The 72089-nt window shown below is 40.0% G+C and overlaps 2 protein-coding genes across 2 annotated transcripts; one reads left to right on the forward strand and one right to left on the reverse strand.

The window, feature by feature from the left end:
• Positions 1 to 36473: 36473 nt before the first annotated feature.
• On the forward strand, positions 36474 to 39264 carry MAD2L1 (mitotic arrest deficient 2 like 1). Its single transcript, XM_035551407.2, has 5 exons — positions 36474 to 36598; positions 36801 to 36947; positions 37026 to 37146; positions 37586 to 37689; positions 38468 to 39264. The coding sequence occupies exons 1-5, from the start codon at positions 36523 to 36525 to the stop codon at positions 38638 to 38640; spliced, it is 621 nt and encodes a 206-aa protein (XP_035407300.1). The 5' UTR covers positions 36474 to 36522; the 3' UTR covers positions 38641 to 39264.
• A 728-nt stretch (positions 39265 to 39992) lies between these two features.
• On the reverse strand, positions 39993 to 43990 carry RPL7L1 (ribosomal protein L7 like 1). Its single transcript, XM_035551396.2, has 7 exons — positions 43900 to 43990; positions 43656 to 43764; positions 42107 to 42270; positions 41790 to 41927; positions 41425 to 41534; positions 40986 to 41198; positions 39993 to 40742 (listed from the first exon to the last, which is right to left on the reverse strand). Exons 1-6 carry the CDS (start codon positions 43935 to 43937, stop codon positions 40990 to 40992), a joined length of 768 nt encoding a protein of 255 aa, XP_035407289.1. The 5' UTR covers positions 43938 to 43990; the 3' UTR covers positions 39993 to 40742; positions 40986 to 40989.
• Positions 43991 to 72089: the final 28099 nt, after the last annotated feature.

The raw sequence follows: 72089 nt of genomic DNA on the forward strand, positions 1-72089 counted from the left end.
ATTTTCTGATACATTTGATCAAACTGTATAAAGAAATGACTATATGTGCTTTGTACCATCTGATCTGGCAACAGAAATAGGCAGCCAGCAATGGAGAGTATGACTTAATATTTTATCTAAGCAATCCTCCCATTGGGTTAGGAAATACAACAGAGTCTTTATGAAAACACAAATCAATGTTTATCATGTTTCAGACTAACATGGGTAAGAACTCTAAATTTGTAAATTAATGAATTTACAAAAGAAATCAGTGTCAAAAAAAATGTAGGCAGCAAACTAGGTCTGACTGAATGATCCATATTTGTGATGCTAAATTTGCATTCTTCAATAAGCAACCAAACACATTCTTTCATGAAGAATTTAGGAGTTTGGGGTAACACAGTGTCGTACGTAGTAAGTTCCATCCCAGACAGCATATCTGATACAGAGAAAAAATGGAGAAGGAAAGTCCTACAACCAAATTACAGTGGGGCCCACACAACAAAAAAAGGGTGAAAGTTTGGAATGGCTTGAATATTTGGAGTGGGTTGAAAACTGGGAGTAATGCAAGATAGCAAATCTTGCCAAAATATTTATGTCTCTCTGACCTATGCAGGTTAGATCTTCAGAGGAGAATCTGTTTGTAACAGTGGCAGCTAATAAAAAGTAAAATTTATGGTTTTCTCATCATAAACACTGCCCCAGATGTTCGACCACAAAGTACACAGGTTAACCACCCAACCAAATGCAAGGATGAAGATCAATAAAACAACATCAGGGTATCCTCTTACCAGTAAAGGCAGAATATTTGACTAAAGAGCAGACAGTATACGGTATCTCAGGTGACTCCTTAAAACTCTTGCCATAAAATTATTAAGGATGTTAACATGAGAATTGCAATCTGAAGACCAAAGACCATATTTTATACTCTCCTTCTTTACAAGGGGAGATACAGAGTGTATTTCAGAACCCGGGCAGGACTGATACTATCCCAGATGGGTTACAAGAAGTTCACATAATAAGATAAAACCCCTAAAGCATGAAAGATAGAATCATACTGTCCTTTTATTTGATCAGATGTAATTCCACATGCACTTTATTCTATATCCTAGCTGTATCCTATTTTCTGAATTTCTGCACAAAGAATAGCATTGGAATTAGTAGTATTTATGACCCCATTGCTGCACACTATGAAGTACTGTCGCAATCCCTTGCTTTGCCCATCAGCTGGTTTCAAGGCAAGCATTACTGTATTATGTATAAATCTGACTGATCACCTTGTACCCTTCATATTCTACAGCCAAGAGCATCCAGAGCTATAATGGTTGAAATGCAAGATTTCCCTTGTTGTTTGCTAAGTAAGTTCAATAAAGCCTCAGTCCTAGCTCAAAATGCCTGTTGTCAGTTGTAAATAGGCTTTCTGCTATTATTCATAAATTTTAGGGCTAGCTGCATGATTACGCTAACCCTCATGATAAAACAGCAATAAACTTGCAACTTGTAATGGTGAATAGTCCCTGCAAATGATGGAAGACTGAGTAGATTTGTGAATGTTTATGCAGACCAAACATTCAATCTTTTTGTGATGTGTCCCAGTAGATTGTTTTCTAAGATTTTTTTTTTCCAGTTTTGAGACTGAGGAACTCTTCATTACATTTTACACAAATACAGCTTTCTCTGCTATTTCTTATTATATGTGTTGGAGAATTTTTTCTTATTGAATTTTCAGAGATCATTGATGATATACAGATAGAGCACATCTTGCCTCTAGCAAATTTGTGAAGACACCAAATGCCTGGTTTTCTTAAGTTGTCATGGTGTCTTTAGCTGACAATGCAATAAGAATGAAAGATGATTTTTTTGTCCATGTGAGGGGCCTTAAACCTGTGGGGAAACAGCCTTGCAAGCACATAAATGTTGCACCTTTTGGTTCTGCTTTGCATAGGAGACAAATAAAAGCAGTTGCCCTTGCTGAAAAGATAGAAAAGAATTAACATACAGAAAAGAATTAACGTAGTTCTCAAAAATTTCTGGAAGTTGGAAGATCAAATCATTTAGAAGGTTGAGGAATGTGTGCAGAGAGGAATGGAAGAACAATCATGTAACTTTGGTTTCTTTGTTTGACTTTCTTGTGAACATAGCACAATTAGTGATTCCTAATCAGTAATTTGCATCTTGGCTACTTTTTCCCATCTGTACCTGATGACATGGTATGACAGGGCTCAGATTTTGACTGCTAAGCCTCTCTTTCTGGATAGCACAGACTTGATTTCAGGAAGTCAGCTTTCAAGGTCTACAGATATATGGATGCAAGATGTGTTACTGTAACTTTGTAGGCACACACTGTTGGTGAATATTATTTCTATAAGAAGAGGAACAAGAGAAACTTGGAAAGTGGAAAATATTCCCTATTCTTTTAGAGCATCTTTCCATGTAATGCCAGGTATAGCTTTAAGTGACTTTCTAGCAACTTTTGTCCTTTTAATCAGCTATGCCTCACCATAGAAAGGGTTCCTATAGTTTACCATTTCGTGGTCAATAATTTTAATTTTATTCATTGTCATTGCATAGTTTTTAATGGAAAGAAAAAGTCACGTCATTGTTTGAAATAATTTTATTCTGCAGCATCCTGTGGCAGTGACATGAGACCCCACCTTTTTCTCTGTTTCTGACATTACATTCCAGGATTATTTTATCAACATTTCGGTCGCTGACATTCAGCCCTGTGAGTGTTCACATGCGTGATGTATCCTTCGACATTTAATATCCCACAGTGCTTTTGTTACTCATAAAAGGAATGCTAAAAATTTAGGATGGGAAGCCTGATTGTTTCATCCATGCTGTGTTCCTTCTATCTACTGCTGCTCAACACATGAGAACAACATCTCTGGTTAGACCAAATGTCCATTTAGCAGAGCAGCAGATGCTTAAGAAAACAAGGCACATATCCTTCCCTTGAGGTGCTCTCTCAGTTCCTGAAGCTGAGTCGCTCAAGAACCACCTGATGGCATCTACACAGGTACCTCTTTTCTCTTACTGGAAGAATTTATTTTTTCCGTGACCCTATACTGAGATTTCTGAAGTTTGTGTTTTCGATCTTATGGCTGCTTCCTCTTCATCAAGTGTAGTAGCCCAAGATGTGTCACATGCTCCAGATGGTCAGAGTACCAGTTCTGTTTCCACACAAGACTGATCTGTTGTGGGATTTGGGATTGGAGACTTTCTGTTTCCTCTCATACCCATCACTGGTATGGTAGTTAACATAAACAGTTGTCAGCTGAAACCTCAGCATACTGAAGCAATGCAAATAGTAGCAACACTGCACATCCCATTTTTTAGGCAAATAACCACTAATGTGGAATTTGGCCCCTTAGTCTTCCACAGTCAGCATCTGCATCTTCTTCCATTGCCCTTTTCCACCTTGCAACGTCTTCCCCCATGCACCTATTTCTGCTGGTGTGTGAGGTAGAAACACTGCCAAAAGTTAACATTTCCTAGGTAAAAGAGTTTTCCTGGAATTTTGGTAGCAAACCTTTGCTTCTGGAATAAAGTCCTTTTATTACTATTGTCCCTTTACAAAAGGGAGGGTGGGACAAAGTGGATTTAAATACAGAGCTGAAGCATGCAAAGAAACTGAGAAAAGCCTGAGTGTTAATAGTTACATAGCAGAAACCCAGTAGTCCACCACACTGGATTTACTCATTAATTTTTTTATTCCCCCCCACCCTCCATTTAGCTAGAGTTTTTTACTCATTAATTTTTTTATCCCCCCCCCCCCCATTTAGCTAGAGTTTCAGCCTCTCCCTTAAATACCACTGCTGTGCCTGTCCTCAATGGCTTGTGTTTCTGGATCAAAACTTAACTTTCTTCCTGGAAGAACACTATTCTTTAATATGTCATTTGTAACAACAGAGCCGTTAGGCTAATGGTAAATCTAGTCCAAATTTCACTTCCTTACACATTCCTTTTTTGCTGAACTGGAGTAGATGAGAAAAATACAGAAACTTCAATGGGAATAATCTTGTGCAGATGGAGGAAACCCAGATGTATTTAAGCAGAGCAGCTCTTTGTCAGTCAAAGGAGTCCAAAGGACAGATGTGTTGTTTGTTAATCATTCAGAAAACCCTTGTGATTTGAAACTCCTAGATCTTGAAAAGGCCAGCCAACTAAAAAAGATACACTGTGCTCCAGCATTCATAGTATTCCATTTGGGAGAATAAGAGGATTCCTTGGCCAGAAGTAAGAACAATGTAAATAAGGTTATTATATTTAAAAAAATCAGAGCACATGCCCTGGAGGATGGGGATATTTCAGTTCTATAAATCATCAAGGAAGATCTGGCAAAGTTCAGTGTCCAACTGGCATACAAATTTAACAAGAAGACTAGTGTAGACATTTCTTTAAAAATCTGAAGGAAAAACAGAGGTAGAGACAAGCCAATGAATTAAAATACTATGAAAAGCAAGTGAAAGCCATTAGTAAAGAACCTGAAAGCAATACACTGTGACCTCCAGAGAGTATCCCCAAGTGTACAGAGTGTAAGGGTGGAGGAAAAACAGAGAGTATCCAATGAGAACTAACATAAATAAAAGCCTAAAGTCATGGAATATAGAAAGAGTTCACCATGCACTGAATTTTGTATGGGTAAGATGTATTAATTTTATACAGCTCATTTGATACCCTAGGTTAGGACTGATAATTCCTGTTGCATTTAATCAACATCCTATTATTAAGTAATTATTTGTATTACTTAGGACACAGTCAAAATCAGGGATCCCAGGTGTCAAACAAAGATGAACTATATAGCTGCTACCCCCAAATATAGACAAATAAATAATACAACAACAACAAAAAAGAAAATAAGACTAGTCAACAGTATGATCAGTCGTTTCACTGCATCGTCCACATATTTATTTTCAGTATTTCTGTAGACCTCATGGCAAAGTAGAGGGTAAAGAAGAGTTTTGAAGTGTCTTTGCTAACTCATGGGGAGATTCCTCCAAACATGGAGGACAACTTAGCAGAAAGCAGAACATATTTGCTTGGAAATCTAGCAGGGAAAGATGCCCTCACAAGGAAATGAACGAGACCCATTTGGTAGCAGTATCAGAGCAGTGATAGAGCAGTGCAGCTTGTACAGTAACTGCAGCAGAGGAAAAGAGGAACTGAGAGGTTGAGCCAAGTTGGTGGTAAAGCATTTAAGAAAGGTAGCTAATGGAGAATGACAAAGATTTCAGTCTGGGCTAACAGGGACAACTGTATATCCTGTTGAGATATTATACAAAGTTAAGACATAGAATGAAAAGGAGGAAATCTGAGGCACAAAACCCCCACAGACAAGGAGGAGGGAATTGGAGAGGATCTGTTTGTAAGATGTGCTGAGGGAATAAACAGGGAGGTAGAAGAGAAATCAGGAGAAGACAGGGACACAGCAGCCAGACCAGACATGATCTCAAGCAGAAAAGCGCAGTTGGATGGGTCAAAGGGGACGAGCAGGGACACTGATCAGAGATGCCGCAAACTCCGGATGGAGCTTCAGTCATGCTGAGTTATGAGGCAGCTGCAACAGCCACTAACAAAGACTTGGCTGAGATAAGCACCATAGTTAAGTACTGAGACACACTGGAACAGAATGGTACTGCACAGCAGAATCATCTCTTTTTCTTGTTATTCTTAGGTATAAAGATTGAGTACTGCAGAGCTTCATAGTCCATCTGTTGGAGACCATAGCAATTGAAATCATATGTGAACAGTAGGACCCTGGTTTGCAAAAAAAATAAAAAAAAAAGTAAAAAAGAATCTTTGGACACAGTTCAGTAATTTTTTTCAGTCCAGCCAGGCAGTGAGGTCTGGAAATAAACAGGTGAATGCACCCCTGATTGTATGATAGGCAAATCCATGAGCAAGAAAGGAATCGTTTTCTTCTATCCTTTTCTACTTTCAGTTTTCTTTCTATAAATCAGAGTTAACTATTCTACTACAGGTTTTATTTGTCATGTTTATTCTTTGGTGTCATGGCCTTAAATATTTCCTTAGTCTCTTAATCAGTCTGCCTCCTCACTGGTCACTGCCCTTCCTCTGTGCATATTTCTGTACCTATTTCATTTGAAAAAATAAAAATAAAAAACAGTAAAAGGAAGAGATCAGTTAACAGTAACTTAAAAGTAAGAGAAAATAGGCAACTGGGAAGTTTGCACCTCTCTAAATACATGGCATGCTCATTGTAGCATATTATTGTAGCTTATGAGAATGTTTATTGTAGCATTGGATCTGAGGAATAAAAGCAGTTCTATGGGTCTGATTAGCAAGGATTTGCAAGCTTAGCCATTTATTCCATCAAACCTACCTACACACGAAGAATTTAGTAAGGTGTCATAATATTTTCTAACTAGTAATACTAATGTTCTCTCAGCATGAATATTAGCTATCCTATATTCAGTACATTATTTTCTTGTTTTGATTCTTTAGGAAAAGCGTGATTAACATCTCACTGCCTATAAAGTTCCACTGCTCTATACTTAACAATTTTCCTATCTCAGTTTTGTTAAGACTTACTGAATGAAGAGGGAGATCAAGATATTCCAATTCTATTGTCTTCTACTCACAGAAGAAATACTCAACAACAAAAAAATCTGCCTCCACATCAAATACCTTCATCTACATTAGGTCCAATGGCAGTTTTGCCATTTACATCAGTAGGTTTAGCATACCCATGCATGCTCATGAAAAACTTACTCTTTTTTAGTATAATTTTTTCCCATATGCAGCTGAGGGCTTGGGGCAGAATAATGTTAACAGCAGCAATGTAACTTAAAAACAACAACAAAAACCAGTGTGTTGATAACTACAAAATTACATCAGCCAACTCAACACCTGGTTACCCATTATCATTTTTGAAAATTCAAAAAGGATCCTAATAGCCACAAACTACATAACAGATTCAAGTTTGCATCTCATGTCTAACAATTCTGAGACTGGGTTCTGATCCAAGGGAAATTAGGATTTCACACACAAATAACTCTTCGCCCAGAACAAAAAAGCGATTTGCCCACAGTCATGTCTGATGCAGGAAGCCCTCTCAGATAACATTATGAATAAAACCAAAATGAGCAAAACTATTTTCCATTTGAGTGATAGAGTTTTTGCCTAAAAAATATCTTAAGTGCAGATCAAGTTTTAAAGAAGGAAGTAAAAAATTACTAGAAGCCTTTCAAGAATTACATATGAAAACAAACGTTCAATCTGGATAACTGGATGAATTTCTTGCTATTTCATTTCAACATTTAGGTTCTCACAATTTCAGGCATTGCCTAAAATTAAGAATACATGCTTAAAAAAGAAACTCTTGACAAAGTATGATCTGCCAAAAACATGAATGAATGTTGTATATTATGCAAACAAGTATTAGATTTCTGTGAATTCACTGTTGCTTTCATAGTAATGACTGTTGTGGACAGCAAGTAATAACAGAGGCAGGCCAGCACAACAAATCTACAGCAAAATATGTGGACACATCATTTTATGTAAACCAGCATTTAGTTATTACTGTTGGTTTTGAGGAGCAGTGTTGCCAGCTGTCACAAAATGCATAAGCAGTTCATAACCATAATAATAGTTCCTCAGACAGCTGCAAGACCATAAGCATCCAATTTTTATTCCTCAAAGGCCTTCACAAAACATACCATTTAGTTTAAAAAAGGGCAGCTATTTCAGAAAACATACACCAAAAATAAAAAGGAAAAAGGAAATTTCTCTGTTAAATTAAATGGATTTGTAGAGTAGCCCAGCCAGTACATTCTAAGCATCTTGTCCTAAAAGGAAGCCACAGTTACAAGACATATAGGACTAAATCACAGTAGATCAGTTTACTTTATGAGTTTATTAAATTAATTTATTAAATTTTTAATTAATTTAATAATTAATTTATTAAATTAAACTAGATCAGCTGACTTCACCAGATGAGGGTTTCACACCTTGTCATTCTTATTAAACAGAAGATTAACTCAAAGTGAACAAAGTTGAATCAATTAGGCCAGGCCTACTGCTCCTTAAGGGCAGGAAGTTTAGACTTGGATAAAAGCTGAGCAACAGTAAACAAACACAAATCTTCATAACCTTCACGTCACTGTTGCTCATTGCCACCAGCCAGATTTCACCCCCGTCTACTATATTCCATCAGAAGCCATGTTATGACAGTTCCTTAGCACAAAGAACAACTTGTGTCAAATGAGGAAAATGGGTTATTGTCAAGCAGAGACCAGGGAATGAGAAAATGAAGCAAGGCTCTACGTGGCACAGAAACACTTAACAGCAGAAATGGATGAGAACTGAAATTCAACAGAAAGTGCAGAAACAAGGCAGGTTTCAACCTCAGTTTTCCTACAGAAGCTACAGAAGGATGTAAGGATTGCCCTACTGACTCAGACCGAAGGGCCCATACTGTCCAGTAGGCTAACTTGGACAATCACTAAAAGACAGCAAGTAAACCTGGCCAACCTTTGTGGCCCACACAGAATGGCTGAGTTTGGAAGGGACCTCTTTAGATTACCCTGTCCAACCGCCCTTCTCAAGCAGGGCCACCTAGAACAAAGAGGGCTTCTGAATATCTCCAAGGATGGAGACTCCATAACCTCAATGGGCAGCTTATTCCAACGCTTGACCATTCTCACAGTAAAAACATTCCTGTGTTCAGATGGAATCTCATATGTTTTAATTTGTGCCCATTGCCTCTTGCCCTGTCAGTAGACAGTCCTGAGAGTTTCCCCTTTTCTTCATTCCCTTCCATCAGGTCTTTACACACATTGGTAAGCCCTCCCGACCCTTCTCTTCTCCAGGGTAGCAGTTGCAGTTCTCTCTTCCTCTCCTCATTTATGAAATGCTCCAGTTCCTTAAAATCATCTTTGTACTCCTTTGCTGGACTTGCTCTGGTAAGTCCATGCTTCTGTTGTACTGGGGAGCCCAGAAATCTAGATGTGTCTCACCAGCGCTGAGCACAAGGGAAATCACCTGCTGGCAATACCCCGCCTAATGCAGCCCAGGGGGCAGTTGGCAGCCTTTGCTGCAAGGTCACATTGCTGGCTTGTGTTCAGATTATTGTCCACCATGACACCCAGGTCCTTCTCTGCAGATCTGCTTTCCAATCAGTTGGCCTCCAGCTTGTACTGGTGTCTCGAGTTGTTCTTCCCCAGGCACAGCACTTTGCACTTTACTTTATTGAACTTCATGAGGTTTCTTTCTGCTTGGCTCTCCAGACTGTAGATGTCCCTCTGAATGGCAACAAGCCCATCTGACATATCAACTGTATGAATCTGTATGAAGAGGTGGGTTCATCAAAGTTTTGTTCAGTACCATGATGACCCCTTTAGTCTTTTTATTATTATTCTCTCCAGGATGCCTAACATCTTGACAGTTTTGGCTGCCACAGCACATTAAGCCAATGGTTTTATGTAACTGCCAGTGATGATAAAAATCTCTCTTTCCTGAGTTGCAACATTCAGTTTTGAGTACAGTTTACTTCTTTCTAGATGCGTAATCTTCCAGTAATTTACACTTTCCATCAATTCATCCTGTTTTGTGAGGTCCCTATGTGTTTCTGTAATGTAAGCGTGACATTTTTCCAACCAGGCAACCTAGTAGCAGATGCTGACCTGAAAAATCACGCTGCTCCAAGCCCTTTTTCCGGAGCATCCATGAAGACATGGAATAAAACTTTCATTGGTACTTTCAGTGGTCAAAGTAACCACTAAATCCTATCCTATGCTTTCTACCCTTTCACCAGCCTTCAGCCCCAAAGGGACTTTTTCTGCATTCACATGGTGACTTAAGTGGCTTTAATAAACTTTGGTATGAAAATTTGTCAAGAGCTTACTGAAAATCCAGTACGTCCATTAGATCCACTTCAACCATGCATTTTTTGATACCCTTGAGGAATTCCAATGAGCTAATGAGGCAGGACTTCCCTTTAAAGAAGCCATGCTAACCTCATCCAAACTGTTTTTCATGCATTTAGAAACTGCTTTCATTATTATAGGCTCTCATCTTTCCAGGGAAAAAAGTCAGACTCAGTGGTCTGTAATTCTCAGGATCCCATATAGTGCCTTTTCCTAGTGGCAATCCACAGTCCCTTAGCACAGTTATTGTTTTCTATGAAGCAGTAGATTACACTGGCCACAAACTCTGCAATTTTATATTACTTATTAGACATACACCGATTTTCTAAGGTTAAATCTATGACACAAGAATACAATTCTTTTTTTTTTTTTTTTTTTTAAAAACATCCTCTACCCCTTCCCCAAGTTTTCCACTACATCAGATTCCCTGGAAAAAAAAGTATCAGCACAAGTATTCACAAGTTCACAGCTGAAGAAAAAGCTTCTAGAACTTGCTTGGTTTTCTTTCTTTTCATAACTATATTATGCAGCAAATGAAGACCCCTAAAAGTCACGGCATGAAAAACATACCAAATATAGGAAGATCATAGAAATATTCAGACTATGCAACAGAACTGCTCAGAGTTGGTCGTTTTCCTTTGCAAAGGCTTGTACAAGCATGCTGTTCAATTTCATATCTGTGGGAGTTTGCATCCCCCACATCTAGTGTTCAGATACAAAGTCACACGAACCCTTATTCTCATAATAAACATGCCCAGCTATATCTCACCTAATTTTTCCATGGCGCTGAGTTTAATAAAAGCTGGATTTAACTCCATTATTTGGACAAGACTTATTAAAAGGTTTCTGATATAGAATCTTTTTTTTTTTTTTTTTTTTTTTTTTCCAATCTGTGCAGGCTCACCCCTAAGTTTATAATGAATGCTGAGGTTACAAGAGGCATAGGATCTGGTACCTTATGATATTTTGCATGACACTGGTACTACAGAAAAAGATAACCTGGAGATTAATTTACTGGCTCCAGGATATAAACCCACCCTTTTGCAACTGAGGAAAGAAAGAAAAACAAACAACAACAACAAAAAAAAAAACACACCATCATTCCCACTAACACCACTAAGTATTATCAAATGAAATAGTTAAGGTGAAATACAACACAATTTTCAAAAACATTTCATTTTCATTAATGAATTCTAGTGTCTGGACAATACGTATCAGAACAAATTTAGCTGCAATGTCCACCTAGTGGTGGACATTGTGCCACATGAGATACCTTTTCTTATAGCAGTAGATATTCTTCAAACACGTGAATGGAGGCAAAGTTTGTAAGTGCTCACATTCAGGCTTCAAATAATTACAGCTGCATTGCAGCTTAGGTTTCAGCATTTTTACTTTTTAATAGCATGCTATCGCACTTGTGATATAACCAAAGTACTCAATTACCAAAGCAATCAGAACTACGAGTAGCTAGCTCTTTCAAAATTGTCCTTAGTCTGGTGTTGTGTGGTGAAAAAAAAAGATGAAAACTTTCCTAGTAAAATCATGACTTTGAAAGGTGCGTTTCTTTTGTTCTAAGTGCTTATTTATGAAAGTACACACATCACAAAAAACATTGTTTCATGCCATGTATCATTGCTGAAAGATTTGGTTTACTCATGTTTGAACATGCTCTCTCTGAAGCTGTAGATCCTGGCTTTTCAGCCTTCTATGTACAGTAGGAAACACTATATTGTGTTTCTTTCACCAGAGACTTTGATAGTAGAGCTCTGTCATGCTTCCTTGTTGGAGTTTGCATTGCCTTAGGCTGATTTAGAAGGCCATCTGGAAATTGCAACTGATTAATTAGCTGTGAGCCTATGATGTGAAGAGGGCAGATGGAACACAGCACTTCATTGCTCCCTGCTCTGCAAGAGCTACCAATCCAATACCAGACCCACATCAAGGCCCCCGTCTCTTTCAAGGAAGATTTAGGTATGTCTATCACAGTGATTATATTTCCTCAGCTGCTTTTTCTCCCAGTTCTGTTCATTGGAGATACCAATGCTGACAAAGATGATGTCTAAAAAACATGATGGAAGGGAGCTGACAAGAGTGTTTTCAGCATAAGTCCAGCCTTGTAGAACTGAGGCAAAACCAGTCTGGTTTGATATGTATCACTCCTAGATGTATTTCCAAATGAAAAGCCATATTATAAACCTAATTGTTAACTATAAAAGAAAAACAACAACAACAAAAAACAACAACAACAAAAAAAAAACACATACATCTGAGAATCCTCTTGGCCACTGTGCGTATACCAGATTCACTTGCGCACATTAAATACAATCATATTTACAGCCTCTGACTTTCTGGTCAGAGATATGGACGCCCTACCCCAAAGTTCTGGTGCTATAAGTAGCATAAGTATCAAGAAGCAGCTCTAGGCTGAGGCAGAGAGGAAAGTTTTCATCATCCCAAGATTTATCTTCCCCACTAAGCCTTCCACCCTACTCTCCCTATACACTCTGAGTGAGAAGGACAAGATGAAATGAATGTCAATGAATACCTCTTCTTCCTTCTTTATTCTACCATACTTCTGAGAAAAAAAGACTTCCTTCTTATTAGTTTGTCTTGCTAACCTTGTGGTCAGCTTGAATTTACAAAGTCAAGAGACTGAGCTGGCTGATCCCTTTGGCCTAAAAACTGTGAGTAATGTTAGAGAAAACAATATCAAAAAGAACGAAGATTAAAAAAGTGACTCTTTTTCATTCTCCAGTTTAGCTGTTGAGAATGGCTGAAGACTAACAGAGCACATGATAGAAATGGTAAATATATTATTTCTTTTGATAAGGTAATTACATTTCGGAGCTCCAGGCATGAATCAGTACCCCACTGTGTACAATACAAGGTCTTATGCAATCACAGAGGAATATCTGATACAAACATTACAGCAAAGTGAGAGAGGCAGAGCTTATTTACTCTGTTTAGAGTTATTGCTATGTATAAACTACAAGTAATCAAGCAGCTCTGCATTTCTTTCTGGATGCAACTGTCATGGATATACTAATCAAGGAAGATGAAGTTATCTTACACAGCACGTTTATGCAGAAAGCAAATTATTCTGTCATTCTCTCCTTGCTATTTTGTCAGCTACTTTTACTTGAAAATTAAGGAAGACAGAGAAGTAAAAAGGCATCACCTTTGATAAACAGCTTTTTTTGCACAAACAGTATCATAATGTACCAGCTTAAATTTAAGTCTCACCTCTTTCAAATTTATTGCTGATGAAATATATATGCATAAGCATCACTAAAAGCTGCACTTTCAGAGCTTTTCCAAGAAACTTGGCCATAACTGACGTTTAAGAAATCAACAACATCAAACATTTGCCAGAAGGTGGCCAGTAAGAGAGGGATGCAGTACTATAGCACATTTGCAAATAATGCAGAGAAAGAATTTAAGACAGTAGTTGTTCAATAAACATGTTTACAAATATTTCATTGTACTTAGATTAAAATGATATTTCAGTCCAGATTAAAATACCAGGCACAGTATTTACACTTCAAATCCATTTTCTCTCTTTAAATTACTTACAAGCCCACATTTTAACATACTAAACTCCTGATGAGAGGCAGAAAAAAAAAGCCACCAAATGCCCATTCCAAAAACTCCTTCATTCCACACTGAAATCTGAAAACAGAGTCAAGCTCTGCCTATTTGACTCCATCATACTTGGTGGCATTGGCCTTGCTATTTTCAACTTGTCAAACAGGCCACTGACTAGCTATTTTAAACTGAATTGTAAATATTCCAGGAGCAGCCCAAAGGAAAGAAAGACCAATATATCTAGCCTGCAAAACCCTTCCAGTTCTTCAGTATTTTCCAAGTAGATAAGTCTGAAAATCTTTATTTTTTCCCCGGTAGGGTAAATCATGTATCAAATGTTAGCCCATACATTAAAGCACTCGAGCTCCTTGCTTGTCTACAACAATTTGAGGAGTCCAAGGCTCCTGATATTAGCTAACAGCAATACACATATATGCAAAATCTTGTTTACCTTTCCCTCCCATTCTTTCCTCTTCTTCCTTCTTTAAACCATTCCAGTACCCGTGTCTTGACATATTGAACTCTGCAAGTTAGGCTGCTTTTGATTTGTGAGGAGAGTTACAATAGTTAATTACAGAGCACAGTCTTCTGTGACTCAAACATTTTGCATTTATAGGCTCTTGATATAGTCCAGAGCAAGAGGCTAACCCGTATTTAATTTGTCCAACACGTTTCTGGTTAAATTTCCATCAAATGGGTGACTGGAATCCCTCCGATTCAGCTGGAAAAGTCACTTTGAAGGAGGCGTTTATTAGCAACATTTGCCTCAGTCACAACAGGAGGCCCTGAGGGCCTGGGGAAAATCAGTGGTTGCCTATAATAGTCAAACCCGGCTATTCCCCACAGGATAAAGTGTCAATAATAGGTTAGATATTATTATTTGGAATTGATTTTACAGCGGGTATAAAATTAAAGAAAGCGAGGCCGTTCCTCCAGGCGGAGGAGGCCTGTGCTTTGAAAGGCCCTCTGGCCTGACCCCCACGGCCCTAGCCCAGCGAGGCTGCCGCAGGGCCGGCCTCCCAGCCAGCACCCAGCTGCTCGCCATGGAGCATGATTAACATAGCTGAGGGCCCACAGCACTTAGCACAATTAAATCAACAGGCTGTAGCTCATTCCTCCACCGTGACAGGAAAAAGGCACAGAACCCAGATGTCTGCTTTTGCTTTCTTCTATCGTTACGTTTGCTGGAGTGATTTTTGCGAGCGTTTAATCCTCTCTGCGGCCCGATGTTCACACGAAAATTTAGTGCGCGTGTGATTTTTGACTGAAAACGTCTGAAGCCAGAGTATCATTAGCTCACAGTCTTTTCAAGTGATGCATCCAGTAGTTAATTCTGAGGGTATTCTACATTAAAACAAGAAACGTTTTCAGCAGTATTGTGAAGGAATGTGCTAGGCAGCCTTTAACTACAAATATTTTTCTTACACACAGACCCTGAAACTTCTCTATAGAGACAACCACAAACTCCTTGAGCACTGTAAGACTGTTTCAACTGAGGAAAAAGACATTTTGTAGTCTTTTACAGTCTCTTACAATGTGTTATACATCATACTGCCCTGAGAAGACAGCTTAACGAGAGAGTCCTGCCTTATCAGAGTGACTGTATTACTATTGTAAATGCAATAAAATTATACTTTGCAGAACACAGCAAATACCTTCCTTAAAAATCTGTGCAATAAGAATGCCCTTTTTCAATAGCAGCACTAAACAAAAATATGAATATGTTCTTTCTCTTTAGGGTCCCAGACAGGTGAGGTAACTGAAAGTTCCTCTTGTTCAAGCCAACAATTCTTATTCTTTTCTGTTTATCTCACTGTCCCTAGAAAATTTAATGGATACTGCTCTAGAAAGCATTAATTTTCAAATGTTTCATGGAAGTTAAGCTCCTCGTTGTCAAACACCTCTAAAATTTAGCCTAAGCTTAAGACCTGAAATGCTATAGGCACTTAGGAGCCTACGTCTCAGTGAATCCCTGATACAATTCCTTTCTGAAAACAGACTATTTCATAAATCATCAAACTTTTTGTCTAAAAAGCTGGTTTTGCCCTTTTGTAATCCAGTACAAATCCACCAGTCTAGTTAGACTTATATCCAGCAATATCAAGTCTAAATTTCACCAACCCTATGTAAAACTTTGATTATCCAAAGCTCATTTTCAATCCTGTTTTTGTTGTTGTTTGTTCATTAGTTCTTTGTTTTGTTTTGTTTTGGTAGCTGCGTGGGTTCTCTGTTTGTTTGCTTGTTTGTTTTTGCATTTTCTATTTCTGTTCTCTTCTCCCTTTGCCCCTTCACATTTGTCTATTTTGCCAGTGCTTCCTCATCTCCTCATCACCCCTCTCTCATTAAGACCTCCAAAATTATTTTTAAGCATGTCAAGACCAGGAAAGCAGGAATGAATTTCATGATGTTCACAATATTTTGAAAGAAACCAGACTGTATTGAGAAAATGTTCCACGTGGTGTTTTCTTTTTAAAAAAGGTACACTGTTTTACCTGTCTCAGAAAGTCCTGTGAGCCTGAAGGTGGAAACGATTGTGCTCTTGATGCAGGAGGTACAAAGTGCATGGCCTGACTGAAGAATGAGATGATGAAATATTTTTTGTCTGCACCAAAATGCGTTAGCCACAATAATTTCTTCTAAACCAGTCAGTGCATTGCTTTTTTCTCAAGGGAATCAAGGAAACATTTGCATACAAGCAGTGCTTAAATAGATGTTAACAGAGTGTCACTGTTACAGATATGGGCCTGAGAGCACCACACCCTAATGCAATGTTCTTGACATTTGACAGCCTTGCATCAGCACACCACCCAGCTCTGTCCTGAGCTTTCACACAAGGTGGTGGAATCCAACCAAGTGCAGAGCAAGAGCAGAGAGCTCTCTTTCATGCACATCTGGGAGTCCCAGAGATAAGAATGCTAATACAAAACCTTAGTCATCCAGCACTGTTTCGCATATTTTGGCATGGCCCTTCTACTATGCTTGCACAAGGAAAAAGACAATGTCCTGTATTCTCTCTACCTGCAAGTTGCTAACCTATTGTTAAGTAAGTCTTCATGGCAAATGTGTTCTTGGGAACAGCAGGAAATGCTCTCTGTCTGTTGATACCTTACATATATCTTATATTACCCTCATTCTCTTCCCTAAGCTGTCATCAGACTATGAATCTCAGGGCTGGGGCGACCTTGGTAAACTTTCTTCACTGTCAGGGCTAAGCAAAGTTTGAGAAAACAGTGCCGGTATAAATACACATCTGACTTCAGCACTAAAACCTCAGCTGGGATGAGAGCTGGAAGTAAAAAATGGCTAATTTCACAAACATGGTAGGAGAAGGATACCTGTATCTTACACAGAATGCAGCAACAACAAAGTGTCCCAGCTTGCTCCCTGGCTCCCATTATCAGAGCATCTTCTCTACATTAGAGGAAAAGAAACAGCCCTCGTGGGACCATGATTTGATTTACATCATCACATAACCAATACATTAAATAGTTATTGGAGATGATTTTTGCCATGTCCTTGGTGCAGTGCTTTCTGATTAAGTGTGCACAAAACACACATCTGGTCTATTAAGCTATGGAGACATTGTGTGAACCATATGGTAAGGGCTGATGAAAAAAGAGACCAGTGAAATCTGCAAACTTAAATACATATGCCAGAGCTGGGGGTCTGATTCTGGTAATAGCCAGTACCAAGCTGGGACAACGTAATTAAAAACGTGTGATGTTACATGGCTCCAAACATAGCAGGAGATTCTAGTGAGAAAACTAACGTGCCGTGTGAAATGCTAAACTTCATTAGGTGACGCTTCTAACCACCACATGACATTTCTAAAAAAATAACCTATCAATACAACCCATGATAGTGTGAAACTGTGCAATTTTCTCTCTCTCTTTACAAAAAGTACCAGCTTAAACAGATTCTGCCACTCGTGGAAAGAAGCTGCTAGGTTTCTACTTGGGATTAGTATGTCTGACTAAAAAATAAAAAAAAATTAAAAAAATAAAAATTCATAGACATCTTTGAAATAAAGCTTTGTAGCCAATTTTACACTTAAATTTCTCTAAATATGAAATAAATTATTTTTCAAGTAAACTATTGGTCTATTGTATTAAAAGAGTTTGGAGCATTTTGGCTGTTTGAATTTTTGCTGAAGGAGAGAAATAACATAAATTCTGATTATGTAAAACTAATCAAAATGCCTTTGCAAGGCTTAAAAACTGGTATTTTAGATGGTCAATGACAAGACTTGGGCACACCTTTTCAAGTTTTCAGTTTTATTTCATACATATGATTATCCGATTTTTATTTTTTAAATAGGAGCAGGTAGCAGTGCTGGGTTCTGGTATTAATTACACATGGAAACAGAAAACCTGAAGTAAACCTGGTAGCATTTTAAGAATCCAGCTATTGTGAATTCATCTGGAATTCATTGGGCTACCCCTGGCGGTAATGAGTTCATGCTGTATTAGTAGTAACGTCACATGTACACTAATAGATGTTCTACTGAGATCAGTATTATTTAATTGACTCAAAGGATTAGTTTAAGATCAATTTTCTTTTAACTGTATTTTTAACATAGCTTTCTGTTGAAGCTTCCCATGAGACAAAAAGACATCAGAGGAAAAACTTTCATACAAAAAATATACAAAATCTGACATTTTTGTCTCCTTAGGAAAGATACAAAAAGCATTAGAATTGTATAGTCTGTCCCCCACATAAACAAATACGTTTTTTTATAAAATAATTTTCTCTGTAGGAAACAAAATATTTAACTCTACAAAAGTGAACATATACAGATTCAAAAGTGATATTAAGGTGCATCTAAGTAAAAATGACCTATCTTACACGGGGGAAAAATGATGCAAACAATCCACAGAAATACCGAGCAGTATCACCTGCACATTTCTGCTTTGTCAGGCATGCTAAATAGGAGAACAAAAATAACATTGGTACCAGTTGCATGACCAGGATCTGATAAATAATGGACAAACAATAGCTTGGATACTTTGGGCTGTATAGAGAAGATATCTCAATTGTTTGCAGTGTCTTGTGAATTGCACTAGAAACAATAATGTGATTACTCTTAACCCCTTTTTAACTTCAGTCCTGTTCACCAGTAAGTTTCTATGTCTTTCCAGAGTTAGCTGGCTAAGATGAACAAGCTGTCCAGGTATCAAAATCCAGATGCAATTAATATCAGCAGTTCCATAGCCAATGAGAATAAAACAGGTCTTCCTTCTTCATATTTTTTTCTTCAAAGAAAGAAACTACTGCAAGGAAGTGAAAAAGAGTTAAAAAGGGGATACCTGGTTTGGAAAGTTCTACTCTTCTCAGGTGGTCTGTTCCACCTAGAGACAAGAAGCCTTACAACTCAACTTTCCTTACGTCAAGCAGCTGCGCATTCTTATCCTTTTATTTCAGATTATCCACCTCCCTGATTTTACAAATCAGTAGCAGAAATTGCTCCTAGCAAACTTTGGTGCTGTGATCATAAAAGAAAGAGGACCTAAGAAGCAATAAAGAAGACCTAAATCAGAATTTAGAAGAGCTGCTTTCTTAGGAAGCAAGATTTACACGTTCATTTATCAAATGTGCATTCATCTTTCTGAACCATCCCTCTCAATAACTTTAGAGCTGTCAGTCATCTTCAAACAGATTTAATAAAACAGTGGATGTCTTGAAAGATTTTTAAAAAGATTTAAAATTTTTCAGGAACAGGGAAAAACTTACTTATGCCAACGTGGGACGAGAATGATGTCTCTCAGTCCTTAGTAGACATCAGGTAATCCACACCGGAGGGTATTCTGAATGCCCTACATGCAGAAAAAGCTTCCAGGAGGCTTGCAGCTTAGCAGGCCAATTCCAAGCCATGTTGTTTTGTCCTTTGTATTTTCTAGAGTCCTCTCCAATTCTGCATATCGCAACACTCTTTCCTTTTCTCTGTTCAGACTACTTGGCAATGCTTCCGAGGATGCGGTTCTTACTCCTTCAATATCATGTCTTTCACAACCAACTTGCATTTAAAACATCATATGGTATTGCAACTTAAAACATGGAACTAAGGGAATTCAAACACAGCTTCGGTTCCTGTAGGTCACCTCCCTCTGTTTGCTCTAGTTATATTTTTCAGACCTTCTAATCAGCTTCCAAACTCAGAAAAACTTGTTCAGGCAATCTGTGCCTACACTCCATGTACCTACCCGTAGCTCTGAGAAACAATACTGAAAGTGAAATGGACAGAAGACAGGGCAGACAGGAGGAAGCACACCCAGACAGTAAGGAGGAGGAGAGAAAAATTAATTAGTTACATGATGGAGATGATCCCTAGTACTAATTTGCTTTTGCTAGCAGTTACTACAAATACACAGTTATCAACATCTCTTTAAGCACCCTGCATTCCTCAGTGTTTGTCTCTACAAATATTCACAACTCTCCTTCTGTTGTGGTCCTAACTGCGCTCCAGACAACGGTGCACGACCAGGAAGTTCCACTCCCTTGGTGGCATCGTTATGAAAACACTCACATTTAAGGGAAGTCTCACAGCAAATGGTGTGGCTTTACACTAATCTCCCACTACATTTCTGCACACAGGAATCTGAAAAAAAGCTCAACGGGGAGGTCTGCCAAGTCTCCCCTGGGATAGCCTTTGTGTAAAAAGGAGTACTTTGGAAGTTAATTAGAGACAGTCTGGTTTTTATACTCAGTAATAAATAAATAAATAAATAAAAGCCAATTACAGTTAATGGGAATTCAAAGGATTCTCATTTGGATTTGCTTACAGTTAGTATTGCAATTCAGTTTTGTACAGCAGAATAGCAAAATGAACATTAAGAGTGACTAAACAATGAAAGGATCCCACTTGCTGCAATTTAATTTTCTTACAGCAAGCTTATCCCTCGTGTAGGAGTTGCGAAGGCACTAGGGATTAATTAAACAATGTAAGAGAGATATATTGAACATATGGACACAACAGAACTAGAGAGGTTGCTAATATTTACCGAACAAATCGTTCACACTGGGAAAGGAGACCTCCTTTGTGGAGCATGCAGCCTCATAGCATGTGAAAAATACCCTTGCTACAGTGCCTTCCTCAAGCACACCCAACAGTGAGGGAACAGCAACAGTCTCCCTTTGAAGACATACACACACTCGGGAGATTAGCTGAAGGACTGAATAAGTACTGGCAGAAATTAAAAGCAGCCATCAACCAAGTGATAAAACTAAGCTTCCAGATAGTACAGCAAGGTCACAAGACAAGGGATTCTCAGCACAGCAGAGAGCAATGAAGAAACCCTTGAGCCAAGTCTAACACCTTCCTGTGCTTCAACAGCGGGTCACGCAGTGCTATCAGCCCTGAACCCCAGCTGCACCTGGATCCACAACAGATCCCCAAACCTGTGTTAGGACAGGGATCTGCTTCTGCTTGTAAACCACCTATGGGCACACAAGGAGAAGAGGCCACACACACTGCGTACAGCTAGGATTGGGATAGGAATAAGACTTGAGTAACACCTAGATAAATTGGGACTTAGGAATGAAGTTAGTGCTGAGCTGGGATCACCTGGTATATCTACAACCACAGACACCTCATACTTGCAAAACAGCTTTACTTACCCTGCTTTGGCAGAGGCTTAGCACCACACTACAACAGTAATAAGCTCTGCAAGGGCAGCACAGATCCCAAACTGATTTTGATTCTAAACAATAAGCTGAGTCAAAGGTTTTCCCCCTTTTTTTTCCCCTTCAATAAAAAGAGTTATTTGGGCCCAAAATGAACATCAAATAGAGTTTTCATGGCTAATATTTTATCTTTCCTAATTATAAAAGGGAATCAACCAGTAGTTTATTTTTATATTTTTTTTTGTTTTCCTCCACCTTCCTCACATTAAAATGATTATTTAAAAATATGCTTCAACTTAGTGTCCCATTTTTTGTTTAAAAAAAATCCTGCTCAAAGCTAAAATAAAATAACTAAAATAAAAATAATAACGACAAACTAGCAGTTTACACTTATATTTTTTCTAAGCTGTAGCAAGAGACCAAACACTCTGGAAGCTATGTGACATCCTGGACAGGAGGTATGTCATTATAAGATGTTAATATTTCTGTCCTTATGCCAGTACAGTCACTTGTCCAGGATTAGCAGAAAGCAAATTATTCTTTCTTAAATGTCACATTAAAATTCCCAGCTCTGGATCTTGTGTAGCCTTGTGTGCTGCATTCCCTCAATTCCTTCTGAAGCCTCCCACTCCCCTGACAAAATGTCCCTTTCAACAGTCCCAGCAACTGACACACTAGTAGCTCTGAAAAGGCCCTTCCTCAGACAAATGCCCACTGAACAGGAGAACACAAACATCTGGGCAGTGTACATAGCTCTTCAACTTTCCTGCTCTTAAAATATGTTTCCTATCTGGAAATCCTTTTCAATCCTACTCAGCTTGCTTACAGTCTGAATAAAACAAATATTACATTTTGATGAAAAAGGAAAACCAATAAAGTTCCAATGCTATTAATCTCAAATCTGTTGTGGTTTTTTTGTTTGTTTGTTTTTCATTGAAATTTGCACTTAATAGTGTTTTCTGTCAAAACCATACTAGCTATCTAAATCTAGGTCTTAACCCATCTCAGAAGCATTTACATTCTACTCCAAAATTTTCCTGTATTTTCCATCAATGTCATTCATGTGACTATAATACACTTCATAATCCGCATAGGTTCACCTGATCATGGTAAATTTTGGTGTGCTGAGCACAAAAATTATATATCTTAAAATCTACCTAGTAAAAGCTTTTCAGAAAATACCCATTTTAAAATGTGTGCTTTAATTTAACTTCCAGTAGAACAGAAGTTAAGAATAACTTCAGTAAAACTTCCTACAAAAAAATAAAATATTGGTTTTATTCTGTTTAGCAAATCTGGATAAATCCAGAAACTATAGACTTCTGTATTAGAAGTTCATAATATTCTGATTACCCTATTTCCTCCTTGAAGAAATAACTCCCGATAGATAAAGTTTCCTGTAACTTTTCACAGGACGCGCGTACAAACTCAGACTATTGCTTGTGTCTCTGTGGTATAATATGGTACTTTGTGCTCTTGAGACAGAACCATACACTTTGATTACATGACCTCTGTTTTAATAATACTGACATCAAACACTCCTGATGGGGTTCTAGAAATACCAGCTTCATAGCAATGACTACAGTGCTGATCTCGCTCACAGTCATGGAGTGACCATTTTTTAGTGTATTGGTTAAAACTATTTGTATCAAACGCAGACCCAAAACACTGCTAACCATGACGTAACTCTCAACTTACGTCTTCAGTAGCAATGCCAAGATCAGCTGGCGCTTTAATAAGAATGGAACACAATACTATCTATCGTATTCCGATGTGCAAATAAATGTCTAGTGTGTATGATTTTTTGTAACTTTAGGGAAAACCACATTTTCCATGAAACCGTCACTTAAAAAGTGATAAGTACATGCACACATGAATTAAAATTAAATAAATTAATTAAATTTAACAACCTGGAATTCACTGAATATACTTCTATCAAATGAAAACCATAGCCTCTTTAGACAGGGGAAGAATCAAGAATCGTAAACATTCAGTATGGAACATCAACCAAAACAGCTTGTGAAACCATGTTTTTTCACAAAACAATGCTTGCACTGCACCAAAATATTTCTGAAATTCAGCTTAAAACCAGAACATAACTCATGAAAAATTGAACAACTGGACTCTCATCCTTGTGCATGTAGGTAATTTCATTAATATTCCCATCAGGGAAGGATGTTTCCATGTCAGCACTTATTCTATAAGACTGTGCTCTGTATTTCTAAACACTAATCTTGGGGCTCTTCCCATCTGAATGCCTCTATTCCTGTTCCCCCTTTCAGCATTAATAGCCAAATAGCTTTATCAAAGAGTCAATCTCTTCTATGATAAAATACATTGAGACCAGCTGAGCATAAAAGGGGAAGAAAAAAACCTCTTCTCTGCAGGAAATACATAATGCAGCTTTCATATCATTCATTGTAAACAAGCAGGACGATGTGCTAGGCCTGTTTACTGAGAAAAAGCTGCTGTTTTAATCATTTGTAAACAAAAATGATATGAGGACCAGAATATTTACTGAAAAATAAATACATTTACTAAAGCATCCAGTTTGGGGCACTTATTAAAAAGTAAGAGAAGTAATCAGGTTATAAATATCCTCTATACTTGTTGCAAGTTACAGAGACACATCTGGCTTCATAGATATTGTGGCAAAGTTTGCTCTCACTTACATGAGTGTAAACGTGGTGTAACTATACCAGATTCATTGTTTAACTGAGCTTGCCTTGTTATTCATTCCCATAGGGAAACATAGGATGTTATGCATCACTCCTGAAGGTATTCCTATGTGGCTTTTGTCATGTCGTGATGAGGGCTGAAGGTTTTCACCCCCTTAATAATCGCGTGAAGTTAAATTTGCTGCGTTGACTTACCCCATGTTCAGGGAAAAGGGGAGACAGAGACAGAAGACAGTCATGTCCGTTGTCCCACTATCAGCCACCCCGTCACGTACTCCACTACAAAACCAGTTAGGATTCTTGCCACTACTGGGACATGTAAAAGGTTAGGACTTCCATTCGGTGTTCTGTTTTCTTGGACAGAAGCAACCAAAGATGTTTTCACTTTACAAAGGTGCCAAACTTTGCCGCCCACCTCCCCAGCACCAGGTGCTGAAAGCAGCAGAACCACTGTGCTGTCACTGACAGAGAAGAAGAGGTCACAGTGCCTACCTCTGAAGAAACAAGTAAAGCAGATGCATTTGGTGGGCTTAACTCTTCTGCAGATTGCTGGAGTTTCTCCTGTTCTGCCAAATGTTATAAGAAATGTAAGAGACTCTTTCTATGAGGCTTCCTCCCTGCAGACAAAACCATTCAGTAGCATCGGGAGGAGCGGCTGATACACCAGAGGGTCATGCTGCCAGAGGGACCTTGACAGGCTGCAGAAATGGGCTGACAGGAACCTCACGCAGTTCAGCTAGGGTGCACGCAGAGTCCAGCACCTGGGGTCGAATAACTCCTTGCACCTGAATGTGAGGGTTTCCGACCAGTGGGAAAGCAGCTTTGCAGGAAAGTACCTGGACACCAAGTTGAAGATGAGCAAGCAGTGTGCCCTTGTGGTAATGAAGTCTAATCGCATCTTGGGCTGCATTAGGACAAGTGTTGCCAGCAGGTCGAGGGAGGTGATCATCCCCACTACTTGTGAGGCCACACGTGAATTACCATGTCCAGGTCTGGGCTCCTCAGTACAGGAGAAACATGGAGCTACTGAAAAAGAGTCCAATGAAGGGCCGCTAGGATGATTAAGTGACTGGAGCATCTCTCCTATGAGGAAAGGCTGAGAGAGCTGTCCTGTTTAGCCTAGAGATTTTCATCCTTGGAAATACTGAAAAGCTGCCTGCACATGGTCCTGGGCAACTGGCTCCAGGTGGCCCTGCTTGAGCAGGGAGGTTGGATAAGATGGCCTCCAGCAGCCCCTTCCAGTCTTAGTCATTCTGTGATCCTGTATCTCCTTCAAAGTGCTTGAATAAATGTGTTATGAATAAATGCATGTTGAATTACATATGTAACTTTCTCACTTCAATTATCTGCAAAAATCATCACACAAAAAATCCACCATAACATATATACACATATATATACAAAAAATATCTGAGAATAATACCAGAGCATAAAACATTGTAATGACAAATGAGGAATATTTTGAACTTGATTTACTTGTGACTACTTCACTGACACGCCGTGTAAATTTACACCTTTCCTGGTTTGTTACACTATTCAGAACTTTTTTTTTCATTTTCCTCCGATATAGACAGATTCAGACAACTTATAAAATCTGCCAGCAAGCTGTTGCCAATTTTTAGTATATACATGATTTAGACCTGTTTTTAGTTTAATTGACATTTTGCTTATTTAAAACACAAAACTTGGCCACTGAGGAAAAAAACACTCATTTTTAACAGGATCATGGAAATATTAGCAAGAGCAGTCCATAAATCACTAAAAATGATTTTTAAATTCTCAGAGCATGAACAATCAGTGTGTCAAATAGAATGGAGGTTTGATGGGAACATTTTTTTTTCTGGGAACAATTATTTTGCTTCACTAAAGCGAGTCCAGCTACAAAGGGCAATCCTATTCTAACATGAGCATGGTTTCTAGTGTTCCACTTAGTAATATGGTTAACCAAATATAAGAAAAATCATTCTCAAGCCAATTCTTCAGGCATACTAATAAGTAACAGAACCTTTACAAAATCCAAGAAAAGACTGGCTCCACAAAATCTTACCTTAATGCAGTTAAAGATACTGATAATTGCACACTACAAATTGGAAGTGGGAATAAGGGAGACATGCAGTCCTAATGCCTTACTCCCAGACTATGTCCTTCTGCTACACTCAAAGAGAATGAGAATAGAGCTGTAACGAGAAAAAGACGGGGGGGGGTAAATTTCATGACAGGGTTGAATAGGAATGAAATGCTGGCAAAAATTAAAGTTAAAAATAAAGAAGGAAAATGATTTAAACCAATATTGTCTGCTTTAAGGAAGATCAAGAATTATTTAATACAATAGCAATACTCCATATAAACAGAAGTTGTGGTTGCATGACATAGGTCAGTATTTTGTTTTAAACCAATATATGTTTGCGTTTATCCAAACCTGGCCATAGTAACTTGGGGTAATTTTTCATTAATACATGGGTCAGGAACAGTTTGTGAATTAGAAACTAATCAAATTTTCCAATATTTAATTATATTCACATGAAACATTGAATTGTGAAGGTGAAAAGTGCCGCTGCCTTCTCAGAAGCTCTACAAAAGCAACTGCTGTCATCTGTACACAAACGCAAGTTATCCCCTTGTCACAACAGCTCAGACATGAGCTTTCTTTATCTAGCAATTTATTTTTATAAGCTTTTAACAAACTGAAGGTTGGCTAAATTGTAATTAATCACAATTTATCATCTCAAGAAATGGGGCCTTTTTAAAATATCTAAATAGCTTGCCAAAATATTAAAGAAGTCTCAAAACACTGTGCAGCCAGTAGTTTTCCATCTATTATTTCTCCATACAAATTTAAAGCCAATCATTTTCCAGTTTCAGTTGTGTTCAGCAACTGTAAAATTCAGCTTATTCTGAATACCAAAACAACTCTCTCGAACAGAGGTGGCTGACAAACAGTGTCCAGAAAAAACATCACAAAGTTTTTACAAACCTATGTTATCTACAGTACCATGACTATAGCAGCCCCATCCTGAAGTAGGTGAAATTGAAGAATGGGACCAGGCGTAAAAAAGAGGTAACATGACACAGCAAGACATGGGTAAGTAAGAGTGTGAAAGTAAATCCAGTGCTTCCTGAGCTCTAGTTTCTTGTTTACTAGTAAGAATGCTCCCATATTGAGGTCATTTGTCAAACTATTTTAATTTACTGCATGTTCTGAGGTGTTATGTAAAGTTTTTGCTTAGTACACTTACCCATCAGTAGGGCATGTCCTTTGGCTCTACAGCATCCTGTTTAATGTTGAAGAATGTTTATGTAACATGGCTATTGCTGCCTCTTTCCTCCAGGTTTTAGTTTAAGTCTAGTTCCAGTTTTGTTACTGTCTGTGTGGTTTGCTTTTTGCTTGTTTGTTTTTTTGTATTTTTCAGGAAATATCAGCACAGTTGTCACTGGAGATGGAGTAGCCATGTGCATTTCATCTACTGTCTGCAGAGAACTTAGCAAGATTATTTTTCCCTCTTTACAAATAACAGTGCCATTTGCTTGGTAAACATAATGCAAAATCAACAAGGGTAATGTGTAAAAGCCTGCAGGTCAGCACAGATTATTACAGCTTCTAAATTCACGTGCAACCTGGTTGGCCAACATGTGCCCAAGGATACAGCAAGGGTAAGGCAGCTCCGCAGAGGAAATCTAAACATCGATGTAATGCAAAACGCGTGTGTGGCAGTAACTGGAAACAGCCATTCATAGTGAGATAAAGCTTTTGGCAGAGAGAGTTCAGCAATCTGGTCACGCTGTTGAGTGGAAAGAGCTACGTGCAACTTCGGACACATTGAAGAGAACCCAAAAAGATGCAGGACATTTTACCTAGCAAATTAGCACAGACAACAAGCAGACACGGTGAATCAACCTGTAGCATTTTAGGAAATAATTCAAGTAATTAAAACAGGGGACATTTCTTATTACAGCATGTAACCCTGCATTTTACTACCATCACTTAAGTGGCATGTCTTTATTATCTTTTCCCATTAGTATAATTTTGTGGGGTTTAACATTGTTTACAATGAAAATTCATATAAATAAATGCATTGGTCATTAAAAAGAAAGATTAAAAGATATTTTCTGGCATGAGTTTAATTTAGAGAAGGGGGTAGAGTAAGTTTGGATTTTACCATTGCTAAAAAGTTTATGCAAAATGAAATTGTGTGGAAAATAGAGTACGTGAAATACAAAATAACTGGGCAGCTGAACTGCAGTTCAGGACTATCTTTGCCAGGTCTGACCATTAAAACTCAATCTTTCCTTCTCCCTCCTGTCTTCAAATGGATTTTCAATTCCCTTTTGTTCCATGGCACCGTTTCAACAGATGGGACGGAGAATGTTGCCCAGTCAAACTAGCCTAACGCTTGATGCCAAGAACACTTTTCCGGCCATGGGAGAAGAGGGTTTGAATCTCTTCTGGTTGCAGAAGTTACTGAACCTCACTCTTCCCAATGCTAGATGACTCTTCTGATATTGCAGTGTTAAATGGGTGTAGGCATCATCACTATCGCATCTTTTCTACATATAAATAAATAAAAATAGAACCTCTCTGTTCTTTAAAATATAAAGATGGCAGCGACCAACACACCCCCCAACTAGACGTTGCAGTACCTATGCTTGCAGGATTTATAAGTCCTTTGTTGGAAACTTAGACCTAAAGTGATTAGCACAAGCTCATACAAAGTCCCTAACAAGAAAGAATGCAAATGAAACAGTGCTGACTGCCAGCTGCAGAAACCGTAAAGGGCAGCGTCACCTTGCGAAACATCGTACAGTCACACTGCACAGTCCCTGCAGAAAGCTTGTAACAGACCCAGAAACCATGGGCCAACATGTAGCTTAAGCAAACAGCACAACAAAGCAGTGTCACCTCCCCTCGATGCAACTAGGTGGTCAGGTATTACCCAATATCTTCCCCTCATCGAGCAGAGGACCTGCATAATCCCTCTCTTGTTTTAACAGATTACATTGTACTTCTCCAACAACTCTAGTAACCTTGCATTTAATGAAAATATTTATGTTTATGATATTTATGATTTTTTTCAGTCTTTGACAAATGTCAGATTATTCCTTAAGTTGCTGCTTCAATACATCCAAGTCCACGTCCAAGGACTTCCTCGTTAACATCTTTAAAGGCTTAAAGGAACTTAACAGATCAACGATGTGGCAAATCATTCAGCTAACACAGATCAAAGATCATAGAATCATCCAGCTAACACAAACAAAGTAAGCTTTGCTTTAGCCCAATGAATTTTTCCAAGTCGCAATAGTGACCCGACTGTTAGAGCGACTATCTCTCCTCAGTCTGTCACCTACCTCTGTCAGATTACAACGAAGGACTAGCTCACCTTGAGCAATAATGCCTTGTTTTCGCTCAAATCAAATTTCCAGGAAGGGAGACTGTAGGGAACAATTAGCATCAAACTGCTACTCACATTACTAAGACATCTGGTTTCCATTTTCACACTCCTAGCAACGTCAGATCATGAGGTTTGGACGAGGCCATCCATTGTGCAGGAGACGTAGATAACTAGCATGAACTTTCAAATATCGTTCCAATCTTCTCTAGTTTTCTCTCCTAAAAACTTTGCCAGTACTGACTTACGCAACAAACAAGTGAATAAATAGCATGTCCTTTTGGGCTCATTAATGACTTATAAAATAAAATCATTTTATTCGGATTGTTCCAGCAAATCCTTTCTTCACTTGTTTTCCTGGCTACTTTGCAAGTGGTCCCACAGTCTATCATTAAGTGATTTTTTATTATTATTATTATTTTTAAAACAGCAAAGACAACCCCAAATAGTCTTCCCTTCTCATGTGGCAGCCTGGTTGAAAATGGATCAATGTCTCACCTCTAATAAAAAAATAAAGTATTTATTTACTACTTTCTGACTGTCCTTAAAAATAATTAAGAAGAACATTTCACTTTCCATGTGATGTGTGATGAAGTGAGAGAGATAGGAGCCTCTTTACAGTTAAAGCAGAGTTGTATAAATTTGATTTTGTGCCTGATATGACCCATACCTAGTTCAGTGCTGTTCTTGCGCAAATACAACTTTAACTACTTTTAAGCTATCAATATAAATACATAGGTATTGCCCAGATTTTCAGACAAAGGTACTTTTAACAATCCATCTCATTCGTAGGCAGTTCACGGTTCTTCTATTAACCAGCAGAGCAGGTGAATTCTGATGGAAACATCAAAGAAAGTTTATAAATCAGGCATTTGTCTCCATGCTACAGGATTAGACTTCCCAGGGAGCAAACTGAAGTGAGAGGGACAGGTACCGAGGTTCATAAAATATTTCAGATAATCTCACTGTCATGCATACTGATGGTCTTTTTTGTTTGTTTGTTTGTTGTTTTGGTTGGTTGGTTGGGTCTGGTTTTTGAAGAAAGGCATACAAAATTTCCCAAAACTTGAAAAAGGATAGTTTTATTGAAATAAACTACATTTGCTAAAGAATTCCTCCTTCCATACAGTAATAGATAGCTTATTTAGAAAGCCATTCTCTCCCATTTTCATAAGCCGTTCACTACTTAAAAGAAAACCTTTGAAAATTTTGCATGCCTATTTTAACATTCTGACAACAGGGCACCTAACTTGCCTGGTCTAATCTAAATGCAGAAAAAAATGCAGAGAGAGACTAATTTTCAAGAGGAAATTAAGGAATGATTCATACTTTTGCTTCAGATATTTCTAATGCTAACACTATGCCACTCACAATTTATTTGCCTTTTCAGTCATTATAACTCTTAGGCATCATGTAACCTATGTTGTATTCCTTGCAACATAATCAATTGAACAAGTCCATCATGGTTATACATCAGAAATGACACAATAGAAAGCAATCACAAAATAACAATTATCATCAAATGCATTGTAATCATGCACCTATATCTTATCAAAAGTCCTTGTGATACTAACAAGGCACATTTACTATGCTAACCAATCTTCAGCACCCCTTTGCTCCTCAGTACTTGACGACACATTGACAGCCTAATTCTCTGCTGATGAGTCTGCTCTGGTGTTACAAAAGACCTGTTCTGAATTTAAAGCTAAATAGTGGTATACTGGCTTAATAAGTCTAAAATACCTGAGAACTGTGTAGCTGTCCATTAATTTCTACATATGCGAACTTCAGACACGAATGGAGCTTAACGTGAACAGGATTAACATTCATCTTTCAAATTATTAACCTTCTGGTGCTTAATTGGGGATTTAGTAAAAAGCTGGATTCAGTGGATTTCACATTACCTGTTACCACTGTAACACGACATCATTGAGCACTACAAAGTTTTCAAGGCACAGAAAGTTCATTCAAGTTCTGCTGTTACTGATTCTGAAACAGGATTCCTGTCTTCACTTGAAACCTTTAAAAATTATTATTTAGCAGTTAAATCAGCTTTAGTGCAACAGCAACAAAAAGTAAACATTGAAACTGGGCATCTTTCATCTACAGTTTGTTGAGGAGCCCCTTTCAGAGCCACATTGGCATTGTTAATCTATGTTACCATTTCAAATACAAGCTGTACCACCTATACTGTTGTAGAAATTCACTTCCTCTAAAACACAAAGTGTTGAAAGAATTATTATGCAAATAAAAGTGAGGCGTTCTTCATCCAGTTCATATTCCATAAATTACACAAACCAACCTAGAAAGAAATGACATATATAATGCCCTATGTTGACTACTGAATAAATATGTGTGATTCTATAGTAGTTCTGACATAATCAATGTAGGTGCCCCTTCAGAAAATACCTTACCAGGCAGGAGATGAAACCTGCAGGGTGTCACAAGTATGCTTGTTTTTTCAACATGGTCAACAACAGAAATCTTATCAAAAATACAACAAAAAGTGTTTTTATTGATAAACTATACATCTATACATTTAAAACTATACCAACAATATATTAATGTTCTTGCTGGCATCTCAGAAGCTTGTCAGTGAACCATACATGTGCCCTAACACTTGGTGTCCAGAACAAGACTGACACGTTGTGGAAGAAGCTCTCACTCCATGTGTTAAATGTGCCCCAAGCACCAGGTGGTAAACCGTGTTACAAAGGGAAAAGCATTTGCACAGACAGAAAGACCTACATGTATGTACCTCTCACATTTCTCAGACAGGCAACCTACACAATTATGTTTAGTTTGGGTGAAAATGAAGGAAATTTACCTTCAACTTGCAGGATGTGGACAGGAAAAAAAGAACACAGACTTACCGAAAAATCAAATCAAATTTGATTTCTGTCACTATCATTTTTATTTTCGCATTTCAAGCTAAGGATTTCCTTCATTCTGGAACATGTTTTAAAAAACAGCAAAGAAATACATCTAAAACTTTCTAAACTGAAGTACTTAACTACTGTAAAATGAACTTGCTGTAGTTTCAGACTAAACTGAAAGGATGTAGATAACTTATGCTCCTGGTGCCATCTCCTGGTAGTGAACAGGTAAAATCACCAGAAGAATCAGTAATTATTTTCTAAGTACCCTTTAGAAAAACGTCAGGACTCAGAGAGCGAGAGGAAGAACGTTGTTACACAGAAGTAGCTTTTTAAACTCTCAAAACCACAAGAGTTATTTCACTGCACATGAAGGCCGGTATCTGGATGTAGCTTCACTTAAGCTGAGTGTTGCTCTTACATTGGCTTGAATAAGGAAACATAACATTTCTCTAGCTTTCTAGGTATAATAAGTAGTTACTTGAATAAGTTTACTTTCAAAATACATTCAGTATCACTGATAACAGTTAAGATGAAAAGTAATTTTACAGAGTTTTACACCATGTTCAAAACCCAAACAAGGAATTCCCTTTGAGAAGTCCACTCAGAGTAATTCTAGTGCAGCTTATTAGCTCACACTGACTCATTTTAAAGTCAATTTCTTTTTAATATTTAAAATTCAGGACATTCTTTCCCAGTTGCATCACTCTTTCCTTGCTGTTGATGAAAGACTGCAGTATGGCTACTTGTAATAATATCCCATGGATTACATTGCAAAAAATAAAAATAAATAATAGCATTAGCCAACTTGAAAAGAAATGTTATAGAGTTATTTTGACAGCTGACACCAAGTACCTGGACTTATCCTACAAACTTCAATGCTACGAAGACTGTTTGTTGAAACTTGACCACCACCAACAAAAAAATTGAAACAACTTGAGCTTGGTAATAAAATGCCTGTCAAAAAGTACAGTATTTTACATTAATTCTAGAGTTAGCTCCAGGTAATAATAAATCACGAAAGGAATCCTGGGTGAAAGCTGTGAAGACACAATGGAAGGCAGTAAAATTAAGTAAGCTAAAGATTTTAGCAGGTTTAAAAATAACTCTTAGATAAAGGAACAGTGATGGTACGTGGCTGTGCTGGTGGCCTGCTCTGTGCCCAGGGAGCACTTTTCCTGGAAACCAACCAATATCACTCCCTCCCACAGCACAGAGAACTAAACAGCTGAAATAGAAAAGTTGAAATAGAAAAGTAACAATTTCACCAAAACTCATGGAAGTTCAGCCAACTGAGAAGGACCTCAGCCCACTGTGGGATAAGACAGCATCCAGCACATGATGTAAAAATACCACAAGCTGGACTGAGGACGGAAGGGAGCAAAATGTCTAACCTGCAGAACAAGAATGAGCTCAACACTGCCATGAAGCACTGAAAACTAGTGATGGGGAGAATTATAAACCCCTAAGGGGAACCAAAGCAATGCACAGAAAATAGGACGGAATAAGGCAAAAGGGCTAGCTGTATCTGTGGGCTAGCGAGTAGAGAATCTCCTGAAGTGGGAGAGAAAACACCTCAGAAGAGCCTGAGATCTCCCAGAACAGGAGAGTGCTAAGGCTCTGTTAAGGTAAGCTTTCCTTCCCCTGCACAGGAAAAAATGGATTTACTGAGGCTTAATATGACAATTTGTTAATGTGATAAGAGGGCTCTTGTAACAAATGGAACTTTTATTTTAACAAACTGTTTTACTACACTGTCCATATCACCCTGAGGTGGGGAAAAAAGAAAAAAAAAAAGTGGATTATTTCTTCTAGTCTGCCGAATGACTACAGGAGTGTGACTAGGGTTGCCTTAAAAAAAAAAAAAAAGTGAAGGAGCAGCAGTGATCTGGATTGTCACAGGTTCACTGACAATTGCCATGGGGAAGCAATCATTAAATGCTGCAGAAAAACCAAGATAAATAGGGGACATTTCCTTCCACAGAATGAGAAGAGAAAAAAAAAATCTGTCATAACATCAAGCTATAATTTAGAAATAGAGCAATGAATGAAGAAACATAAGAGAACCAAATTAAATGCAACTGGGATTTCACATTCCTTATGAAAATTAAGGCTTTAGCATGAGATAATTAAAGCAAGGATAGCCAACTCATGATGTGCCAGAACATATAACTCAGCCTGTCATCTTCATTCCTGAAAGTCCCTCCGAGCTGGTCAGGAAGCAGTCTGTCAGCCACACAAACCATTCACTAACCCATGGCAGTCTCCCTGCTGTTCTCCTCTGTGAGAGCCCCACAGCCTCCCAGAGGTGCCCTAATCACAAGCAACACAATCATCTTTGCATGGAGCACGCTCATTCATTCAGTCCTATGACAAAAGGACTTCAGTGCATGTGTCCCCAGCACACCATGGTGTGCTCTGATGTGGCCACCAGGCTCAGCTGAAGCAATGACTATAGCCCTAGATACATGATGGTACGCACACATCCACTAGGTGCCTCCGTTGGGGGATTTTGGCTTGACCTGGCAGAAAAGCTGAGTGACACTGATCTAAAAGAAGCAAAGAAAATGAAGACAAGTGTTGTGGAGCTTAGGACTTGTAATAGAAAAACAAAGATGAGGTAATGAGAGAACACAAAAGGAAAAACAGCACACATTCACATAACTAAACCTTTATGCAAGTGAACTACTGGCAGAGGGAAGGACAGGAACATCTTGCTGACATGAGGACAAAATAGAGGTGAAGATGAAGAACCTTCTGGCAGAAGAAATACAAAGGTTAAGAAAAAGAAAGATGCTACCTTACGGACTAAAAAGACTGAACTTTTTAAAACTAATGAATTGGCCATATAAAAAGTAGCATATGTTAAAAGACAAAGGAAAATATTAGGAGCTTTGTACTGCAAAAAATTCAGAAGTATTGAAAATATGCAGTTCCTACCATTAGATTACATTTACAGTACAAATAAGAAACTAAAAGAGAAGTAGTGGCACATTATAAAAGGGAAAAGTATTTCCCTAAGGAGACAGAAAAATTAAAATTGCAAAATGCAAAGGGTTTTTCTTGGCATGGGAGCACGGTGCAATTAAGTCTGTTGTTGATAAGCATATCTGCACATCACAACAACAGATCTTCAAGCCATCTACGCCGAAACACAGTGAAACAAATTTGTGGAAAATCAAATCAGTTAATTACAGTGGGAGACTCTTAAGAATCCAACAGAGCTATATTTAGCTGAATTTTGCTTCTAGGAGCATTGGGGTTTATCGGGTTTTTGGTTTTGGTGGTTTTTTTTTTTGTTTTTTTCTCCATTTGTTTTTTTACAGTAACAAGCCAGTTGGAGAAGAAACATGTAAATATTGATCAAAAACTCTACTATGCTTGCCTGTTCTCATGCAACAGTGCTTTCAAGCTCTTATTTTTATCACAAGTAAGCAGCCCTTCAAAAACCTCTGAGGGGGCAAAACGTACAAAAAGCCAAGGAGGGAAAAAAGGGTTCTAAGGCCATTTTGATACAGGGTAATATAGTGCACAAGGTGTGTAGTAAAACAGCAAACTAACTTCTAAAGGCCGGGCTTAGCATGAACAATGCTGCCATAGGATGAATAATGCTTACCATAGGCTTTGAAGCACGCTATACTTAATCGGAAAATATTCTATTCAGAAGACTAATGTATAACACAGTCACTAGTGATCTAGGCCCAGAATAAAGTTCTCTAGATTAATAAAACCATTTTGAGCCTTTCAGAATTTCCAGCACACGAGTCCAGGACCATATTACTCTTTTTAATCACAGCAGCACAAACCCCCAAACAAACCGTATTTCCTGTCAGCGCAAACACTGGAACCGAAAGATAGCCTCGGCTTTTGAGAAAAATATTTTGCTGTGACAAAATAAGCAACCATGCTACTGACTCACTCTTTTAGCACCTAGCCTACGTAAGGACCATATAGGTAATTCCTCCTCCTCTGTGAGTTACCAATCACCGCTTGGACTCTAGGAGACTGTTTCGTCCCCCTTGCTTGGTCTCTCCCTGCCTGCCTTTTAGCAGTGCCGGCAAGGCAGTCTATTTTCCCCTCAGTGCCTCGTACAGGTGAGGCCACCCTAACCCAGGCACCCGCTGCCCCTCCCGACCCGGGGAGCGCCCTCACGGGGACACCCAGCGGCGCTCCGCCCCACAAACCCGCCCTTCCCTCAGCCCAGCCGCAGGGACGGGACGGATCGGACCCCCACCGACCCCACAGCACCCAAAACTCGTGAGACATTTAAACTGGAAGGAACTATTTTATTCCGTGCCCGACAGCCCTTTCTAGTGATGGCGGTGAAGAGTCCCCCCCTCCGTGAAGGGACCGCGCTGACGGCAACAGCCGCCCGCCAACCGCCGCCCCGCACGCAGGCGCCCTGCAGCCGCGGGGCGGGAGGGGAGGCGCGGCGGTGGCACCGCGCCTGCGCGGGGAGGGGCGGGGCCGGGATTCGAAAGCGGGCGGCGGGGAGCGGGCGGGCGGCCCCATGGCCAAGCAGGCGGTGCGGGAGCAGCAGGGCATCACCCTGCGGGGCAGCGCCGAGATCGTCGCCGAGTTCTTCTGTAAGGGGCTGCGGGGCCAGGCGGGGGGGGGGGAGGAGGAGGAGGAGGGGGGAGGAGGAATGGGGAGGAAGAAGACGGGGAGGAATGCAGCCCGCTCGCCCCCGTGCTGCGACGCGAAATGGCGGCCGGTGGGGGGGGGGGGGGCGTGGGGTCTGTCGCCTCCTGTCTCGCGCCTCATGTCTCTCCCCACACTGGGCTGCAGCCTATGGGATCAACAGCATCCTGTACCAGCGGGGCATCTACCCCCCCGAGACCTTCACCCGCGTCCAGAAGTACGGGCTCACCCTGCTGGTCACCACCGACCCCGAGCTGAAGAACTACCTCAACAACGTGGTGGAGCAGATGAAAGGTGCCCGGGGGGTCTGGAGGCGCAGGGTCGCTGCCTGCGCTTGGCGCCGCCGCTAACTGCCCGGGCTGCTTCTTTCAGAGTGGCTCTGCAAGTGCCTGGTGCAGCGCCTGGTGGTGGTCATCTCCAGCATTGAAAGCAACGAGGTTCTGGAGCGGTGGCAGTTCGACATAGAGTGCGACAAAACTGCCAAGGACGAGAGGTGAGTAACGGTGCGCCTCTGGGCCTGGCTGTGGTGCAGGCACCAGGTGATGGCCGTGTCCGTTCTGCCTCCTCTGAGCAGCTGCCACAGCTTTGTCTCACTAAGAGAACAGAAGGTGTCCTGTCAAACCTAAAATCCTATGTAACGGATGTGGCTTGAAGAACCGCTTCTCTCCTGTTGTTCTGCCAAAACTTTCTCATCCATTCCAGACTGAAAATAAACCTTAGCATTCCTTAAAAATACTGTGAAGTTTCACAAGCAAAAATAAAGTAAAGCTGTCAGTGTTCCAAGCCTCTTTACCTAAGGCTTAAAAGAATGCCCCTCCTCTGCAGGATCACAGCAAACAAACCACCAGCAGCTTAGCAGAACTGTGTTTAAAAAACACTGTTAGTATACTAGGTTGAAATTTGCTTTTTTAATAATTTTCCTATTTTTCCAGTGTACCCCGAGAAAAATCTCAGAAAGCTATTCAGGATGAAATTCGGTCTGTTATCAGACAAATAACTGCCACAGTAACTTTTCTGCCTCTGTTGGAAACTGCCTGTGAGTATTCACAACTTCTTTAAAGCAATCAAACATTTTCAAAAAGCCTGAACAACTTTTTCCATCGTAGAAAATATTTTTGGTTTTCGTTTTTCTTATTATTACTTGAAATGTCATATACCGTTGCATTTGAGAGCATTAGGTTTTGTTAGACTGAGATCATCTGCAGATACGTACAGTATGGAAGCAGTGCGTCAGACGAAATACTCTCAAGGATTGTCCCGTACTGCTTCCTGCACAATAGTGAAAAGAATTGCTAATGTACATACCGTGCTGTAGCTCTCATTGAAGAAATTGGAACAACTTCATTAGAAGGTGCTAGCAGGACTTTCTCCAAAAACTACTTGAAGCTCTTTTTGTCAGAATGTTACAGTTCAAGGTGACCTAACTATCTTGATGAAACTAAATATACTCTGAGGAACATAATTTTTCATAATTAAAATGTTTTATGACTACAGCTGTGGACAGACTCATATAAATACTAAGCATTGAGATTATCTGAAGTAACTGCCATGTAGAGCCCAGTTCACAGTATTTCAACACATTTCAAAACAAAAAATTGCATCATACTCATTTCAGGAGAAAAGTAAAATGGCTGTGCATATGAATGTTAACCAGGACTATTTTTTTCATGCTTTAACTGCTCTTTCCCCATAAATAGTATTAGTGTAACTTCTTATATCGTTGGCATGTCTCAAATTCTAGAAGAGTCACTAACTTCAAACATGGCATCTTCCTGTGTGTGTATAACTGTTAATTTCTTCCCTCTTGTTTACAGGTGCCTTTGACTTGCTGATTTACACTGATAAAGATTTGGCTGTGCCAGAAAAGTGGGAAGAGTCAGGACCACAATTCATTGCCAATTCAGAAGAGGTTCGCCTTCGTTCCTTCACTACCACGATCCACAAAGTAAATAGTATGGTAGCTTACAAAAAGGATTCCTTTCCCTGAGACAGGGTTCTTGTACATATCTTGTCGTCTTGTATAGTTTCTGTTCATAGTGCAGCTATTATGAACACACTATTGCTCTTGCTGAAGTATGGTACAGAAAAAAGGCAAAGCGTGTCTGATAATGTGGTTTAACACTAGACTATGCTGGCATTGTTTAAAGAGGCCTAAATAAGGTGTTCATAATGATAGTTAAATCCTTTCTTAACTGAACACACCAAACTAATGGTGTGCTAAGCTGTACAGAATTCACTGAAAATAATGCTTGAGTCTAGGATTAGTTGGCAGAATTCAGATCCTGTATAAACTGCATTCTAGTAGCAGACTGACATTAAAATTCTTGCTCCTGACATGCCAGTCTTTCACGTAAAGATGTTCCTATTACCAGGAATAATCCAAAGCTAATCAAGACCAATTCTGAAGTGATGTGTACCTCTTTACAATGAAAGCAGCTGTTTATCAGAAAAAGCTGAAATACATGAAGCCTTGTATGTTAGAAAGGGGGCCTCTGTAGTTCTGGGGAGTGCTGTTCTGCTTCAGTGTATCTTCTTTTTTTTAACGTCTGTCAAACATTTTCTATGTTTGTATTCTTGTTTTATGGAATAAAACTTGAAATTTTAAGTCAGACATTGTGGTAATTTGTAACTTAGATGTGTCTATGAACTTTAGCTATTAACTGTCAAGCAGTAACCTAAAGGCATACCTACTTCTGGAAAAAAGAAAAACACAAACCTCAAGTACCTTACCCCTTTCCTGAGTCACAGAACAAGTGCTATGCAGTCAGTATGAAATCCATTATTTATAGTTTCCCTCTACTTGAGTCTTCAAGTAGCTGTATGCCACAGCACCTAATGGTGAAGTAGTGTTGCCTTCCAGATTTGTTCATATATCCTTCATGTTTCAATATCCCTAACTTACTCTAATGTTGATAAAACCTTTTGTACCCTTAATTTGTCTTCACCAAATTTCTAGAGAGTATGTATTCACCAAATTTCCCACACCTGTAAGTGTTCAAGAGCTGTCTGGACAGTGCCCTCAATTATGTGCTTTAACTTTTGGTTAGTCCCAAACAGGTCAGGCAGTTGGACTACATGATCTGGGAAGGTCTCCTCCAGCTGAACTATTGTATTCATTTCAGCCAGAGTATTAACATCCATCTAGAAGATTTGAAGTACGTCCACTGTTTTTCTGAAAGTAAGGTAAGCTTCTTGCAAGTTGGGAAGCATGTTTAACAGGGATGGTTACTGAGTAATCACAGAGCTCTCTCTATGTCCATGGCATATTTTCAGAACACCCAATAGCCACAGCTGAGTTACTTACCCACTTAAGCAGTTATAAATCAATCAGAGCATGAGTGGTATAACAATATCATTTTAAGTTTATTTTAAAAATATTGAATAGTTTTGTACTACAGCTGTGAAGTATGCATAACAGGCTTTCCTACCAGAGAATATTTATCTCCAGCAGTCCCTATCTAGCACAGCTGCAAAGACGTTTTGTAAATCAGCAGGACAAAATCATGGATTTTTAAATAAATACAATCTAGCTGCTTCAAGAAGTGTTACACTGTTCCCTGTGGTAACAGAGGACTAAAGCTAGTGTTTTCCTCTGCCTGTCAGCAACAACCAGCTGACTGCACTACCCATCTACACCTACAAGGAGGTGCACTTCAACAGCGAGAACAATTTCAAGCACTTCTTCCCTTGGGGAGGACTGGACGAAAGCACTTGGTGCAAGTCACTTGTAACAAGTTTATATCAGGAAGTGACAACCCATGCTTTATACTAAAGGTGTTATTCAGGGCATAACTGCTACAGAGCCAGCAGTGGGGAATATAAAAAAAAAAATTAAAAACACCTTCTTTTACAGATAGCACAGTCATATTGCTCCAGGAAGTTCAAGTCACTTTTTTCTTGCACCAAATACAGTTTCTCTTCTTCCTCAAGAAGGACCAGCCCAAAATGTATCTCCATCATCATCTATGTTTATTTTTTAAGAGGCAGCAAGAGTCAAAAGATGTAGTATATCACTGTAGACAGCCAAGGTCTGTGAAAATTACATGTGAAGAGGAACAGGTTCTAAATCCTGATGTTTTCACAAAGACCCTGCAGAACAAGACAGAAAAATAAAATTAACAGTCACTTTAGTCACTAATGAAATCTCCCAGTAGTCAAGTCTTTATGGAGGAATCCATCAGGATTTGCCAATACCTAAGGTGACCCCCAATCTTCACTATTTGACCTTGACAGTCACTTTCGTAGAGTGACCTGGTGACAGTACAGTTATTCTTAGGAAGACAGATAAAGGGTAACATAGGATTTAGAAGTTAGACTACAGGCATTCCTCACCTGTCTAGTTCAGCTGACGTATAAGCTGGTTGATTCCTTCACCTCTGCAGCCAGGCTTACCCATTTCCTTGAGGAAACCCACTTTATTGCGTGCAGCATGGCGGGCCACTGACAGATGGAAAGGCCACAGAAACTCTGTGACATTTCTGAAATACCTCCCAGCTGAATAGATTTCATGAATAAGGTCTTCCAGGCAAATAATACCAAAGTTCCCTGCAAGGAAAAAAAAGAAAATAAAATGAACAAACACACATACCACACCCACAGAGGCACATCTCATGTGTGTGGTATTATCTTTATTCACATTATCCAAGGACTGCAGTCCTCCACATACAAGTCTCGCAGGATTTCTCTCCCTCCCTTCCCTCAGGTCAGAACGCAAACTCTGAGCACCCCCCTCTTCCCTTGATTCACTTCATTTTCTTGTCTTCTTCCTCACCTAAATGTTCCTCTATCAGCATATTGTCTGTCAGAGGTACCTTCTTCTTGTTAACATTTGCTTGGCCCCGTTTCAGGATAAGCTCTCGTACAGACTTCAGGTTAGGATATCTGTACAAAAACAGAAATCAGATTCCATAGTGGAGAGATACGATGCAGCGGAAAGTCCCATTCTAATTCTTTGTACTTAAGTAGGAAAGTAACCAATATATGTTTACAAAGATGAAAAAGAACAAGATTTGAATGTAAAGTTGCCAAAGACCACTACTGGACCAGCTAGCTATAGATTTGTGACAGCACATGAAAAATTAGAAAGATGTGATGCTTACACACAATCTGCTATGAAATCATGCGAATAGTACTTACCCCCACGCCACGTAAGGTTCCACAATCCGCAGCATCTTCAGCGTTAATGGAGACAGTTTAACAAATGTTCCACTGAAAATTTTTCTCAGCCGCAGCAACTCGATCACTCTCCTTACCCTCAAACTCACTCCCCTAATCCTGAATTGAAAAAAAATATATACTAATAGTTACCATATTTCTTTAATACAGCACCAAATGGCCTCAGGTTACTTGCATAGAGACCTGTCTGGCTTGATCACACTTCCTTTGCTTAGGAAGGATGAGACAGTTACAAACAGTAGCAATAATAAAGATAAGGAGTAACAAAGACTTCTTACTCTGTAATCCGCACAACAAAGGCTAGTTTGTGCTCCTTAGGCACAGCCACCTGTCCAGGTTTCTGCTCCATGCGCCTCAGCCGGACCTCGTCTCGGTGTTTGCGCCATGAATCTCGAAGAAAAGTTTCAAGGCGCTTAAACTGGATTTGTTTCCCTTTCTGGTGCTAAAGACAAAAGGATAAGAAATGATTACCCTTCCCAACAATCTTTGAAGCTAGCATCTCAAAGGTCAGATGAAATTCAGAACTTCATGAACTATGCTCTTTCATTTTTGGAGGCAGTAAGAAGAAAATAGATTTGAAAATCCAAGCCCAAATGATACAGAATTGAGGAACAACATGCAAAGTTATAAACTTCAAGCAGATAGCTATAGCTTCCGGTGAACATGGGAGTTTTGCCACAGAAGAAAATAAGTTAGGAGTAAGAAAGAGCAAGACCCAGAATGCTTCCAAGCATAGGAGAAATTAAACTGGACACAGCCACATACACAGCTCAATTAGTCACCTGGAAAGCCAGAAACATGTGTCTGGGTAAAACAGATGATAAAGTAATAGTCCACTGTGAGTCAAAGTAACAATCCAAAAGAAATTAACTTTTAATTCCTTTTCTATAAAGGTATACATGCAAGAAAGGAGAAAGAAGCATTCAGTTGAGTATTACTAATTTAAACACAGAAAGCCCAGCTCACTTGCAAAAAAAATCTTTTCAGAATTATGAGAGGAGGGAAAACAGTATTTAATTCAAAAGATGTTTAAATGCCTATGCTTAGTTCAAGATCGAGTACATCCACCTAAATCACAGCACTTCCTCATATGAGGAAGGCATGTACTTGGCATTTACCTAATGAATTTAGCCAATAATATATCTAAAATATATTATACACTTTTGAATTAAAGAGTATAGTGTTGTGTGTCCTTAGTTTTATTTCATATCAGAAATCACCTGTGAAATTAGTTCAGATTTTCAAAGCAGGCAGAGACTTGATCAGTCCCATCATTAGGGTCCTTTTTCAAATGAGAATCTTGAAAGGGGGCTATTGAACATTATTAGTTTGGTTTCCTACCTTTCACTCTGGGAATACAGCAGGCCTTTCACATATGTAACAAAATATACACAGTAGGTATCAAAGAACAGAAGTTTTACACGTAATCCTATAAACACCATAAAAGTAGATTCCCAAGGAAAGCCTTAAGCCATTCCCAAGGAAGGCCCGGGCTGTTTTAGCTGAGACACAGCAGAGCGGGTCCCAAGCTCTGGAAGCTTTGCCGTGCTTCACACATCGGGAGATTGCTCACAGGGCACAATGATTCCCCGCATCAGTGGCACTTGTCACCCCGTGCGTGGCAAAAGGCCTCACCGTGGGGCTCTGTTTAACTACGTCCAGGAGACGACCTATATACAGCTAACTAACCGCACTCCCAGGGATGCGCACGGTCCCCGGGGAGGCTCATAACGCAGAGCTGACCGCTTCCAGGCAGCACAGCCACCGCTAACACGGCGCCCCGCTCCCCGCTCGGCTGCGCTCTCCCCCTGCGGCCCCGGCCCCCACCTTCCGCTTGTTGAGGAGCGCCTCCTTGGCCTGGGTGGCCTTGATGGCCTGGTACGCCTTCCTCTTCTTCAGCAGGTTCTCCGGCACCAGCGGGATCCGCCGCTTCGGCCTGCGGGGCACAAGCAGCCGGTCACACACACCGCCGGGCACACACCGCCGCCCTCCCGGCCGCCCCCCGGCCCCACGCCGCCCGCTGCCCGCCGATGGCGGCCGATGCGCGGCCCCCCCGCCCCGCGGCACTCACTCGCCGTCCGCCATCTTGCCGCCGCCGCCGCCGCGCATGCACCGGGCGGGGCGTGTGATGGCCGCCGGGGGGCGGGATGGCCGCCGGCTCGGGGCACGGAGGGGAAGGGGAGCGGCTCGGGGCTGTCCGCGCCCTGAAGGGATAACAGCCAGATGGCGGTTGTTTCGGAACCTAAAAGTTAAGCCGTGGAAGGGCAATCCCGAGCACTGACTGTGTTGAAATGGGATGCTGCCGCACTTCGAGGGGCACGAGGACTGAGAGGGGAAGAAGTCATCCCCCAGCACCTACCGGGCGTCAAATGGCTGCCACAGTGGCTGGGCACGGACCTCAGGCTTTGACGTGTCCGTCCCAGTGCAAGAGCAGCATCACCATGTCAGGAGGCTGTGACAGACAAAATGCCTTTCCAAAAGATCTTTCCTTTCTGCCTCTCACCCCAATACCACACATGGCCTCAGCAGGAGGAATGAGACCATTTCTCTCCCTTCCTGGTGGCTTCCAAGTGAAGCCATTCCCACCCCCGAACAGCAAGTCCTGCCTGAAGGAGCACGTAGGCCCAGGCAAGGACTCGGGGGCCACACAGCACACCTGATGCGCAGGCCAGCAGCTGGGCACAGCCACATTTGAGGGAAGGGTCTCAAACATGGCCATGGCCCTGTGCAGTAGGAAGAGACAATCACACCTCTGGGGCAGTAGGGGCGGTGTGAGGAGGAGGTGTAGGGACAGGGAATGGGGAGTTGCATTGCAAACTGTAGTCTGGAGAGGTTGCAGAGGCAGGACAAAGCACAGAATCATAGAATCACAGAATATCCCGAGTTGGAAGGGACCCACAAGGATCATCGAGTCCACCTCCTGGCACCACACAGGTCTACCCAAAAACTCAGACCATATGACTGATCACAGTCCAAACGCTTCTTAAACTCCAACAGGCTTGGTGCCATGACTGTGTCCCTGGGGAGCCTGTTCCAGTGTGCGACAACCCTCTCAGTGAAGAACCTTTTCCTGATATCAAGCCTAAACCTCCCTTGTCACAGCTTGACACCATTCCCTCCGGTCCTATCACTGGTCACTAAAGAGAATAGATCACCACCTGCCCCTCCACTCCCCCTCGTGAGGAAGCTGTAGGCCACAATGAGGTCTCCCCTCAGCCTCCTCTTTTCCAGGCTGAACAGGCCAAGTGACCTCAACCGCTCCTCATACGTCTTCCCCTCTAGGCCCTTCACCATCTTTGTAGTCTTTCTCTGGACACTCTCCAATAGTTTCACAGTCCTTTTTGTACTGTAGTGCCCAGAACTGCACACAATACTTGAGGTGAGGCTGCACCAGCACAGAGTAGAGCAGGACAATCACTTTCCTTGACTGAAATACAAGATTTTTCTTCTCAGAGCTGGCCCTACCTCTTAACGTCTTCGCATCACCTTTGCTGATACTTCCTGTTGTGTAAGAGACAGATTACAAGAAGAATTTATACCTAACAGGTCTATTAACACCTCTACCATTTTCCACTATTTGAATCTGTCTCAGCAACACACATAAGTGTGTTGCTATATCATATCAATGTAACTTGACCCAAAAATAGTATTTCTCAAGAGAACAAACACAGTGTGATCTTGAAGAGGTGTGCAAAGCTGTGTTGTCTTTTGATATCCACTAAAACTCACTTAGGACATTAAAGAACATCTGTCCCTGGCTGCATGTAGTAAGTCTGAATGTTAGATTAGCCTATACCAGTAAATGCTGCTCAACATCATTTCAAATTTAGGAAGGTTTGGGAGTCCACCTGTGGAGTTGGTTGGGTATCTCTGGTGCTGACAGCCAGTGGCAGTGTGCTCCCTTTACAGAGCTCCTCTGCTGGGACTACAAACGCAGCAGAGAGGCAAGACTGGAGGGGGTCCAGCACAGTCCCCTCATTCCTCTGTAAGAGTAGAAGGGACCTCCCCAGCTGGGAAGCCACTGGACATAGCAGGGGGTCCCCTCTGGTCCCTTTTTATCCCCTCCTCCCAATTTCCCTTGGCCCTCCCCCAGTTCTCCTGTCTCCCTCCACTCCCCTGCAGGACCTGCTGGTCTGCCTCACCACATCTCTGCTGTGGCCCCAGGCAGCACCGACACCACTCCTGCCCTGTGTCTCCCACTGCACAGAGAGACCCTTGTCCATGGCCACCCTGCTGCCACCACCAGCTCCCCACAGTGCCGGGGGCTCTGTGTGTTTGCCCCAGCCAAGGCAGCACCAAGGTGACGGGATGCTGCAGGCAGCATCCCCCCACCCAGCACCATCACCCATACTCCATCCATGCCAAGGGCTCCTGCTGGAGACAGGTTGCATGCGGTTGTGGTGGGAGGGACATGCATGGGTAGCCAGAGGGGATTAATCAATTCACCAGGAAATTTAGAAATAAAGATTGTCTCCTTGCTCACGGGGTCCTGCACTGAGCTTTATTGTACTAATTTTGTGGAGTTTGCTTGGGCCAGCTGAGAAAATTTCTGAAAACCTAGGGAAATCATCAGGTCAGTTTTCATGTGTTCCTGAGAAGGAAGCACATTAGGGAATATAGGTATCCCAGAGTATGTTGCCAGGCAGAAAGATCACCAACTTTCACTGCCAGACCCAGACAAACTGGGTTCCCAAATGCATGTCTGAATGGTACTGTCTCTCTAACAGTAAAAATACATATTTCAAATGGCTGCTGATGGAACCTTTACAAATTTCACTAGAATGTAACTATTCTCTGAGTTAAAATGTTCACTTCACTGTCCTTTTACATTCATGTGTTAGTTAACTCCCAGCACCAGCCAGAGTGCCTGTCCCAGTCAGAAAGGGCTGCCCAACCAAGCCAGGGCAGTACAGGTACAACCACCCTCTGTGCCCTCCAAGTGTCAAATGAGAGCAACTGTGTCCTGCCAGCCCCAGGTAAGGTGACGTTTACATCAAACATGGAGCCAAAGCTCCGAAGAGGAAAGAGCCCAAGCACAGGGAAAACTTATCCAGACAAAACAGAGGTTACTGATGTAACATATCCAAATGTTAAAGTAATTGTAGCACAGATGTCTTCCTGGATAACACTTCCAACACATGGTATAAAAAGAAGAAAAGAAAGGAGGGAGGAAGTGGAGTTGTTACCCCCAGACCTGAGAGATTTTGTCACTGTATTTACTGCAAGTTGGCTTGTGATAATCCTGTGGAAAGAAAAATATGAAAAAATAGAAGTAGCAAAACAGCAAATATTAAAGGACTATTGCACTGAACCTGTAGGAACTTTCAAGATTATAGAAACACAGTCAGGATTTATGTGTAGTGTTGCTGGATTTGGGGCTGGACCCAAGGATGCACTCTGGAAGGGGGAACTGTGATGAACCAGAGCACTGGGCTAAGGAGATGGGGGAAGCAAGCCTGGGACAGCATCTGGAGTGTGCATATCATGTGTGAAGGTGGAGAGCAGGACTGAGGAGAGCAGCCTGATCCAGCTCTTCACATCGCACTGAACGTCCTCAGCTGAATGACAGGAAAGCACAGATGAATGCAGGGCTTGAGCAGACAGACCGGCATAGCAGGCAAACGGCTGGAACCAAAAACATACCAATGCTTTTATGTGTGTTTTTTTTTTTTTGTGGTGGTGTTTTTGTTTGTTTGTTTTCAAATCCTTATTCGAGAGAAGGGGGAACTGTGGCAAATGGTTTGGACAGCAATCTCACCCGCAGATGGTGCCATAGCCTCACGGAGGGGAGATGTTGCATCTGATGAGGTGGTATTTGTGTTCTGCAGCCTCCTCTTTGCCATGGAGGGTAGAAGCGTGTTGCATGCCTGCATGCTGGACTTGTTGCTTTAATTGCATCTGTAATCATTTGATTTATACCAGCCACTGTTAACTCTTCAGCTATATAGCTGAGAATCAGAGCCCTTCACTAAAAATCTCAGGGATGTCAAAATTTAACTGCTTCACCTCAATAAAGCTGCAAACCTTTACAACATTGTAAATTAGGCCACTTCTCTTTTGACACCTAATACCCAAATATCTGTATTTAGAAACGGGAGCCCACATTCTGGCACCTGCTCAGGTACATGCTCTGCAAAGAGCACACCACTTGGCGAGTAAAACCAGCTTCCCACCAGCTATTCTTTGACGCAATCTTTTGGATTATGAAACAGAAAGCACATGAAACAGATCATATGAAAGTTTTATTTTTAAAAAAATAGAGGCAAATTAATAAATTTCACTCTGCCATGAGGGTAAGCTGCTCTATATAGAAATAGCTGAAGTCTCTGGCAGCTCACAAAGGGAAATGTGGCCCGTTTAAATCTACGCACGAGTGTGTTTTGTTTAACAAGGGAAATGCAAATAGGATCTTGGGTATTTCATTATTTATGGAAAGGAAACAATAAGTAAATAAATATTTCAAGTGCTGTTGCTATGAAATGTCACACAGCATAGCAGCATACCCGGGCTGACTTGTTAAACATTAACTAATAGTTACAGTATATTAATGAATGACTATTCAAATGTTCTCCTTTGCAGGCTTAGTCAGAAAAAAATATTATCTTTCCTATATAGCAAGCTGTTGTAAATTGACTTTCAGCACTCTAAATCCCTATTGTCTTCATTTTTCTTCACAAGACCTTACATTTTCTGAGATTTCCATTAACTGTTACAGATAAAACCAATGACAACATGTTTATGATTGTCACCATCAGTCAGTGATGGATTACATGATTCCTCCTTGCTTACAGGTCATTCAGAATGAAAGGTAAAACCATTTTCAAAAGGCTGGAGCAAAACAATGGATATTTAGTTATGCCACTTACAGTCATTGCTATTCAGTGACTTCACAAACCAGCTAGTGGCTTCCCCTCAGTATTGTTGATGAAGGTCCTTTGTGAGTGCGTTTTCTCCATATCTCTCCAACACACCTCAGATAAGGCTCAGAACTCACCCAAGGAAATTATTTTTGAAAACTAGGTTCTTATGTAATTCAAAAAGGCCTGCTGGGTTGAGGAGGGTGGGTGGGGACAGAAGACATCGCTTTTAAGGACCAAAATTGAATGTGTCATATCAGAATAAATCATCCATAAAGCAAGTCAGGAAAACATGACTTCCTTTTCATCAGCAGAATAGAAAATAACCTCTTTTCTGTACCCCATGGAGACTTCTTCCACTTTAATTTCAAAATATAAAAATCCTCACAATGTATTTTTTAACAAAGCATGTTACCTTTTGATACGTTACCGCCTGTGGCAGGTCTGCTATGCTGTTTTTGAGGAGACTGTGTTTGAAAGGTTGACTGGGAAGATCAAAATCAAGAGGCTGCCTATATCTTTCCAGAAGGAGCTCCCTGGAAGGGAAGAATTTTTGAAAAGAGCAGCTCTCAGATGGCCTTCCTTTGTCTGAGCTGCTTGCCTTTATAGGTAAAACTTGGAATATTTTACACATGACTAAGTGTCCCTGCTCTAATCACACTGGTCCATTTTGGAATGCTGCTGCAGAACACTCACAAACATCTTTCATGGTTTCTGCCTACCTTGGCTTGAATCTCTTCACAGTGCTTCTACAATTCACATAGGTGCTGCAGAGCTGCCCAAGAGCAGATCCCTTCGTTATACTTGGGACTCCATTAGAGCAAATAAAAGCAAACAAAGGCAGATCTCTCTTTCGCCCCCTGCAGTCCTTACATGATCTGGTTCCCTCTCTTGAGTGAGGTGTCTTGCCAGCTTTCATTTTATTGTGATACTTTAGGCTGATATTTTGTGTCACATATTTTAATGTTCATTTTTATTACCTCATTCATGGACACAAAGCTGCAGCAAGTCTTTTATGCTGTTTTGAGGAGGCTGTGTTTGAAAGCTTGACTTTGAGACCAAAATCAAAAGGCTGCAGATATCTTTCCATAGGGAGCACCCTGGAAAGGAAGAATTTTTTTTAAAATAGCATCTCTCAGAAAGTGAGGTCTTGCTTCGACCTAGGCATTAGAAAATACAAAAATAGCAAACTGAAGTTAATAGGTATAAGTCTCAGAAAAGTAGATGATGTTGTTCTGTTTTGTTGTTGTGTCAATGTAGTCTTCTTCTCCTAAAGGAGAAGAATCCAAAAAGAATCCAAAACTCTTCTTTGGATTAAATATTTAAGACTATTTCCTCCCTGCAGTAGAAATAAATTGTGTGGACTTCAGCCACAACTTAAATCTTCATTTTCATCATGCCAAAAGCTTAGCTTTCTGGAGGTATCCGAGTGTTCCTCTCTTTCCATTAATGGAGATGTTTGCTATTTGGGGTACAGACCATTGTTTTTGGATGCACTGGTGGTGAACTGTACACAGCCATAGAAGGAATAACTTGCACCAAAAGTTCTAGTCATCTGTTTTACTGGATTATTTATTTTCTTCAAGTATGAATGATGGCATTTGTAGACTCTAAATTTCTAAATTTTTAATCCTAGACAACAGTTTATGTCCCCAAAAGAATTTGTTATGACATGGTTACTGCAACAGAAATTTCCAGCCCTTTCTTTATACTTACTATGCTTCTGTTTAGATAGTACTATGCTTCTTGTGTTACAGATTTTCTTAATATTTCTACGAGTGGATAGTTAATAGGAATAGTAACTGCCACAGAATAAAGGATATTACTATTTTTTAGGTAATAGCAATATATTGCACTGCCATGTTTCCATAACTCTATCTAAGCCATTTAACTCTATAAATATAAAGCAAGACAACGTCTGTGAAACAAGTATTCAACTGTTTGAAAATGCAACATATACAGATTGAAAAAAAAAAGTAACAAACATGTTGCTAGTTGAGTGCAAAAAATATGTACAAAAATGTGTAAAATGTGTGAAACTGTGTAAACAAAAGTAAACATGGTAAAATATAAGTACGGAAATGTAGTTAAGAGATGAGTATGTCAAAAACGTACTCACTTTAGCATGCACACAGTTAGGGCTCCTGGGACAAAATCTGTCATGTGGGATAAAAGGAGGGATGATACTGACCTGGCCGCAGAATCAGTGCCTGCATTTCAGAGAGGTCGGTCGGGAAAGGAAACAAGCTGTGGGTAACAACACGGGGCATGGATTCCAGGAGCAGAGGCAGGAGGTGAAGCATCTTGTCCATAAAACTTCTTGCCTTATTTTATCTTCTGACATTAACAAGAGATTATAAAGCTCCATTAAATTCATTTTGAATCCCACAAAACCTCTACAGACAATATGTGCTGTCTCAGAACAAAAAAAACGAACAGCGTTTGAAGTCTATCACTCTTGCCAGTGAACCATGTCCCAATCTGAAACCTGCCTATAATGAATTCTCTGTAAAAAGAGCCAACAAATTAAATTCTGTTTATTTTGCCAGGTCGTGATCTAATCTGGGGAACATTTTAATGGGGGAAATACCTTGTGATCTTAAATTATGCCCATTTTCAGATCTTTTAAGGAAAAAGTTTATATGATTTGGAAAGAGGCCCAGGAACTGCTCTATATGCACACTAAAACCAATGTTTAACAGAGAAAAAAGCCGTGTGGTCTAGGACTTTCTTTCATGAAAATAACAATCACATGGAGATAGACTAATATTTAATAAAAATATTGTTGTGAAAACTGTGCATACATGCTTTTTTTATTTTAATAACAGGGTTCCTTAACAACAGCGTTTCTGACAGAAATCCTGCAAATACTCCTCAAGGAGAGTAGTCTGGGTATAATGAAGAGACATGAATGGGACTAGTATTGGTGACTATTTGGCAGCTAATGGCTGCCTAATATGTCAAATTAAAAGGTCTAAAAACATATGTTTTGTGGTTTGCGTCTCCCTGGAAAAAAAAATGTGGGGAAAAACAATTCCATACAGTGGACCTAAGTCATAAAGTCAAGAATTAAAAACTATTTACCTATTCCAAATATTTTATCTTGTTTCCTTCAAGAAATTTAACTCAGATGCTTATTCCTTTCATTTCCAACATTTTGTAAATAGAGTATGACTTTCTAATGAAAAAATAACAGCATTTTTCAGGAAAAGAGAATCTGGCATTTCTGCATTTTGCACATGTTGAAAGGAAATGCTTCACGCTTCAGATTTCTGCCCTTGTCTTTTCACTGAAGGCATTTGCTTTCTTTGGCTTTCTGAAGACTTTACAATAAACCCCTCAGAAGTCTATTTTGTGACCTTACAATTTGTTGAAAAACTGCACCTGCACCACCATATCAAATTGCAGATAGCTTTACGGAAAAATACTGGTGTTTGAATCCATCCTGGCCATAAGATATACACTGCCTGATAAACCCCACATGTAACAGAGTTCACTGCATCTGCATCCACGGGAAGTCCAAGATGCAGCCACAGGATTTTTGAGAATTTCACTCCAGGTATGGTCTCCTGATACATGAGCACACATTTGACGCAAAAGGAGTCTATATATTTATAATCAGTTTTTAAAAAGCTTTCAAAATATTTTAGCATTGTTTTGAGGTTTTCACTGATTTCAAAGGAAATAGGATCAGCCAGAACTCAGTATTATTTAAAACGCTACTTTCTAAATATTGTGTGGTATGCAAATAGATTCAAGTAAGTACGTAAATAAAATAAGTCTCCATTGACTATGACAGAGTGATAAACAATAACACAGCCGTCACAGCAAAATCCAGTTGCTTGCCCCCCTCGTTGTGGTATAACTAGCAACCCCGTCTTGCAAGCACCTATTTCTGTGAGAAATCCCCCTGCTTCCCATAGCCCCGCAGCTGGCTTTGGAACTCCCATTCCGGGATATTTTCCAGGCTGGACCACAACGGACTGCCTGCGGGAGACAGGAACGCTGCATCTCTCAAGAGGCAACGCTGCGCTTGGTAGGTCTGAGCCACGAGATCGTGTCTCAGTCTGCTCCTTCAGCTGTGGTTTCATTGCCTTCTTCACACTGCCTCCTGTGTGAGAAGCAACAACTTGGCAGTTTTCAAATACTTTTTAAAGTGGGGATTCTCCCACGTTTGCAAGACCAAGCCCTCTAGCACTCCCCCAGCTGAGTAATAACTACTGCAGTGATTTCTTTTCTACCTTTAGTGCGATTCATTTTCAAGTGTTGGAAAATATTCCAACTTAGAAAGCTTGATTTTATAGAAACTACTGTGAATACTTCACTAGAAGAAAAGCAGACTACTAATAAACCACTCACACTGTTCTCAGTTATTGTCCGTGGAAATTATGTCTGGAGTTTTAAGAGCTTCTGTGTTATTAGAGATTTACATCTATCAAAAAGTTCTGACATTTTCTGAGAGTGGTGGTACCTATTTACAAGTTTCTGAAGTGAAACACTTGCAAGAAATGAAATGTAAAGTAATTTAATTTTGCTCTAATGTATTTGTAAAGGCTTGATTAATGAACCTGAAATAGAAAAATTAATGTTTTTCAGTTACAATAAACGGTGATGAAAATAATTTTGTTTTCTGTCTCGACTAACCACACCAGAGAGTAGTGTGTACTATGAATTTAATTGTACCTTTAAAGAAAAAGGGGGGCAAAACCAGACATCATTCTAGATGGTCTCCACAGGTCTCTATGACCTCTCCTACCTCCACAGGGATGAAAAGCTGTATTTTATTTGTGACAAAGAAGACAGATTGAATTATGCTTGAGATGAAAGGCAATGAGAGCAGAATAGCTGTCTTTTCCACACTCAGTAATTGGAAATCCTGCCTCCTACTAGATTACTTTTTAATTGAACCTTCAAGATAAAATGCAACTAATTATGCCATTTAGGTAGTGGAAGCATGTTCATAAGTACACCACAGCATGAGCTATTCATAAAAATACTGCAGACTGGGGAACCACAGAAAGGGATGGAATGGAGTAGCTAATTAGGAGGTTTGTCATTTCAATGCAGACAACTTCATAGGAAATGCTTTGTGTACCCAAATGTAATTTCTGTCCTAAATGTCAATGATTCTGATACAAAGGTGGTAGTGCTAGAGAATTATTTCTATCAACAAAACAAAACAAAATAAAACACACATTTAATTATTCTTCCTTCATGGGCCAAGTTATCCTGGGCCAAGTTATTTCTTATGCAAGAAATCCTTTAACAAGTCCACTTGTGGAGACTAGGGGAGGGAGCTGTTGTTTCAAACAGAAGAATAAATCTGAAGAAAATTAAATCAGTATAAATGGGAAATGATTTTCATTAATTTATGTAAAATCACAGCAGAATAGTTTTACTAGTTTGCAGACTGTACTATTGAGCTCTAAATGAAGCTGAGATTCTGAGTGTTGTAACGGTGCATGGCAATAGGGCTATAAAGATCCTCTCACTTTTTTCCCTGTTAATTTATGCAGGGAAAGATTTGGTTGGAACATTTTATTTTGCCTACAATTATTTGAGACAACTGCCTAGTCAAGATAAAGAGACAGAGCATTTGTACTTGACCAGGATATGCCAGATATGAAACACAGAGCCCGAAGGAAACGGTTTTACCCCAAGGAAGGAGCTGTGTCCCAGCCTCTCCAAGCTGCTGATGTGTAGCTGGAGTGAGGGGAGGGAGGAGACAGTTGCAGGCTTCTCTTCATGAAAACCACAACCTTTTATGGGTGGGATTTTAGCTCCTTACCGAAGCTGAATTCTTCAGTACCTGGATAACAGTAACTGAGCTGAAAGTTTTCACTACAAGAGTTCAAATATATGCTTTAAAAAATAAAAACAGTAAATAAAAATGTAGCAGCATTTCAAATATTCATACATGAAATGTTGGGTTCTAGACTAATTACTAAGCATGGGAGTGAGATTTTGGAATTAGTATAGATTTTAAAAAAATCAGCTCTATGCTTAGGATGATAAATGAAAATAATTGAGAATTATTTGAAAAGGGACTCAGAACAAAGTTTTAGAAAAAGTTTTAGTTTAGAGACCATCATCACATTACTGTAACCCTCAGCATGTTTTGAATGCTACAGCTTTGGTCAGTTTTCATTCTTCCCTCTGTCCATCCTATACCCCTCCCTCCCTCCCACTGAGATACAAAAGTAGATTTGGAAAAGCTTCAGAGAAAGAAGATAAAGATATGGAATGGTTTCCATCTGTAGAGCAGTTAAACAGAATGGACACACAAGCTGAAAGAAAGGTATATGGGAGAAAATAGTCAGTAAAATCACAGTTGGTGTGGTGGTTGTTTACTCCTTCTTCCAGTACAAGAAGAAGGGAACCTCAGATGAAAGTAACAGGAGGCAGGTTCACAAGTAACCTGTTCTTCCAACACATGAACTTGTAGTTAAGATGTGTTCTGAGAAAGCTAAAACCCTACATGCAAAGACTGAACAATTTCATGGAAAAACAGAGATATTGATTACAAATGACACCCCTTCTGGCTCTAGAAGTATCTAAGCAGCAACAGTTGGAGGTCATGGAAATATTCTTGTGGTTTGTCACTTCACGTTTCCTTCACTCTTCCTAAAACTTTACTTCTTGTCACTGTCAGAAACAGACTACGGCTAGATAAACCTTTAATTTATCTGAGCCTAGCTGTTCTCATAAGTCATGCCAAGCCCCATATCACCATATTTTTTTATTTTATAATATAATCTCTTCTCCTTGAATGCTAGGGAAGGGAAGATTGGAGTGCAAGTGCACCTCCGCAAAATGGTTTGGATAACGAAGACATGGAGAAAAGGTAGACACATTGGTGGCAGCTCTGAACAACCATTCCCTTTTCTTCTGCAGCTGGTGCCCAGCCTTCTCTGTTTGCTGACTATTTCCCATTCATTACAGTAATCCTCACGTTCAAGTATCAAAAAGACTCAGTTCTCTTAAAAAGAGTTATGAAAAAAATGCTGGTGAGTCAGGAGTCCAACAAATCAAAAAGACATGCCTGGAGCAAAACACAAGGAGGTGTTAGGCAAGTCAAAGATCAGGAGAGGAATTTTTTGACCCTATAATAGACTCCTGAGAGTTAGAACTGACATTAGAACTGACATGGCACATCTGCCAGCCACTTGCATATTGGGAAGATGTAAATCTACATGCCATTTTCTGGGACAATATTTCCCCTGCAAGACTGGAAATCTATTTTCAGTATCAATTTGGGCCTGCAGCACAAATTGGATTCTCAAATACTCACAGTTCTGTGGTTGTCCTGGCAAAATATCATTCAAGTATTCAAGCTATCAGATGGATGCAAAACGTCATTTGAAAATGCCACCTAACACACAACATTTAAGTGTCTTACACAACCTACCATCAGTCATAGCCTTGGTAGCACTTTTGCCTGTCGTTAGAATACCCACCTTTCCTTTGTACGTTTGGGTTCTATCATGAAATTTATCCAGTAAATTTCCTGAACAAGTTGATTTTTATGGCATTCATTCTATCTCTATATGCAGAGATACTTCCAGATATTCTATCATTTCTCATGATACTCATATACTCCACTTTTTTCCTAAAGAGTTTGCAGATGTTTCTTTCACAACACCCAGTCCAGTTTTGTCCTAAACATTTCACATTTTTCACACGGATCCTAATACAGATAATACAGTTAAGAAGTTTTCTGAAAATGAATAAGTTAAAGCTCCGCAACTAAACCACAAATAAGAAAGGTATTGATCCTATGCCCAAACTGTATTTTCCAACAATGGTCAACTCTATACTAAAAAAAAAAAAAAAAAAGGAAAAAGCAAACTGAACAAAGTCAGTGTTGTCACAGAGCAGCCAAATAATCCTGCATTCTGCAGGAAGGGCTGATAGAAGAGGGGCTTATCTGATCTGACTGCACGTCCTTCTTCCATGTCCACCTGCCCCTGTCCTGTTTTTCTGCCTTTAGAGCACATCCTTTTCAGATCTTTAAACAGCCCTAGATAAATGAATCCATTCTTGCAATGAACTATTATCACTTATCTGAAAGCTAAAAGGATGAGGAAATTTGCCAAAGACCCGAGAACAGATGTAAATTAGCAAGGAGGGGATCAAGGAGCTGGTTAGCTCCAGGTACCCTTGTCTGGACCACAGCTGTGGAGAGCACTTGCAGCAAGTGGTGCTTGGTCCCTGCTTCTCAGAAGTGTCCTCCTTCCTGTTGTAATTTTCATCCATTGACTGATGGAGTGAGATTGCAGGGGTACTCATTCATCTTGAAATAAAACAGTTTTTACAGTGCTCAGCGTTGCGTTAGGGGGGGATAAGAAGACGGGCAAGCATCGACAGTAATAAACCAGAGAAATTCAAAGCGACTGCACTGATGTTCTGCACCATCCTCTGTAGGACTTGCTTCTTCCCTGGCAGTTTTCTACAACCCCCAGCAGGATCAAGGCCTTTCCATATCAGATGCTGTAGTCTGACATCTAAGATAGAGTTTCTGACTCAAGGGACTATACTGAAGAAGGGCTAATAAAGAAAATCTGTGTCCCCTTTCTAAACCAATTAACAGAAAAACAAGTATGTCTTGCTAGTTTCATTCTTCTCTGCACACATACTGATTATACTGTACATTTTTATACATCATATAGACAAAAATATTTGTCATCATTATTTCATATTTTTAATAACAAAAAGTATTCCTTCCTTCCAGTAAACAACCTTAGCAGTGAAAGAAATCATTCGGGTGCGGGTGTGCTTCAAAAGAACATTTGTTCTTAGAACAGTTTTTTTTCCTCTGCATGCAATGCACTGCAGTTATATCAGAAAAACACATTTTTTTTAAACCTGTTATGTCAAGTCACTGCCTAATGCAGGAGCTAGCTCTGCGTGATGAGGTAAAGATAATCAGCAGGGCAGGTTTTATCAAGAAAAGGCTCTTAAACTTGCAGGAGAGGGAAGAATCTGATCTACTTTACATATACACCTGTGATTTCATTTGATGTCTTCTCAGTCTTCTTGAAGGAGGTGCCTGAGTTTAGTTTATAGCCAGTGTAGAAAGGCTTTGTGTACTTTCATACTGCTTAATTAAAGTGCTTCAACTTAGCTTTCAATATCTCCTCCAGAAAGAAAAATCTTTTCTTACAGCCTCTTCAATATGCAACAGAAAACGGAAATAAATACCTTCAAATTCAACCCCTTCCCAAATTTGACAATCTCTGAAACGCTTTAAAATGTGTGTAAAATAAGAAGAAAGAATGGGACAACTGGCTTCTCCATTTCTCATTCTTTTCAAATCCAGACTGGCTACCTTTATGGAAGATAAGCTCGAATGAAAAACACACTATCTGTAGGATTCAGCATACAGATAACAAGGCAAAACATAACAGGTTATTGAAACCCACAGCTCTGATGTGACCTTTCTCCTCCTGCTGGAAGCAGCACGGGTCAGCGAGAAGGTGCCCATGCCCAGGCTGGGGCTGCAGGGACCTGCTGCGGCTCTGCCCCTTTGCAAGGACAAGCCCCGGCCTCCTCCCTAGCTCCCTTCCCTGGTTCCTGTCAACAAAGTGCACCTGCAGGTCACAGAGGAGCTGCAAAACATTCTTGCCACAACCTAGAGAGGCCTGAGGGCTACAGACCGTGTTACAGCATGTACCTGTATAACCCAGTGCTTACTTCTAATTCAGATAGGGATTTAGTCTCAACAGCTCACTTCTTTATAGCTGTTTCAAACCTGGAAGGTACTATTGAAATGTGACCCTGTTGCCTGTTTGTAATGATCTGTGAACAGACACCTGGGTTTAGTGGTGTTTTTTTATTACTATGGATTACCCACCAGATGGTTTAGATAAAAATACTTCAAATGATGTATAGCTCATGAATTCTTCACGTCACTTCAAAGGCTTGCTTTTCAGAATTCGCACTGTACAAGTGGTCCCTTGTGCGTATTTTTTGTTGCTGATTCTCTTCCCCAGTTTGCAGGCCACCGAATCCACAAGCTGCCTCCAGAATAATCACATCTACCTGCGGAGTGTGAGTACCTCTGCAAATACACATGGGCATTTCCACTGCTTGCTGTTGCTGCGCGCAGAAAGTCTCTGGAAAGTGAGCGTAAGGCCTTCCATATGGAGCCAAAAGGGAAACTTGGGGGTGTTAGTGGAACAAATGTGAATTAGTTATTTTTCAGTCTTCATTCAGCTCTAATTAAAATTAATATCACTTTGGCTCATACTAACACTACTAACAGTGAGGAAATTTGTAGCTAAAACTTCCAGCTTGCTAGGCTTAGATGCTGCTGCACATATGGTTTGTGTGATCACTGACTGTTCCCGATAAAAGCCCATATGGGCTGCAACGAGTATGCAGTCAAGGCATTGATGCTGTAGCCTCACTTGTTGTTGTCATTAACTTATTTCTCAATTTCACTCCACTTCTAACCACAAGGTATTTACTGTCTGTCATCTCTTTTCCCCTTCTGTGTAGTCTCACAGTCATCACAGCACCTCTAGCGACCACGACTCAGGCCATTCAGCAGAGGCTTCCAGAAGAGCCATGCATCATTGCCAGTCTGCTCCCAATATCTCATATTCTTTCTGCATCAGCAGCACAACCACTGACAAACCTTGCAGTCCTTCAGGAAGCTGAACTACCTGCCAGCAAGTAACCTGAGGAAAAGTTTCTTACCAACTGTCATTAAGAATGTCTTCCATTTAAAAGACAAAATTATGTACAACAGGAAACATTTTTCCTGATCTTTTTTAAAGTTGATTTATAATAGAAGTATTTTTGTGTTGTTTGTTTATTTATTGGGTTCTACAGTTGTTGCTGCTATTGTGTGAAATATTCCTCACCATCACTTCCAAATTATTTTGAAATCTAGTGATTTGAGTTACATCTCCCCAGAGTTTAATCTATTTTAATAAGTTTTAGATGCTTATTTAGTTTCTATAATTTATCTCACTCTTCTCATAAATCTCTCCTTCCTTGCTTTAGCATACTCTTTGGAAGACACATACCCAGAATACATTCAGAACAATTACTGCTGGTGCAAACAACAGTTTAAAGGGATTGAATTAGAATCAGTGGGTTTCTGAAATGTAAAGCACATGCAAATGCCAATTCACTTGCTGGAGAACATAGGGTATAGGTAAGAGACTGAAGGAGTGTTGCTTCAGTGGCCATCCATTTTATGTCTGCTTGTCTTCTGCAGGTGGCTATCAGAAATTAAATGCACCATCCTCAGTGGGCGGTGTGTACATAACAAACGTGTGACAAATTTGTGAATATCAGAAGTCCATTGTAAGCCAGCACATTTCTATACCTGCAAGTTATCGGTGAATGCCTTTTAGCAGAGTAAACTTATCCATGAATTAAGTCATAAGGATTCTTAAACAGACAACTGAGTGACTTAATAGGATGCTATTAACAAAGCAAGAGTGAAAATGAGGAAGATTATTCTCAAATATTTTGCAGTTTATGCAGGACTTGTGACAAACATTTAGCTGTGTATGGTCTGATCTAAACTTCTTTGGATGCGTCTCCAGGTATATAACAAAACAGTTGTTGCATCCTTCTAAGTCTGACAGCTAAACTAGAAGATGAACACAGCCCCTGACCGCCAGGGCCTCTCTTCTCCAGGGCTCTGCACCTCTGACACATTTCCCTCAGGCCCTTTGGTTCAAGCTTTCCCTTCTGTCCATTGCAAGTCTGCTCTGGTTGAATTATAAAACATTTTCCACTCAGAGGGGTCTGTTGGTTGTTGTGCTTTCATTATTTTTGTATTTTACACTGGTGGTATCTGAAAACCATACAGAGATTTCATATTTCATTCCCCTGATGGGGCCATTGAGTCAGAAACTCGCATCAGTCTCCTAGAGTTGCCCTTCCTTTCACCAATGCACTTTGAGCTGAAAAGGAAGATTTGGCCACATATTCTGACAGCTTGTATTTTGTTACTTCCTATCCTCTAGTCCTGTATCTTTATTATAATGACTGTAAAAAGGGATAAAAAATAAAATTATGTTAAAGCTTAGTTTATATAACACTAATCTAATAGGAAGCTATTAAAGTACAGTGAAAATAGAAACATACTCTTCAGCCTAAAACTTAATTTCAGCTGAACTTGTGCTCTTTACAACATAAGAGGAGGCACATATTCATTTTGTAAAAATGAGCTTTTTGTTTAAGTTACACTTACTTATTGGTAGTATTTTCATTATGACTGACAAAAAAAGAGAAGTTTTAAGTTTAGATTTTTAAGCAAAAAATTATTCCTATTGATATATTACGGCAAATAATCTTGCCTGAAAAATAATTCACTCTTAAAAAGCAATTAGTAACAGGATTAGTTATCATTCTTCATTATTTTTGTTTTGTTTGCTTTAAGACATGCTACTTTTTCAGAAACACTCTTTTGACCTCCTTGTCCCATCTGAGTTAAGCACTTTCTTGGGAGAGAACTGACAACCCAAAAGGTGCTCTAGTTTGTGTTAAGTGTAAATAGCACAAGTGATCTCATGATCAACATGACTTTTAGGTACTAAGACCCCATCATCTACAGTGTTTGTTGATAGCATCTTCGATATAGAAGAAATTCTGCACTTGGAAATACAGCATAAAAGGCCACTTCTGTCACATTACAGCATAAAAGATTAACTGAAATTACATTATTTTTCTACAAAGGAATTTGTAAATAAGAGCATAAACAGAGGCAACAAAGTTAAATAGACTAAACTACAAAACAAAGGCCCTTATAAAGGAAGCAGATATGAAAATGTGTACATAGAGACATATATCTACATACATTAACTTATAGATGTAACTACAGAATAACAGAATGTCCCGAGTGGGAAGGAACCCACGAGGATCATTGAGTCCAACTCCTGGCTCCACAAAGGACCACCCAAAAATCAAACCCTGTGTCTGAAAACATTGTTCAAACACTTCTTGAACTATATTCAATGCTGGTGCAAAACCTAGAAAAGTTCAAAAAGAAGACCAAATGCTGTACAGTATTTTTACTACAATTTTAAGAGATATTTGGTCCAGAAAGGAAGAAGACATGTTGGGTTTGGGAAGAAGGCACACCTGGTCTTGGGGGAAGGAACAGTCTATGACATGCTTTTAAGGGGCTAGCAGAAGATGCAACGCAAATAAAGATGAACATATTCATGGTATCAGTGCCAGTCTTGATGGTGAACCCTCTGCATTCTCACTGGCACTCATGGTAGCATGCATGGCATGCAAGAGGCAGCTTGTTGTGGAAGACCAGATATACCATACAGCAACACTGCAGATGTTAAAATTAGAAGATTGGAACGGGCCTCAAGAGAGATTTAAATCAATTTTCCTACGATAAAGCAGCACCAGCTATTCCTGTGTTTTTCCAGACTCCATTAATTCTCCATATAATCTATTGTACAACTCCTCTATGTTCATCATTAGAAAGTCTTTTCAATGTATAATAATCTGTGCTGCACTTCAAGTTCATTAGGGTGTTGTTCTATATAAATCTATCATAGAGGGTTTATTTTTCTTTGTTTTTATTTTAAATTTTGTCTATTAAACATAGGTAAATCAGTAAGGGATAAGTCCAGGCAGTTAGCTCAGATGTTTACCAACTCTTCTGCTGATCACCTGTCTTACATGGCCTGATGGGACCCTTTCCTCGTTACAGGGGTTTACAGGGTTGTGGCCTCACTATCCAACTAGAAGAGAATTTCCTACTGCAAGCAGTTGCAAAGCTATCTTCCAAGGCCCACACTGCAAAGAGCAATGCTGGACTGGGAGCAAAAGTGACAAGCTGGAGACACGGCTGTCTCATGGTGTCCTGAAGGCACTCTAGGAAGCACTGGGGCTTGAGGGGTCATGCTAGGAGTCTGCCTTAGCTCAGAAACATCTTAAAACGGAGAGACTCACGATTAGGGAGGAAGAGAGATTTTTAAGCCACCAGTGAACTCAGTGGAGCTCAGCGCTTTCAATGCAGACAGACTTTCTCTCCTTGTGTTCCCATGAACTAGGTATCTTGACTTTCTAATGCTCAGTAAATGCAGTCACACTCAGAGGCAACTCTTGCTTCCCACAAAAGGCTCTGTTCTGACAGCTAAATTACTAGACTGTGATGTTTTATAAGCCATGTTTTTCCTCCCTCTTTCTGTTGTAACCAATGGGCACTGGACTCCAAGGGATGTTAAGAGCAAGTTTATTGCACACAGTAGGTAAATATTTGTTGTACTCTGTCTCATACTTGCTCTTCTATTATTTTTTCCACAGACGTATTAAAATTGGATTAGTGCTTAATCTTGCTTTTATTTTTTGTCTACTTTGTCTACATAATAGCACAGCACCACTGTCACTTTATGTTTTGAAACACTTTCACACTTGCATAGCTGAAAGGATATTTTGTTTGGTTGAGATCCTAAATTCATGTGGAGCTAGGACAAGAAATGAAGTGCCTGTCCAAAGCAACCTGGTTAGCTTGCAGAGCCAGCACCACAGCTGAAGAAGATTACCCCCAGGCTTCTATGCTGGAAAAATATAAGGCTGTAGCAAACAGACGTGGGCTGTAAGCTGCTCACCCCTATTTGTACAGGGAACTTGCAAGGGAAATCTCTTTCACAATAACTGCCAACTAGCCTTCACGCTACTAAAAGGGTCAAAATCAACTACAAGGCACACGTCTCCCTCTTTTTTTTTTTATCCTGAAGATCTGGTATTCTCAAGTAAAGTTTCAAAATTGTGAAATTTCTTCCCTAAATGCCTGTGGCCCCAAGGCAGCTCATGGCAAAACTCCCACACAGCCATACCTACTTCCCATTGGCTACATATCCAAGCCCATAAAATACTTTAACTCTTCTGAACTGTCATAGAAATGTTTAGTACTTGTAGAGCTACTGCAAAACTGGCTTTGAAAAAATAGCTAAGAATAATTGTTCTGCAAATTCAAAGAAATAAGTTGTATGTGACAGGTTAAAATTCAAAAAGGGACCGAGGAGTTGTAGAAAAAGAAGCCACTGGGTCTTTACTTTCCCAATCTTACCGCAAATAGCAAAAAGTTTTTTAATGACATGATCACTGGTGAAGACCTCTGTTTCCCCAGAAAAGGTCTTGACTTCTCTGAATAAATTAGGGTTACTCAAGACTGAGAAAAAACCTGCTGTGGTGACCAGCTCTGTGCACTTTATCACAAGCTGTAGGAATTTCCCATAATTATGCTTTGCAAATAAATTACCATCAACATAACAAACACACACAGACATTAAATGTGAACAAAGATATTTTTGAGATCTTTGAAGAGGGAGAAAATTTAATTCAATTAGAGTTGCTCAGAAGACAGTCATAAAAGAACTTCCTGTTTAAAAGGATTTTGTCCAGATCTCTTACCAAGACTAATAACAAGTAATAACAGTAATTGGGATTTCTACAGGGCCTTTCACCCAAGGAGCTTAAAGAACAAAAGGGAAATTCCTTTCTAGTTATCCAGAGCTTGTTTTGTTTTATAATCAGGGGCTCAAGGGCAAAGCTCCAGCTCTGAGCCTCTTGGTTGGGGAGAGTGCTGACACTGAGGACACCCATAGGGGATGCTGGAGGGACCATGCCTGAGGCAGATGGGCCCTTATTAGCCCTCGTGCTGCTATATAATCAAAATCCCTCAAGGCTGGTACAGGCAAGCTGGTTTTGCTGGCACAAGCTGGTTTAAGTACATCTTGCTAGTTTCTGAACACATCTATTACTCCTATTCTTTAACATGCTAACTTGGTGTGTGTTCATCATTTAACTAAAATTACTATTATTCGGAATGGATGACTCCTTAGCAACCTCACAGCTAATGTAATGTGTTTGCCTACCTTTAAATAGCCTCCCTGGAGATGTAAAATTCCTGTGCTAACAATGCCTCTCATTTTGCTGAAGGGCATTTCATCTAGTCCACTGCCCAGCAGCAACAATCACAAATTGTAAGCATCAAATTGCAAGCTTTGAATCTAGTAAATAACAGACCAAAACACTAGGTGGATGTCCCATTTGAAACAGGCATGGAGGCCAGAACATGCCCAGTCTGAAGTTAAAGGGCAGGAGAGCAGGACCAGAGAGTAGCACCCAGCTCCATCTCCTTATTCCATCTCTTTCCAGTAGCCAGACAAATTTCAAGTCTGAGCACACTCATGTGGACTGTTGCCTCTGTTTAAGAGCAAATTAATTACAGGCATATCGGAAATGTGAACAAATTAAATCCCTCTTACTTCACACTCTCTTGCTTTATGTATTTGCATCCTCTGTTTTGAATTTCCTGAGAGAAAATAGGCAATTAAAACTCAATACTTCATGACGCAGACTTTCCTAGTGATTCTGCGTAGCCTTGCTAGAGCTGGCACATGGCTGTGAGAGGGCATATTCCAACCAGGCAGCCAGAAGCTTGTAAAATGATAATTGAAAGGATTAATGGAGAGCACCATATGCTCAGCCTTTGGGTCTGGCCACAAGCAGTACAGGGTAGGCAGAGACTTCCAGCACAGTGCGAGGCCAGAAAAGGTAACGGATGCTGATATTTCTAGAAACCAAGAGAATAAAACTTGAATGAAACACAGTAGGTATACGTAAGACATGGTTTTTGCTTCGTGAAGGATGTGAACAGATGAGTAACAGAACGGGTTGGGTTGGAAGGACCTTGAAGACCTAGTCAGACCCTAGTTTCTCCCCCCAGCCATAGGCAGGGACACCTCCCACAGGACCAGGTTGCCCAAAGCCCCATCCAGCCTGGCCTTGAGTACCTCCAGGGATGGGGCATCCACAGCTTCTCTGGGCAGCCTGTGCCAGTGTCCTGGAAGATTTTGCTGCATCGGAGACATTTAATTAGTCCAGCTCTGAGGGGCTGGGGACAAATTCCTCCACCTCAACCATCACTCTGTACAGTCCAGTTTTTACGCTAAAACACTCAGCCTGCATGCATTTTCCTCTTAAAGTCTTCCCACTGGGGTACCGCTCCCACATGCATGCCTTTTCTATTATCTGGAAACCACCACTAAAAATGGAGATAAGGTGTTTACTGTCAGTATGTCCTTTTACTCTGGAATAAACTGTTAAATTCTAAAATACCTGAACCCCAAAGAGGAAGCTGCTTTTGTGATAAAGTTTAGTCAAGGTGAGCGACTGAACTCCTCTGAATGCTCCTCTCGGAGCTCGCAGCCAAGACTGGGAGGCTCTGGGGGAGCCAAAATACAGCACAGGCAGAGCAATGCTTGCTGGCTATATAAGGAACAGATCCACAGGCTTCCCGTCTCAGCAGAAGAAAGATGATAACTAATAAGGTGCTATAAATACAGATGTGTTTATGGGACGTGTTACATAACGGCTTTCCATGAGCTTCATGCCTCCCCCTTCACTGACATACACCACAAAATGTTTAATCTTATTGTCTCTTTATACTAAAAGGAATCTAATTTTAAAGTCAGAAACTGGGACAATATCTCATGATCTAAAGCTACAAGTTAACATTCACATGACCAAAGAGTTTGCTTTTCGTTATATTCTATTTTCTATTTGTACCATACCTATTTTTTCTCCCCAGATATGCATCCACAGCCTTTTCTAGTTTTTAATTTGATGTATAGTGTTGAAAACAGTATTATTTCCACAATTTCAGAATGTACTTAGGAGAGAAAAAAATATTTTGAAGAGTACAGTGATTTGAGGAATACACTAGAAGACTTAAGTACTTTGAGATATTTGGGGTAATAGATGGCATACATTGTCCTTTGCAAATAAATGTCAAATAACAAGCCTATGAGCTTGAAGACGCGAACAGCTGCTAAAAAAAGAGGCCAGAAGTTATAGTAGAATAAATTGATAAGTCTTGTCTTATCATATTGTAAGAAAGTCTGGGTTTGCCTGGTTAACACGAGTAGATGGCACTTAGATCCCCATGTAACCCTGAGGCTGAACGCAAGTGCAAATAAAGCAACAGTTCATCCCAACCCACCCTACAGAGTACAGTAATTACACAGCTGTCTTGAATGGGTCAAACTGCCATGCTAAATTTCAGGTGATAACATGTACATTTTGAATGTAAAAGTTTTTGCCATTTCGTTTTTTTCCAGAAAGGTGTGGGTTGTAATAAATAGATTTGCTACCTCTGGTCTTTAAGGACAGTTTTTCTAAATAATTTGATTTATAATTGCTTGGTCCTGCGCCGGAAAGGAAGAGAAGGCCAGCCACGTAGGAAATAGCCGACAAAAAGCCCATGCTGTGGGAGTGCATCCCTGGAGTACATGCATGGGAAGGAGCCAGCTTTGTAGCACTACAAGAGGTTCATCTGGCAGCACACCAGGAACATTTTGCTCCCGACTGAGAGTGAGTAAGGGAAGAGGTTGGAAAATACAGCACCTTCACAATATGTCATTTCTCATTGTAACTAAAAGCTGTCATGGCATGAGGGAAGAATGTAGAAAAAAAAAAGGAGCAGGAAAGAAAGCATATGGAAAACACAGGAGGAGAAGAGTGTGAAATATGGATGAAAACAGCAAGGAGAGAATGGGAACGGAGTGGGTGGGTGAATTAAGAGCATATAAATAGGAGAAGAGGAAAAGGAATAGGAAAGGAGAAAAAGCTTGAAGACCAGGCCTTTTTTTCTAGCTCTAATCTAGTAATTAGGCCTGTATGACTAGGTCTTGGTGCCCATAGAGCTTCTGTCAGGAACATATTTAAATCTTGTCAAATCAAACACCTGCTTGAGGCTCGTTTTCATCCGCCCATGCCTCACATTGCCTTCCACCAGACCACACGTTTCAGCATCCCCACAGAAGGTGGAGATGGAGCATGTCCCATGCTGGGGCAGGGTCTTAGCTAGGAGGTGACACAAGGATCCACACCCGGACAGAGCATACTTTATATTATGTCCATTATGAATGATACAGTCTTATCCTTTCAGAGATTTCAAAACTGCTAATTCATGCTACTTCTCCCAGTTTACTATGGAATCATTTTCCCTCTATTTCCACAGGATTATCTTGTTTTCATTTCTTCAGTTGCTGCCCTTTCTGCATGTTTTTGTTTTGTTTCGTTTCTTTTTTCCCTTCCTATTCTCTCTTTCACAACTTGAAAAACTCACAGCTAAAGGAGCAAGAAGAATTGCTCCTTGATTTCTACTGGAAGCACCAGATGACCTCTCCTCCCTCCCCTTTACTTGGTGTGGCGAGCACTTCGCCCCAGCACTGCTCTGGTCCTTTGGCTGCTCAGGGACTGACCAAGTAAGCAGGGAAATCTGAGCCAGGATCGGCAGAGACACCTGGTATCAGGCTGAAGCACAGAGCTGGAGAGGGAGCAATTCCATTTGGTGATTGCCGTCAAGGTTTCATAATCTGTTTTTGTTTCAATGAGGAATTAAACAATCCCTTTCAAACATTTCTGCAAAACAGAATTGTGGTGAAACATCTGTTTTGTGGCTGAAGATGAAGATACATTTTCTCTCAGTTAGGATACGATCAGGGACCTAGATCCTTCCAATTAAATGTTTTGCTAGTACCTTCATTAAATATTTTTTAAATATTTCAGCTGCTCAAGCAGAGCATATTTGCGCATCGATGACAAAAGTGTAGTCAGTGAGGGGGGAACAGTGTTGCAGGATGTAAAACTTCACTCTACAGATGAACAGGCAAAGCATCTGCAGCCTTTAAGAGAGGAATACAAGGCCAGAAGCCTTTGACCTACCTACAGTCAGTACTGGCTATCTCGCTCCTTTATTCCCTTCATTTTTCATTATCTCAGCATTTGCCATGAATTAATCTAGCATTGCCAGTGACAAGAGAGCAAGCTTGGACTGCGCCTCACCTTTCCTAAATAGATCTGCTTCCTCTGTTATTAAAAAGCGGAACTTAATAACGCATCTATCTTCTAAAACTCAGGAACTTACTAGCATTAGTGTATCAATGCTATTTGATGATTTCTTGAGCATGCATTTAATGGAGGCTACCTTCTGCAAGGCCACAGGTTACAGTACCATTCCTCAGATTAAACATTAATTGTTCTTTTGCCATTAACAGCTCCTTCTCTTCCCGATTGTAACACTGTGAAGGACCATGAATTTTTAATGGACCTTTTCTTCAGGTTACTGCTCAGGTATGATATATATATTAAATACCCAGGAAGTAAAAATAAATAAATAATTCTCTACTGTGTTCATTTTTACAAATAACCTACTTTAGACCCTCTCAATAAAACATTCAAAGAAAGATGCCATTTATTAATTGTTCATTACAAATAATTGGTTTATGCATGAATAAAGCACATTCCACATGCACCAATTTCTCAGGAAACGTATTGATTTCATATTTCCTTTCTTCAAGCTCTATTTCATAAGGGTTAATTTAATTCGTGGCAGTGAAAATTAAAAGCATTTCAGATTCAAAGAAAAACAGGGCTAGAGAGAAAGAAACAAATTGCATTAAATGCAACCTTTGTCCGAGGTCTTCTGTTGTGACCTGAGCCTGCTGTCTACCAAGCCACTGAAAACACTACACAGGAGAGAAATCCTAGGTATTAGTGCTCCAACTAGCACCAAATATATGGAGAAAAAAAAAGTTCAGAGGAGGTACAAAAATTTTCCATGCTAAATACTTTTCCACTTAAGTTTCATCTATAGAAGTAATTTGTATTTGCAAAAAGCTTTTTCAAAGGTTATGTTTAGGTAGTCACTGTTAAAATATTGAACTTGCTTATTTTTAGCAGTGTTTAAAATTAGGTAAAATCAAGTAAAATTAAAAATTTGTGGGATTTTTTATATGCCACAAAAAGGGGATACTGAATTACAGCGAGAGTTATTTTGAAATATTAAAAATGTTGTTGCTAAGGATTAAAATCTACTAACTACTGAGCAGAAGACTCTTGCTTTTCTTGCTTTTTCTTATTGAGGATTCTGAACTTCAAATTTCCACGATATTTTTCCTATCCTCTCAGCTGTGAAAGTCTTTGGAGTCCAGTAGGGATACTGAAGATAAATACACTGAACTTCAGTATTTCCTCAGAAGTAGAGAACACAGTGTTACAGAAAGCGTTACTCACTTCTGTGAACTGTCAACTCATTCTAGCATAAGTAACTAAACCTTTCCCAGAGAAAAACAGATTTCAAGTCCATTAGCTTGGACTAACTAACATTGTGTTTTCTTGATGTCAATTCACAGAGTTTGGTTTCAAGAACTGTCTTCTGTGGATCCTTCTCAAAGAGTTGAAATTGGAGTTGGACAGAAAAAAAATATCTAAAGTAACATTATCTGATGTGTGTGTTGTTTTTTTTCTTAGTCTGTTTCCAAACTCTGCTTCACAGAGCTCTTACGGATGCTTTGCAGCATCAGTTGTGTTCACACAATGCTGGGCAGTTCCTTCTTGCCCTCAGGAGGCATGGAGCCAACAAAAAGAAGAGGGGAAACTGGCAGCAAACAACAAAAAAAAGAAGCCGCGCTCTCTTTTTTCCCCTCCTCTGAAAGGAGAATTTACAACATACAAGTACTTCTTAATGCTACATCTACATGCACACCGCTCCCATTGCTTCACCTTGGACATGAAGCATTGGAGGTGCCACAGCTGCAAACAGGACAAACCAGAACCTCTAAGACACAGCCTGCAGCATTACTGCAGTTCTGGAGAATTGCACTGCACAAGAACACTGCTGGGGCCTTTGCAGAAAGCACAGTTTCAGTATGAGTTGTGCTGGACACATAACAATCTTGCTGGACTCACAGTAAGATGAAAAAAGTAGAGTTCAGGGTTTTGCTGCTGGAATCAGAGAGGCACCAGAAGCGGTCCCTTCCCAGCCAGGGCACAGCAGTCACTCACCTGGATCTACCTCTCTCCTCCAACATCACTTGCTGTGACCACAGAACTGACACAACCAGGAGACTTGCCTGCCTTAGGCGGTGTTTACAGTATGTTGGCCTAGATTGCAAAATATTCCTTCTCAGAGGAGGGTGTAATAAGCAGAGAGGACAAGTTTGATTTTCACATTCTAGCTGAAGCTTGCTAAGCTCAAAAGGTTTAAAAAAACAAGCATTTCCATAAAGTAGGCAGTATCTTTACAGCCCACTTTCAGAAAAAGATTGTTTCAGAAAGGTTAAGTTTCACATTTGTGTGCAGATCATAGAATCACAGAATGGGTTGGAAGGGACCTTAAAACCTATCCAGTTCCAACCCCCCTGCCATGGGCAGGGACACCTCCCACCAGACCAGGTTGCCAAAGCCCCATCCAGCCTGGCCTTGAGCACCTCCAGGGATGGAGCATCCACAGCTTCTCTGGGCAGCCTGTGCCAGGGCCTCACCACCCTCTGAGTGAAGAATTTCTACTTTGTACCTAATTTTAGTTTAAAACCATTTTAAACCATTTTAGTTTACAACCTCTTAGTATAAAGGTTACTCCATTACTCCTTGTCCACTGCAGGCCCTAGTAAAAAGTCTCTTCCCATATTTCTTATCAGCCCCCATTTAAGCATTGAAAAGCTGCAATAAGGTCTCCCTGGAGCCTTTTTTAATCCAGGCTGAACAACTCCAGCTCTCTCAGGTGAATGCTCCCAATATTGAAAAGGACAAGCCAAAATTTCCAGGCCTAAGTCCCTAAGCTCATAAAGTAGACTTCAAGCACCTACTCCAGATTTAAAGGATTTGCACATGACTGCTAATGGAGGAGAAGATATTAACATAACTGTAAGGTGAGTGACTTCTTCGGGTGCTTGAGCATGACCCTGCTCAAGCCCAGGACTCTGGCACAGACAGAATACCCAGGGTCCCACTCAGGGCAAGACGGTGCCATTTATTTTGGCTGTACCAAGTGATGTTCATTAAAGCAAGCTCAAAAGAAAAGAGCCTAAGAGATGTCAGAAATTAATAACTTCTCAGATCTGGGCTCCAACCAGTTCAAAAAGCTTTTCTGCTGACAGCAGGTTGTTTTCAACACTAAGTATGAAGTATTCATCTTTATCCTTTGAAGCTGTGCCATTCACACCAATATATACACAAGGGTCCTGAAATGGATACTTACTAAAACAAAATGCCTGTTCAAAAAGAATACCTTTTTCAACTTCAAACCACATTGTACACAGAAGTTCTTTGGAGCTTTTTAAAGACAAAAGCAAGAAAAATAAAGGCAAGGAAAAAATTTTAAACAATTCTGTCCCTATGCACCAAGCAGTAATGTAAAATAGAAAAGTTATGTCAAAGTGAACCACTAAATGGGTATGCTTTCTGCAAATCAAGCCAATACAAATTTCATAAAACTTTCCTTGTTAGAGGTACAAACCATCTGTTAAAAGAATAACATTCTAGTGCCATAATATTTTCACTGTTCCAACTGAATGTGAAGTTGTGTATTGCATTGAAACAATAATATCAGATATCATAAAAATGTGTT

This window comes from Cygnus atratus, chromosome 4 (genome assembly GCF_013377495.2).
Source record: "Cygnus atratus isolate AKBS03 ecotype Queensland, Australia chromosome 4, CAtr_DNAZoo_HiC_assembly, whole genome shotgun sequence".
Classification (NCBI taxonomy): Eukaryota; Metazoa; Chordata; class Aves; order Anseriformes; family Anatidae; genus Cygnus; species Cygnus atratus.

Coding starts and splice junctions, on each gene's coding strand:
- MAD2L1 (XM_035551407.2), top strand. CDS start 36,523: ATGGCCAAGCAGGCGGTGCGGGAGCAGCAGGGCATCACCCTGCGGGGC. Junction 36,948..37,025: donor CGTGGTGGAGCAGATGAAAG/GTGCCCGGGGGG, acceptor TGCTTCTTTCAG/AGTGGCTCTGCAAGTGCCTG. Junction 37,690..38,467: donor GCCTCTGTTGGAAACTGCCT/GTGAGTATTCAC, acceptor TCTTGTTTACAG/GTGCCTTTGACTTGCTGATT.
- RPL7L1 (XM_035551396.2), bottom strand. CDS start 43,937: ATGCGCGGCGGCGGCGGCGGCAAGATGGCGGACGGCGA. Junction 43,765..43,899: donor GGCAAGATGGCGGACGGCGA/GTGAGTGCCGCG, acceptor TGTGCCCCGCAG/GCCGAAGCGGCGGATCCCGC. Junction 41,928..42,106: donor TTTGTTGTGCGGATTACAGA/GTAAGAAGTCTT, acceptor TTTTCAATTCAG/GATTAGGGGAGTGAGTTTGA.